Below are 71,916 nucleotides of genomic sequence, written 5' to 3'. Positions count from 1 at the left end.
ATCTTCTGTATCAGGAAAAATCACCAAGAAGAAACATTTTAAGTTTCAGATGATAAATGTAGCTGATTAGACATGTCCAGTTCTAGCTGTGTGCAGTTTCATGCATTCAGGCTTGCATATTACTGAAAACGATGCACAAAACATTACTTTCTTCAACCTAATAACACTTCTAAAATTAATACATATAGACATGAAGTCTATAAAGAAAAGAGTCCCTGGCTGAAAGAGTGATATATTCTCTTATTTCTTTGTATTAATCAGTTTATTTTTTATGGGTTGACTTTCATCCATCCATTAGTTTCTGGTTATCCAGTACAGGGTTGGACTGGTGCTGGGGCCTATCCCAGTTGTCACAGGGCAAGATACGTGGCCCTGGACCACCAGTCTGTTCCAGAGCTAACATAAAAGACAGCATCAGTCACACTCACATTCACAACTACGGCCAAGACAGAATAACTAACTAGCCTAACATACATGTCTTGGACTCTGGGAAAAACCTGGGGAACACTCACACAGACACAGGTAGAACATCCAACCTCTTTTTTTTCATTAATAAATATTTCTGGATAACACACATTCATCTGCATGCATTGAGTTAAATCTGCTATACAAAAAAATAATAATATTTAAATATAATCTAATCCTATTTCAAAAAAATATTATAATATTTTCATTAAAACAAACCTAAGAGAACAATTATATTTCATGTATTTTAGAAGATAAAGGGAATCAGTCCATGGATGCTGCTTTAAAAACTAAAAATGACATGAGGCTTTCAATATCTGAAAATGTACTTATTTACGCATTGCCACTCACAGGTGAGAGTGTAATGACCAATTCTTATTGCACTTTTGGCAATGCTTTTTCACGTGGCGTGCTGCACCTGTAGAAGCTAAATTAGCAGGTGCACTTTGTCAGTAACCTTGTGCTTTTGTCCTGTCGCTGCACTTGTGCTCTTAAAATAGAGTGCTACAGGTTGATCTGACTGTGGCTCAAGACAGATTAGCCAGGATTAGTTCCCACGGTCACACATTTAACACCCTGACAGCTGCGCTCTGACGAGAAAGGCCTCAGATATAGTGTGTATAGACAACAAGGCTGTTGTATGCTGCAAACAATCATACTCTAATATTTGTTTGTGAGTGCGTTGTGTGGGAAATACCTGATGAGCCCACCACACCATCAGGTAGGAAAAGAACGCAATCCAAAAGATGGAGCCGAGGAAAGTGACCGGGAAGAACCTTGCTGAGGTCTAAAAAACATAAAATAAAGCAATGTAGCTTCTTAGTCTATCACTTCTTTTTCATCTAACTTAACATGTAAAATCAAGCAGTAGAGAGCATTCAAAGCACAGCCCTATACCCCTAAACTAAAGCTGTGTGTGTTACTCAGTAGAGCTGTGGAGCTCTACTCTATTTTCAAATAGGGTTTCAGTTTGTATTTTCATATTTGGTTATGTGTATATCTACCTCTCTCCTGACATCAGGCAGCGTGAGCCAGAGAGGGAGGATGATTGGCAGGATCAAGAGGTAGGTGATTTGTTTCCTGGGAGTGTCAGGCCATGCCAGGCTCAAAGGCTTGTCTTCATCTTCATCTTCCTCACCACCCTGAGGATTAGGTCATGATCTTACATTGTAATATTGTGCCTATGTTGTACATAAATATATTTGGACATATTTCTTTGGGTAAACATAACTAAATTAAATTTCCTGATTGTTTATAGGTCAAACATTTTGCTTTTGAAAAGGAGTGATGCTTCCATACCTCATCTCCTCCTGCAGCACCATTCATTGGTGGTGTAACTTCCACTGCAACATTTGTACTTTTTGTGATCTTTTTATCAGCTGGAGGTAGAAAGTAAGTAAAAAAAAGTAAGTGCATTTTATTTATATAGCACAGTTAAAAACTGTGCTTAAAACAAGCAATAAAGGGTGTGTTGAAACAAAAAAGAAGAAGAAAGAAACAAGAAAGATAGAGGGACAATACTGACAATAAAAAAAGAGCAATAATATCATGGCAATAATTTATCAATAGTAATTATAATATAGTTAGTTAATATAAAATAACAAATTAGAAATAAAATAATCAAAGATCATGTTTAATCTCCTCTACTGAGAAAAAGAAAAGATAATCTCTTTGTTTACTTTTTTTTTACAAGTATAAAGCAGTTTGTGCATCTTTGTGTAAAACTTCTTGGATGATAACAGATCAGCTGTTCAACTAAAATGTATTAAATGAAATAAATCAGAGATTAATCCACAACCAGAAAAAAAACCCTCTAAATTACAGCCTGACCCATAAATGTATTAATGCAATCACTGTCTATAAAAATATAAAACTTTTGTCATTTTAACTGTTTCTTTAACATCAGTGACGCAAGGGACAGTCACGTTACTTACATTAATGAGGGAAAACATTAAAAAAAAATAAAGATTCAGTCTTCTCGTGAAATGAAAAGGTAGCATTTAGTTTTCCTTTTCAAAGCTTTATTGCCTGAACAATTCTTTCTTGTGTAGCCTGCCCATGATCTATTCCACTATTTTTTAAATTAACATACTGATAAATTTGTGTGCCGTTTCAATCATTCATCTATAAACTGATAAATAATTGCACAACTGATTTGTCACTTTATCGATTGGTGGTTGACCAAAAGTACATTGGCGTTTCAGTATTCACTGGTACACACCTACTCCGTTGGCAGTGGCACCGTCTTCTTTACACTTCTTCTTGGCCATTTTGTGAAGGATTGAAGCCTTCTCTTGAAAATGTCCTAAAACAAAAGAAACAGTCCTTAATGCAACATGTCTTAATGCAAGCTCAATCATCCAGTTATGGAAATCCCAAAAAGTTGATTCTGTTCATTTGGACGTAGCGTTTTCAGTGGGGGAGGCGTTTCGTCACTCATCCAAGTGACTCCTTTAGTCTCAGCTGACTGTAGGTTTCCCAACCCTATAAACAGTACATTTGCACAATGACTGAAACTAGCCCACTGAATGAACAATGTAAATTGTCATGACCATTGATCAGTGGCTATGGTGTCATCATGGAGGCAGATGAAACAATGGTCTCGTATGATGTTACATCTCTCTTAACTTGTGTTGTTTGTAGTTCGTAAGAGATTTCAGGATGGCCCTAACCTCAGCATCAGGACCACTCTCAGCAGAAACAGTGTGTTTGTTCTTGGAACTGTGTCTTCATTACACATATTTCACATACAAGGGTCATTACTACAGGCAGAAATATGGGCATGCCATGGGTTACCCTTTTACACCCACTGTGGCCAACTTGTACATGGAAGAAGTGGAAAAAAGGGCTAGGGTTAGTATTGGAACAGCTGAGACACATTTTTCTAAACACAGCGCCTCTGTTGTTTTTAAACCCCAAAACAGGCTGCACCAAAAATTGGTGTTCCCCAAGGATCTGGTCCCTTGGTATTATACTATAGTATAATGCCAGGAGGATTCCCATGATTTATACATCAGGGAAATCAAACAACCTCTGTTTCAGCCGATGGCACAACACAGAAGAGCCACCTCGTCAGGTCAGGACTCCTCAGTCTATTTACACATACAGGCCAGTGGACACTCTTTCAGTAAGGAGGACATACACATCCTGGACAGGGAGGAACGCTGGTTTGAGCGGGGAGTCAAGGAGGCCAAGGGAAGGACCGTCTCTGAATCAAGGAGAAGGCCTAAGGGTGCATCTTTATTGTAATGCTGTGATTGCAGCCATTCTGCAACTCTCTTAACTGTCTATGCTCTTAAGCCTAATCCTAGATATAAACCTTTCATAGGATATCCTTTTGATCTTGGGCTAGGCTTAATCTGTTTCTTGGAAACCTGAAGTTATTAACTTTTATTTAATCTCAAGAAAAGTCACATTTGAATTTGTTGTGGTGAGGGAATGTAATCTTTATGTCAGCACATTGTATGTGTCACATTCTGTGTTTATTTGAAACATTTCGAATTTGGGAAGATTATAATGTTTGTGAGAGTGTACGTGATTTGTATCTGCGCATGCTCACTCATACCCTCATTACTGAGGGGATCCAGTGTGTGTATCATGAGCTGGAAGATGCTGTTTCTCATCAGCGAGTTGTGTAGAGAAGCACAGCTGCCTTCCCTCTGCAGCCTGGGTTTAGCCTGTAAAACATAAAAGCACAAATACCAAATGTTTTTATGGATTCAAATGTAAATGCACACTTATTTTACGCATCATTATTTCTCTCTGTGTCCACTCATGGGCTTATTATAGTCTTAAACCATTGTCAGGTGGAGCCGGTCACAGCTTCAGTTCTTTAAATAAATACAATTAAATTTGCAATGTTCCAAAGGGGAAAAGAAAGATAATAAGACGTTAAGCTACTATTTAAAAATTAAATGAAAGCACAAGAAACACATTTTTAAATAAACATTTTTGAAAGATTTGAAATATAGTGAAATATAGAAGCGGTATACTATGTTATGCTTATAAAACAGTACAAATAAACTTACCGTAAGCTTGTTCTCGTCATCACTTGGGGCATTTACCTTTAGGAAAGAACACAGAAACAATAATATAATAAAAATATAATAATAGACATAATAATAGATTACTGTAATGGAGAATATAATAAACATATTAAATATGTAGTCAGTATATTCAGTATATTTAATAAAATGCCACCAACACTTTTTGTATTTGTGGCACTGGATTGGATTGCATTTAAACAAATGTTAATTAAAATAAACATGGAAATGGTGATGGAATAGGGAAAGAATAGGACCTCAGCTTGAGTTATTCACAAAGCACTTTGGAAGGCATTTTTAGATCAAGTATATGTAAATTATTTCTAACAGCAGGGAGGGTAAAGACACCATTAATCAAGTAATTATGCAAAAATGAAAAGATTAAAAAATATTTACTCAAGATTTATCATCACCTTCTTTTTCAGTATCCCAGCTATTTTAGAATCAGAATCAGAATCAGAATCAGAATACTTTATTCATCCCGAGGGAAATTAGATGTATAACTTCAGTGGAGATTACATCACGTTGTTCATGTCCAGTATTTATTTAAACTTCCTCATGAAAGCAAACCATTGCACGTTTTAGGTATCTTTCCAACACGAAGACTACACACACAGGAGGATCTCACACTAATCTCAATCCCAGCCATGTCACTTTATAGCTACATACATACATACATGTCAAAGCTCCCTCAGTCCTAACTCACACTGTGCCACTGAGGTATACACGCCGTGGTGAAAGAAAACAAAAAAGCTGGATTTTACTCCAGAAAAACTAGCAAGGATAAAACAAAGAAAAGAAAACATGCACACAGACTAAAAGGACAAACCATGAGCAGCATAACTACAAACTACAAAACCATTTGGCTTTGGAGGGGGGAAAAAATCACAAATTGGATTCATATTAAAGGCTATAGAAGATTTTTTGCACCATTTCCAAGGTGAAAGGCAAATTAAAATAATATAAATTCTCAGTGTTTACTGTTCCAAAGTTGTCTCCCAAAATATTACTTCTGACAGGTTTGTATAAACATGATAATCCTGTATTTTTACTCACTTTGTTCCAAAGATGTAAATCTTATTAAAGGTAAAATAGCTTCCAAAGAACCAAAGAACAAGATAAATGAGAAGATATAGTTACTATCCTGAGTGCAATTAAAGCTCCATTAGCAAAGCAACAGCCAAAAAACCCCCAAAAACCATTTAGACGAATATTAGATTAATATAGATTTTCTGGTCCTTTTACCTATTTGTTGTGTGATTGTGCTTGTCTGTTGTTTATAATCATGACAGTGTGGTCCAGAAACCTGACTGGGTCACAACTGTGCAAGAGGAAGCCATGGTACCATAAAGTAGTGTAAATGATGGTAAATGGCCTGTATTTGTACTGGTAAATGATGCAAGTGACATCATAATAAAGTACAGTTTCAATACTGGATGTGGTCCAAGACCTCATTGTTGTCACTGCTGGTGTGATCTTATTGCTAAATGGTCTCCACTTGATCTAAATGAGGCGTTTTACAAACACAGAGTGAACATGCTAAACTCAACAACAGAGGGTTTTCTAACTAACTTGATGGTTGGTTTTGTTTTTAACAACAGGTACCCTTCCTGCCACAACACCAAAATGGAATTTATGTCTCCAAATGAAACAAAACCAGCAACATTTCACTTGCCAAGCAAAAGCTTAAACCATTAAACCGGCACACTCTGGAGCCACAAAGTCATCTTATACTCAACAAGTATCTCATGAACAAAATCGAGCACTAAAGTGGTCTCTGAGAAATATACAAACACAGACAAAATACCACACCTGGCACGTTTTCATGACTGAGTCTTCAGAGATTGAGCAGATAATCCCTTTAATTAAAACACCTGCCGCTGCTAGGGTTGCTAAACCAAGACACGGGTGGTTAAGTATTGTTTTTTGAAGTCATCACTACCAAATTGCTCTGGTCCACCTGGTTGTTTGGTAATAACAATTGTGTCTAATCTTGATAGAGATCAGTTTTCAATTTAAATCTAGTAAAACTATGTATCTTATCAGTCAGAGCCTTTTCTTCCTTTTTATATTGTTGTGAGTTCAAACATTGTATCATATTTCTCATTAGACTTATTAAACTCAGCTAAACAACATAATTTTAGAAAGTTTTGGCCAATCTTCTAAAACCATTTGATGGTTGAAGATGGAAGATGTGAATACTTCACAGCATTCATCTTACCCTTGTAACAAAAAAATATATATAAAATGAAATAATAATATGGATGATGATGATGATGATGATGATGATAATGGTAATAATAATGATGGTGATGATAGCGAGAAAAACATGGTCAAATGAAGGACCAAACCTAAAGTTAAGGAAGCTTGCCTTTTGTTGTCACCTGTCTTTCTTGGCCTCGTGATTTCTGAGCACTGTAAGCAGAAGCCAGCTTGGCATTAGGTCATGTTAGCTAATGCTCACATGGCTCATAAGAGTGGCTGCATGACAGAAGACACTTGCAGCCTGCTGTAGAATCTGTTGAGCCTGAAGCTGTTCTTTGGTAATTCCTCTTTGAAAGAAGCATTTTTTTTTAATTTCAATTTATTTTCTGATTGAAGTTGTTAATTAGATACTGCAATCTGACAAGTAACTATCATTTATAAAGTTTGGGTGTTTTTTTGCATTTTACATAACATATTACTTTTTTACCAAGCTCTTATTATGTGTCATAATAACAAAATCATCTCCTGCTACCCAAATGAAATGCATGCACTGAGCAAACCAACTTGAAAAAGTCCAATGTACATACAAAATACAAGCTTCACAGCACTATGAGCATAACTGCAGGCAGAGAATGAACTGTGCAGGATTGTTTCTCTCTGAGATCTGCTGATTCCTGCTCCTCCAGGTACCACCTGACTATTATTAGTGGCTCTAATAGGATTAGAGAGCATTAACCTGAGGGATTATTTAGGAGCTACCAACACATGAGAGCAAGACAGCTTGACATCCAGTGCTGGACAGCAAAAGAAGAAAGCTGTTCTTTGGTTCAAGTGAGGCAGCTTGGGGAACAGCTGATTCCCAGAAGGGCACAGATGTCAAACAGAGCTTCTGTAATAACAGTGATATTAAGTTTGATTAGCACACATGTGTATGTAATCAAAGGTTTAAATAATTCAGTATGAACTAAAATATAACAACTCTACAATGGAAATTAATTCTTAAGAAATTGTGTTGAAAAAGCTTAAATATATTTATATCATACTTCATATGCCATTTGCCATTAATGGCAAAAATGCTGAAATAAAACCACTTGGAGTAATATTTGGAGAACATTTTGTCTTGTTTAGACCTACAAGAAAATTTCATGGGCGGAACTTTAAAGCAAATACCATCACATCAGAGGTCAAGAGCTAATATGCAATGTGAAATGTGAGTATTACTGAAGCAGCATGTATAGCAATGGATTGAATATGACCCTGATGGACTGATAGTGGACGATGGCAGATGAGGTTACACACATATGATTAAGAAATCGCAGAGCAACAGATTCAACTCCAGCTGTACCCAAACAATAATAGGATAGATGGTGAGTCACTGAACAACTGTTTCTGATTCCATTTGTTTAAATGATTAACGATGTGAATAACGACAGAAACTGATGCTTAAATTAAAAAAAAAAAAACAGGGCCAAACATTACTCTATCATAGATAACAGCTCCCGCCCACTTTTTTTCTAATGTGAGGACACAGCTGGGAGAGCTAAATGAGGGACAGGACTTAACAGAGCAGAGAAATGCACACGGAGGTTTGTACTAGTACTTTTCCTTCTCACATCATTGCTTCAGTTTTGGCATTTTAGACTATATGGAATACATGAAGGAATTAACAATAAAAGAGTCCAATTGATGGTTAAGTCATCACAAAAAAATCTTAGTGTGGCACTTTGGTGGCAATTTCTGCATGACATGCCTTTTCCTGTTATTATCTGAAATAAATTGTAAAGTGAGTGTATATGTTAAATCTGTTCAAGCAAAACTTTGTGGTTAAGTAGTTTGGACCACCAACTTGGCTGATGCAAGTCTTTGGCAAATGTTCAATAATACCTGTGATGATCTCGATAGATGGGAATACAGTAAAACCCTAATGAAAAATACAAAATTTGAATGAAATTAAATGCATGACAGATTAATCTAATCTTTAACTTACTTAAGTTTTCAAACATAAAAAATCTTAAGTCTTGTAATCCAGTTTAAATGGGGACATTGACTGGCTCTGTTACATCACTACTGTTCTAAGAGCCCTGCTGGACTCTGGTCTGAACTCCATTACTAAAAGTAATGATTAAAGATGAAGCCTGGTCTTAGTCAGCATGAATATGGTGTAATCTGGCTGTCTATCAAACATCATCTGAAGTACACAGGTGCACAAATGTTTATATCCTTTGAAAGTGAAATTAAGGAGATTTTGATGGATGATAGAATGCAGTCTGTTTAGTACTCAGGTCTCTTTTAACACCCTCTCAAATTCTCAAACCATGAATGCTATTATTCTAAGGCTCAGCAGTCTATGTAAGTTTTCCCTGTTATGTAATTTACTTGAAAAATTTTAAACAACAAAATGACAAGAGCAACAACAACAACAACAACAACAACAAAATAAACCATTTTGAAGCTTATACTTTGTACCACTCCTTTCCTATGCAAATCAAGTGGTATAGTGTTGCTGGAGAAGATTCAGTGTCCTTTTTCTTTGTTTACCTATTTACAGTGCACTTTTCTTGGTTAATTTTATATACATGTTGTTGTTTTTTTTGATTAATTGATTTCATGTAAATCATTCAATCTATCTATCAATCAATCAGTTTCTTCATTTCAAATTAGGCATTTTTCTTTCTGAGAAACTCCCTAGTTTTAGTATCCGAGATGTAAGACTCATTCTCCTGATACACTCTTTTAATTTAAAGTCTTCATGGTTGTTTGACCCAGTAGATTGAAGTGTGGATGAAATCTTTTGTGAAATTTTTTGGCATTTCTATTTACTTATTTATTTATTTATGTTTTACGTTTTGGAACTTAACCTTGGAAGAATATTTATAGACTATACAAAGCTGTCGCTTGACAATGATCAAGGGTGTTGTGGAGTAGAAAACATCTGGGTAAGAGTAGGGAGGATAAATGGATGGATGGATGGATGGATGGATGGATGGATGGATGGATGGATGGATGGATGGATGGATGGATGGATGGATGGATGGGTGGAGTCAGCTCACCTTCTGTGCATTCTCCAGCTCGTCCACCTGGTTGCTGCCCAAAATGCTTCTGATGATCAATTCGCATTTGGCATTGAACTTCATGAAAGTTACATAGAAGGCGTAGAATAGCAGCAGACTAACACTTTCTTCCAACACAATTTGATTATCCAAAAAGAAATAGATGAGCATGAGCAAGCCAACGATATAGAATGAGACATCTCTGAACAGAGGCCACCAGGTGAGATTCAGCACCTCTTTGGAGAACAAGGCGCACATCCCAATTACAAATAGGATGTTGAAGACAGCCGATCCCACAATGGTACCAATACCCACATTGCTGTGGGAGATGAAGACTCCTATAACAGATGTGAAGAGTTCTGGGGCAGACCCACCTGCAGCCATAAAGGTGGCTCCTGCTACATCATCAGAGATCTCCAGCTTCTCTGTGATGACCGTGAGTGCAGGAACAAAGAACTCATCACAGACAATGGCTAAAGCTATGAACATGTACAACATGCCAAACATATGAAGCACTACGTAGCCCTGGCGCCTGTCCTCCACACTGAAATAGTCCGTTGGGTAGTCCCCATGATTCATCTCTATACTGGAGGATTTCATGGCCACTGGTGTATCCTCTGGTGCTGCTGAAAGGTTCCGGTACTGCAGAAGAGTTCTTTGGGGCATTGCTCCCTCAGCTGAGCGTTCAGCAGCTGAATCTACCTGAGTGGTCACTGATTTGGCCAGCATCAAGGCACTCCATGAACAGACTGTGCAGACAACCACCAGGCTGATGATAAAGCCCAAAATCCGTCCAGGCCGTAGCTTTCTCTTGACACCATGGTACAAGTGCATGGTACTCCTACTTTGAGGGCCCAGGCGAGGTGGTGAGCTGGAATATGCTATCAGGTCTTGATTTCTTATGGGTAGGATGAAATCCATTCTGTTTGGTGCAGGTTGTCAGAGTGGAAGTGTCTGGAATCCCCCAAAAGCTGGGTTGGTGGTGATATTGGCTATAAGGGTGGGGGTTTGACAGGCCACGGCGGTTTACCAATTGGTTTGCATGCTGCTGCCAGGTTTAAACACAACGGAAGCCCTTCAGTCTGATTCCAGGATCTATGCCATTTAAAGGTTTCCCCATATTACACACTGCAAGACAGAGAAAACAGAAGTTATAATACAAGTGTGCAAATGAAATATAGACATAAAAAGATATGCATAATAATTAACTATTTATCTATCAAATGGAAATCACACGAGCCGTCCAATGACAATAATAATCAGCAATTTTGATGAGTATCCTTTTTTTCCTTTTATTTCTTTCCTTAAAAAAAAAAAACATTTTCACTCCTGCTATTAGCTTTACTGTGGCCTCCTTGGCTCGAGTATGCCCATTCACCTACTTCTTTGCTATTTCTCAGAGAGAAACTTTGTTGGTTTAACTTTACTCAAGTGTTTGATGAGTTGTTCCCTTCTGATTCTTTAGTCTTTCAAGCATTCTTGTTTCCTTTCAAGCATCCCTGCAAGTATTGTTTTTGTAACAGTGTCACAAACTAAAACCCTTGTTAAAAAGCAGCTTCAGAAATAGCTATTCTCAAATCTAGAGTAAATCATATTTTATTCAAACACATAAACCTTCAAATATATAATTTTATTTTGGTAGAACTTAATTTTAAATAACAGTTAAAATCACATATAGCAACATTTTTTTTTCACTTGTAGTTTTTGTAATTTTGGTGTTGTAATTGGTCCTGAGAAGATGCAGTGAAAGCTTTTCTTTAACTGTAGCTAGAACATTAGTGAAATCGCATTAGAGAGCTTTTTAATCCCCCATAGGATATACTTAGATTAGCCTCACGTCCTGCACACAGGTACCAAAAGGTAGGCACCAACAAAATGAACAGAATGAAAAATGAGACCTGATGAGATTATTTTGCACATTAGAGTTATTAAACACTTATTCTATTCTACAAAAGCAACAATAATCTCTGAAGTCTTACAATTTTGTGCAGTCTCATTTCTATCATTTAAATGTTTTAAACAAGCAACAATTTGCTGTCAGATGAATACTAAATCTTTTAGGTTATTAGAGTGAAGACAAATTGCAGCTACACACCAAACACACACATTCATCTTTTAGGTTCTCATACCACTCTTGGATATCTCCAGTTCAGTGGAGAAAAGTACAGCAGTCAACAGCTTGTCAGATCCTGAATCTCTGAGTGAATATTCCTGTAAATTGACTCTTAAAACAAAATGATCCCAGGTGTTCAGTGCAGGTCTCAACAGTAAATCCTCAGTGAGATTTTCTTCTCTAAGCACAGAAAGCTTCAGGACAGCATGTCCTGAAGGAGCTCCTCCCTCTTTTTCAGTGTTCCTCCCCCATTGACACTGGCCACCTCCTTTTACTTTCTCCTCCTTCCTTGTCCTCTCTGTCGCCAAGTCACTGTTAAAAAATGAGGATCACTATATATGTCAATCGTATCTGCTTCCTCTGGCCACCCTTCCTATCGCCCCACCTCTCCAAATCACCTGCATAATTCCTTCCTAGCTCTACAAACAAGTGAACAGATAATGGATTGAGAACAATAAGCTTACAGCTTGATGAGGCTGAAATTATCAGATCACAGTCTTGTGTATAAAGCGCTTGAAAATGATCCTACTTACTCTGTTATGCAATACTCTGCAGCATAGTTCACAATAGATGCTGCATGATATTTGTATGCGTTAGAGGTTTATAACCTATAAATAGGATGCCAAACTATTTTAAAAAATGAAAGTTATAGGATGTCATTTTGCCATTTAGTTTTATTAATTTAAGTAATTTTTTTCTTAGAGGGTTAGATACCTTATTAAGCTGCATAAAACATATTTACATGTGAGAGAATAGATTCTGAGGTATGTATATACTTTGAAAGTACAAAATAAGTTACTGTGATTTCTTACAAAGATGGACAAACCATAAATTTCACATTTCATATTTGAAATATGATGCAGCTCTGCTTTTTCTTACCTAATCTCCCCTACTCCCACACCAAAAAACTCAATTAACAGAGAAGAAACCTAAATAACTTAACATTTACTTTGTAGGTAGCAAAACCAAAAACAATTTAAGAAAAACATTTAACCTGATGTATAAATACCAAGTTTAAATAGATCAGAATGATTCATGAAACAAGATGCCTTTGGGTGCTTCTTCCCCCAAACTTTAGATTTTATGTTTTTGTAACAAACTTCAGCATATATCTTGTGTGCATATTAGACTGGTTTTCAAAATAAATTAATAAATAAATAAAAAGGCTATGATGTATACAAACATATATTTTCCTTTTAGTGGCGAATTCTTGGATTCTTGCTGGACAGTACAAAGCTGCAAAAGCTGTTCAGGAACTGCTTGAGGAACATAACAAAGAGTCCAAATTGATGACCTGACCTCTACACTCCCTAGAGCCCAATCCAATCAAGCATTTGGAAGATCCATTCAATGTAGTGGGATCCAAAGATGTCCCACTCTGCAATTCACTGCTAAGATTTAGCAGTCAAACAAAACTGACCTTTAACCCCTCCCCCTCTCAAAGAATTTACATTAGAGCTGTTTTGGCAGCACAAGAACCATCTGATATTAGGTAAGTAGTTTTGATGTTGGGATTGATCAGTTATGCTAATGTCATAAATAACAAGTTGTTATGGAAGTGATATCACCATGCTGTCTTTTATTTACTGAATGTATGTAATGGGCTTTGAATGCCGCACCCACTCTTAGGAAACAGTCTTAATGTCAGGTCAGGGTTAAGCCGGAGCAGCTACCTGAGGGCAAGATCAAATGATGCTGCCATTTCTGTTACCTAGCATGTCTCTAAGACAGATGTATGAGGGAGAATAAGCATGTAATAGGCAAATGTATTGTACCAAAAAAATACAGATTTAGCCTCGTTATAAAAAATCTCATCAGAAAATTCTTCTAAATGGTAAATGGCCTGCATTTGTATAGCGCTTTTCTAGTCCCTAAGGACCCCAAAGCGCTTCACACTACATTCAGTCATTCACCCATTCACACACACATTCACACATTGGTAAAGACATACTCATTTTGAATCGTGTATTCAGAATAACATGTAGAATAAGAATAATCCGAATAATGCTGTTTCAGTTTCCTTACAAACCACAAACCCTGCTGGGATTAAATCCTATGGGACCTTTCTCACCTCCAATTGCTCTTATCCAATTAAATGGGAGTATACTTAATGGAGTGGACTGCTTATTTTCCTTTGTAAGCAAAATTTGCATCTTCATTTCTTTGTTTTCTCACCAAACCAAGACTATTTAAAATCTTAATTACATTTTAATATCATGACTGAGACTTTTGTTAAATTTTCTTGAAAGGATAAGAAAGATATTATTTCTAATGTTTGTCCAGGTGGTTTGGATACTCTCTAAGACCATGTCACATAAAGGAAGGAAGGAAGGAAGGAAGGAAGGAAGGAAAAAGGAATTTACAAACTATAAAAACTTTGCATTCTCTCTGGTTATATATTTCCACATGGGAAAGCATAGTATTGCCATGTCCTGAAGAGACACTTGGTTTTGTGCAGACAAGTTTGACCTCTGTACTGACTGTGTATCTGTAGCTGAGAGATTAAGAGCTATGTAAAGTCCTAGCAAGGCTAAATGTGTTGCATAATCAGCCGAGCTAACCTAACCTTTGGGGTAGGCGAGGTACACCTAGTATATAATTTGAAATGTAAATAATTACAATCACAATGAGCAATAACACAAGCTAGGGAATAACCCTTAAATAGATGTAGATTCCGTGCAAAGGTCTAGCCACATCTGGGTGACTGAATTTGATCAAACCTAAGCAAACATAAATATACCTGCAGAACTTTTGCATGAAAAATAAGCTGCACAATTAACTGCATATATATTTTTTATATTAGGTTAAGAGCTGAAGTGGGTTTCTTTCCTTCCTAGGTCAATGAAAAGAACGCAAAATGGATGTTCCTCTGTGAAGCTAGGATCAGCAGCAGCTTATTGGCTAAAAGCTCCTGTCTGAAATAGCAGCTAAGTTGGAAAGGGAGGGACATTTTCTCTGTGAACAGGGACGGCCCAGGTAATTGGTGAGATCTATATAATGAGTCTATGAATAGCTGAGTTCACTTACTCTCCAAAAAGTGACCTTTCAATAAGCTCACCCCTTCAATCACCACACCTGCCAGGCACAAAAGCAATTTACAGTCATAAAGACGTCTAGATATAACACTCATTTAAAAAAGAAAATGTAATTTTCGCTGTTAGTCTCTCTCAACTGTTAGTGGCAAATTTATCAGCTTTAGCTGTTAATAGAAATATAGAAATCATTTGACATAAGAATAATTGTTGAAAAACTGAAAGGTTTGAACACAACATTTGAAAATGACCAGGAAATTCAAATGTATTTTATATTATATGTTGTATATTTATATATATCCAAAGATATGAAATAAAACAATAACAATAATAATAATTCACCAAATATTTATGATGCAGCCTACTGATGATTCAAACAGGAAAAAAATGTTTAATTAAAGGGTTACAGTGACCAATTAAAATAAATTTGTATTGATTTGCAGTAATTCTTTTGTCTGACAGGACAAGGAGACCCATGCTAGCAAAATGTCTCGCATCACATAACAGCGTAACCAGATCATCCACTGTAGAGTTTACATTTTCAGATTGCAGATAGAGACACTAATGTATAGCAAATTCATGAATGCATGTTTTGAGCAGATAATGATGCTCAGTTCAAACATTTCAATCGTTAGGATCACAGTAAAGTTTGCAGGACTGTCCCTGTTCACACATGAGTTTTATACTGGCCTCTGAGCAGGTCAGATACAGTCTTTGTACTTGTCATGAATAAGGCTTCTCACTGTAACGTAAACCCTATAATGCATATAGCTTATAACACTAAGCCTTGAGCTGAACTGTTACTATTGAGCTTAGTTCCCTATAACAAATAAATGAATTTAAACCATGCAGATTGCGGTTTCTGGAGAAATGCAAAGCTAGAAATATCTCACATTTCTTTGCGGCTGCTAAGCTACAGTGTTCAACCAGAGAAGTAAATATTACGTCAAATTTATTTAATGTATCAAATGTATCTAAATGATTTAACTGTGATGTGGAAAAAGTTCAACTAAAGCAACGCTGCACACAGGCATAAAAATATTAAACCTCGACAACAGAAATAGTATGAAATATATTTAAATAACAAGTACAATATAAGAGTGTATTAGAGACTTACTTGAAAAAAAAAAACTAATATAACCCAGTATATATAACCCTAGCAGTATATAACCCTAATATATACTGCATGTTATTTGGCATAATCACTTAGCATACAGAATGGGTAAATTCTGTATTCTTCGTTCTTACTGGAACGAAACCAACATTTACCACAGGACTGCACCTGCTTCCTCTGCAGCTGACACTTTATTTTAAGATTGTGGAGCAAATGTTTCTCCTCGTATTTCTGTCGACAGCAGTTAGAGATGAATCTTATTTTGTCAACAGGGTATTTCCTCTCAACAGCAAACTGATAAAGTTCTGTTACACATGAAGATTGTGATATTAGTAGCTAGGAACGATGTTAGAAGGCCAGACCAGAGTAGTGATTAGTTTGCATTAGCTTCAGTTTAATTTCCGACCCACACCACAAAACCAGAACGTTATATATTTTATGATATTGTCAGGGAAATCAGCAGCAAGTTGGTTCAGCTCTGGCTCAGGGGGCTCAATAGGACAAAAGTTTCTTATCTGATATAATTATGTTTCACATTTACTGAAATGGCAGTCATGCTGTGAATGGAGTTACGGGAGGATCCAGAGCAAACATCTCCATCTAGTGGAGAATGAAATTAGTTTTTTACAGTCCCAATGTAAAACCTTTCATTTACAGAAAATACTCCATTAACATAAAAACATGTTTCACAGTGATTCACAGATCATGAAGCACTGATTTATGATTAATGATTAAGGTACTAGAGAGTAGTCCTGCTTTCAGGTTAAGGACCTCTACAGTCCTGTCCACCTCCCCTAGAGTAACTGTCTGTCTCCTGGTATCTCCTTGAGACTGTGCTGGGAGACACAGCAAACCTTCTGGCAATGGAACGCATTGATGCGGCATCCTGGAGAAGATGAGCAACTTGTGCAACCTATGTATGATCCAGGTATTGCCTCATGGTATCACAGTGACACTGACCCAAGCCAAACGCAAACACAGTCAGAAAATATGAGGGGGGTAAAAAAAAAAAAAGTTCAGTGGCCCCAAATCATAGCTGTTTTGGGGGGTTGTCTCATTATTGCACTAAATCAACTGAAACTAATTAATAACCCCTTTTACTACTTAACTGACCAGCTCAACATGTCATGAAGTAAATATTCAGTCAAATTTATTTAATGTATCAAATCTATCTAAATGATTTAACTGTGATGTGGAAAAAGTTCAACTAAAGCAAAGCTGCACACAGGCATAAAAATATTAAACCTTAACAACAGAAATAGTATGAAATATATTTAAATAACAAGTACAATGTAAGAGTGTATTAGAGACTTACTTGAAAAAAAAAACTCATCTATAAGAATTCACTAAGCATTTACTTTGAAAATAGTATAATTATTCACCTCAGTATTTAAAAACCCAGGTTCTTATTTTTCCATTTCTAAATAATGTGTATTACCCAAGATGTGGAATTTATTATATCTTCATATATGACAACTATAGTAGTAGTAGTAAATGATCCATGACATGAACATTCTCATCCATGAGAATTAGTTCATCTATGTAAAGAACAAAAAACAAAACAACATCAGTGTTGAGGCAAAATTTTAATTTGAAAAATTTTCATTCTTCCATTACATTACAGACCTCAACAGATATCAAAATGTTGACATTTACAGGTGTAAACAAACATTTTTAATCTGAAAAGTAGAAGTGCAGTGTGTTATAAGTGCCGGAACAAAAATGAGGAATTTTCAATTCATGACCCCCCCACCAAAAGAAATTAATAAAATAAATGAATCAAGAATGGGTAAAAGGGCAAATGCATGTGTAACGTGTAAGGTGTCTGATTTAGTTTTGCTTCCCTCTCAGCATTAGTCTCATTTTCCTCTTTCTGAAGAAACGATATAAATACAACTTCTTTCTGGCAAAAGTTGACAACCTCAGCTGGTCAATGAGGTCGTACACAAAGAGCAAATAGCCTCCGTGACCTCACTGCTATGGGATGAGATGATGGGGCCACAGCAGTGCCTATTCAACATTTATATAATCACTCAAGTGTAGGCAAAAACGGTAGCACAAAGAACGCAAGGTTAGCGGTAACAACTCTTGTGCCATCTCTCAAAGTGTTGGACTTAAACCGGATGCTGAGATCAAAGTGTTTGCCAGAAAGTGCATTATGTGAGACCACTTGTAGAAAATGTAAAAACTCTTTGGCTAAAGAGAACTAAAGCAGGGGCACGTGATAACATTAAAACCATCTGATGAACTGTCCAATTATGTAACAAATTACTGATCACCCATGCCTTTCAGCAACACCAAGAAAAATAACCCTTACTCTCATCCACGTTTCAGATTAAGCACCTTCAGAACTAACCTTCAATGAATCAACTACACTTTCTCTAGTGACTTCGGTCTTCCCTTCAATTTTCAGTACTTTGCCTTCTTGGCATAACAATCGACGACCTCAGGCACGATGCTGTCGTCCTCTTCCACGTCATCTTTGACGGTCTTTCCGACCAACTGGAAAATGTCCTCAGCTACAACGCCCATGGGCTCTGCCACCTTCACCGTCAACATGTCCTCAGTCAGAACTGTTCCTTTGGGGATCTTTACTTTGGCTACCACTGACTTACCCAGCTGAAGGAACAGCAAACAAAGCAACATTATTAAAGGAAAAAGTTGGACATTTGCTTGAAAAGCTTGCTAAACAGTAAAGCTGAGTATTTTTAATTAATTCTTTTTTTAGAGAAAGGCGTTCTGACCTTGTCGTGGCACGGCTTCTCACAGGGTAACATCCGCTTGATTCCGCTTCCCAGTGCCCTCTCCACCAGTCGGATAGAGCGAACCAGCTCAGCAAGTTCAGCGGGCTCAAGTGATGCTTCATGGTCACTTCCTTTCCACGTCTTGTCCAAGGTTATGTGGCGCTCAACAACCTTTGCTCCCAGAGCCACAGCCGCCACTGTTATACTGACTCCAGACTCATGGCCTGAATACCCAATGGGAATATCTGGAAAGTCCTTCTGGTATTCCTGCAGCCAACAAATGGGTGACATACATGTTATTCTTAAAAGTTAGTCATTTTACAATTTGCAACATGTACTCATGTTCATGTGGGGTTTTTTTTGACAAGATGCTACAGGCAGTTGCTATTGACATGATATAAAAATGCTGTTGTGCAGATCACCAGTCATTTTAAGTCCAGCCCACACGGCAGGGTGACAACAATACCCCAAGCCTTTCAGGCTGAGGGATAAAAAATAAGCTTCATAACCTGTAAAACTGGATCATTCTGGACTCTCTGGATTATTTTGCTCATACCCAAAGGAACACACCCTTCAAAATAATCCCACATGCAGTTTGAATTAGAAGATTCACCGTAATCACTCTGAGGTTGACATCTTCAGCTTCCAGAGGATAGGCGCTGGTACACTGCAGGATGGCAAAGTTTTTGTTGTGCTCCTTGACCGTCTTGTAGACCCGACGCATCGTCTCCATGGACTGCATCCCGCTGGACACCACCATGGGGCGTCCTGGCAAATGAAAGACAGCAACACTAACACTATAAGAAACCTCATGTTACTGGCAGTAAGCTAAGCGCTACGACACCCCTCAGTATTCCTCTGGAGTTATTGTACACTGCCTTGCTTGTACAGTGTAGAGTTCATGTCATCCATATTTATGCAGAATGAAAACAGACACAGACTCCTCGAGGTCCAACTATATTTAAAGTTTAAATTACATTCTAAATATTAAATTGTAATTCTGTGTCACATTTTATAAAATTATAAATGTATGCTTCCTTTAAGACACATTTTATATATTACATGGTGCATGTATTGAGTTGTCTATCATTTTCTCTTTTTTTCCTTTTTAAAGTGTACCTGTGCTTTTTCTTGATTTCTGTAATATAGTCTATCTATTTAATCTACATCTAATTAAAACCAAAGCGTTAAATGATGAGGTATGTATATGCAAAGGTAATCTCTGAGCATTAAGTTCATGTTTTAAACAACTTTAGCTGAACAATTTCACAGTTTTTTCCTAACATTCTACTGCTGTATAACAGCAACTATTCACAGAACCATAATCTTAGGTATACAACTCTGGCTCTGGTTACAGAAGCCTCAATCAGGTGCTGCTCAAATCTTTTATTTGTAAGGGGGAGCCAGAAGAAATGTGACTTAAAGGGACAGTGGCCTTAAACAGAGAGGATGAATTAGGTGTTCACTAAGAATCAGTAGAATTTAAATCAGGATTCTTAAAATTATATATATATATATATATATATATTATATATTAGGGGTGCAACGATATTCGTATCGATATTGAACCGTTCGATACAGTGCTTTCGGTTCGGTACGCATATGTATGAACAATACAACATTTGTAATTTATTTTATCAATTTTCCTTCTGACGATGCTGTCTGTGTTGAGCGCTCAGTGAATCTGTGTTCAACTACTCCGCCTAGGCTGCACTGTCGAGCGCAGATCCACTGAGCGCTCAACACAGACAGCATAGTCAGAAGGAAGAGCGCAGGGCAAGCTAGCGAGACAGAAGTTAATCTCTCCTTGCAACAGGCAAGTTGAACCTCATTCAGATCTGGCGTTTGGAATTATTTTGGTTTTCATGTGACGTATGACCCTGAAGGTAAGCGAGTCATGGACTAAAGTAAAACGGTATGTTGGATGTGCCATGCAATGCTCAATTACATTGGTGTGAACAAGTGTGTTAGCGCAGTTAGCTCGTTAACGTGTTGGCCGTCTAGCCCCATGCACGGAGCGATCGGTGGTAGCTCGTTAACGGAGATTTGCCGTGTTGTGGCGTTAAGGTCATTTCAACGAGATTAACCTGAAAGCACTAGTGGGAACACAACGAATATGAGTGCACATTTACGCCGACATCATCCTAGTGCAAAGACAAGTGGAAGCAGACAAAAAAAAGCAAGCATGCTACTAACTTTAGCCGAGTCATTTAGACAGCTGTTAGCACATGATTCTCCTTATATGTTTAATATGCTGCTGAGAATATAGCCCAGAAGAAGTGGATAGTATAGCTTTTATTTTGGAAAGAGCCATTTCTCTGTAATAAACTCTCTTTTCCAAAGATGAGTGATTCCTCAATCAGATACAGGGCTTGCAATATCGCTAGCCCGATGTCCCGGAGCTAGCGATTTTTTCAGTCGGGCTACCAAAATCTATCTCTTCCCTGCCCGTCGGGCTATTGTAGGAAAAATATATGTCAATGCTTTTGCATTCTTTCAGAAATGTAGCTGGGTAATTATGTCATTGGCATCGGTGAGCCACTGTCAATATGTGACATATTGAAGTCGCGTTTGAATTTGTGCTTGTTTTTTTTGCTTTCACTTTGCAATCGTGCGAACTGTGTATAGAGAGCGACAGCACTGATCTGTGAGTGATGATAATTTGTGCACCAATTCCTCTGACATCGTCTTATTAATCGTTAGCTTACTATGCAAACTATGCAAATCGAATTTCCCAGAGGAACCCACCCGAGGGATTAATAAAGTTCTATCTAATCTAAAAAACATGACAAGTGAAATCTCCCGCAGCAAGCTTAAACATGTGAGAGGTTGATCGCGCAGAGAATCGCTGAGCTTATGTGAGTGCATGTGTAAAAGCATTTCAGTTCTGCTGAGCCAAATAAGACAGGTCAGGGTGAAGAAGTGACAGCCAAAGAAAAGCTTACCACAAAACGGAGAAGTTATGATAAATCAGACTATAAGGCAAAAAGAAAGTGCAGCTTTATGGTTTCATGGACAAAAGAATTTCTGTGGCTGCGATATGATGAGCTAAATAACCAGGGCTGCACAGGTGCGCATACGCTGTCAAAATAAAAAACACGCACAAGGGTTAGGGTTAAATTTAAAAACTGTACTTTTGATTTAATTTAATTTATGACAAATTAAAAATGCATGAACATTTTTTTGTATCGAAAAAATATCGAACCGTGACACCAAAGTATCGAACCGAACTCAATCGTGAATTTTGTGTATCGTTGCACCCCTATTTTATATATATATATATATATATATATATATATATATATATATATATATATTGAACACTGATGCCGATGATTGAGTTTCAAACTTGAGCCATTTCTCCACACATGGTATTTCACTCTCACCTTTTTTGGCAGTTTTAACTAGATAGGGGAAGTTGTTGGTGTCTCCAGAACCCACTTTGAAGAAAGGCACATTAAGCTCATGAAGAAACTCCACCGCCATCTGAAGACAGAAAAGCTTATGGTTAAACTTCTCCACTGAGTAAAGTACCATAATACTATGAACAAAACTCTCCCTTACCTCATCCATTCCCGATGCAGTAAAGTAGATCCCCACCTCTTCTGCATATTTCTGCAGTTCCCTGTACTGATCGTGGCTGAACTCCAGATAGCGCTTGTGCTCACCGTAGGTTTCCCCCCAGGAGTGTTTGGAGGTGTATGGGCGGGCCAAGGCTTTCTTGTTGAACTTAAACTCTAATTCACTCTTCTGAAATTTGGCACAGTCTGCACCACAGTCCTGAGGAGGTGGGGATAAGATTTTTGATTTTTGTTTTTTTTGAATGGTACTAGTTTCTTGAGTTGCTCTCACGTATCTTTTAAGATCCTACAAGACACACTTGATAAATACCTGTAACTTGATAGTGTTCTGGGAAAAAAAATTGTAAGTGTTGTACTAAAAAGATGTGGACATGATAAAAATCTTTCATAACAGGTTTAATGGGCACATGAACACAGCTAACGAATTTAAGACAAATGTTACTACAATTGAATACAATTCACGTCTGGTTTGAATCAAGCAGCAGGCACAAGAGGGCGCTATAGGACAGGCACAGAAAGAGAAGCCAAACTCCATTCATAAATCTAGTAATTTAATATTTTGCAGCTTATGCCAGAAACACCGTTTAAATGGCATAAACTGGTTAAATGAAGCATCCAACTTTGCTTTCAGGATTTCATGTCTGAAACGAAAAGTTTATGATTTGCTTGGGTGAAGCAGAGGAACGTGTCATATTGCTTTCTTATGAATGAAGTTCAGGAAACAGACGGTATATCGTGTGCGTGCGTGTGTTTGATTGTCTGTGCGTAAATATACCTAAAAGACAAACCGATACGTGTTTGCTTTTTTACATTACCTTTGCCATTTTTATCATTTTCTTTGCGATCTCAATGTCTCCCTGGTGGTTCTGTCCAATCTCAGCTATGATGAAACACGGATGGTTCCCTCCGATCATACGACCGGGACACAGCTCAAACTCTAACGGCATTTTGTTGGTAGAAAAGAAAGCGAGTACAACCAGTGAAAGTAATAAAGACAACTAAAAAGTGTCAACCCGGGTAGATAACCGGAACAGTTAACGTCATGCACAAACAGGATGTGCCGCAACTTCCGCCTTTGTGGAGCAACGTAGCAATCGCGGATTTTCTTTCAAAATAAAAGCAACCATTCTGTTCTGTTTTTATTTGCATCGACAAATTTACAGCTATGGAAAATCACATTTATGGATATGTATTATGTACATTTATATTTATAAACTTCCCGTGAAACAAGTGGTTGAATAGACATTTTCCAATCAAAGCTTTGAGCTTTCCAACCAAAGCTCAAAGCTACAAGCAAAGTATATATATATATATGAAATTTAGCCCAGTGGGCACGTACCGGGCATTTTCCCGGTGAGCCGAGTCCGACTCACTTTTGGGCCGATGGGACGGCCTGAAGTGCCCGCTGCGCACCAGCCATACAAGAAATGGCAGCAGCCCATTCGTTCATTTTCATTAGTGAAACTGGATTAGCCAATCAAATGTCCTAACGCTACCGGCCCCTCTCCTACCTTCGCTGCACCTTGAAGAAAATGTTTGGTGTGGAAGAAGCAGCGAGAAGGTGGAGCTGGAAAGCCGAGAGAGGACACTGAAAGAAACTAATATGAGATGCAGCTAAATGTGTCAGATTAACCGACATGTTATTTTTGTTTGTTTGTTTGTTTGTTTGTTTGTTTGTTTGTTTTTTGCCTGTCCCGTTTGGCTCTTTTGCCATCAGAATTGTTGTCTAAAGGCAAAGAAAGATGCCCAACGGATTTGCTTTACCAAATTGACCATCCCAGCCTTGCCGTAATGGTCCATTTGATTCACCTTTTATTGTTTATTTTATTTTCACTTACTGAATACGGGACAGACTTGACTGGGGGAAAGAAGGGGAGAAAGAAAGAGGGAAAGAGAAACAGCTGAGAAGAGGGACGGGGGAGAAGGGCAAAAGACAAAAACCAACAGAATGGGCAGCAAAAAAAAAATGCATATATCAATCACCTGGATCACCTGCTGAGAAAGAAAAAAGAAAACAAGCAGAAGAGAACAAGAGTAATAAAACAACATCACAATGATATATGGGAATATGACAGTAAATACTAAATATTAAACATTATTGTGCAGCACATAAAATCAACAGAACACAGTGTGCTTTGAGGTAAGAGATTAACCGACATGTTAGCATCGGTCTGGCTGTGACTGTAACAGAAGTACCAGCAGCATCTAATAATCAAGCTTTACAATCAGAGAAGGCTGCTGGTGCTGAGGAAGAGACACGTGAATTTCTCACCACGTGAATTTCTCACCACGTGAATTTCACCTTCACGTGGTAAGAAAATAGATGGAGGGACATAATTAGGAAGGGATAGATTCAGGGATTCGGGTAAAATCAATGGCTGCTTTGACCATAAACCATTTGCTAATAGTAGATTTTAATTATTATCACACACTGCAGTGCAACTGAGAAATAACACAACAACAACTGTACCGACCCGATTAATACCTATGTTAAAATCAATAGTCAAACAAAATGAAATGATATATAGAGATCATGGTGAGTCGCCTGGACCACAAATGCCTGGGCTGATTATTTTATCTCAGTTCAGCCCTGCCCAACAGCAGTAACTGATTTAGCCTATTCAAAGACATGAAGGTCCTGGTCTCACATAAACAGCCTGTGGTCTTAAAACAGAAAGTAAAACAAAGAGAGGACAGTCTTAACACAAAGCAAACAATGTCTGAAGAATTTATTAAATAAATAAATCCACCCACTTGAGATGACTCAGTGCAGACAAACTGAAAATTCATGTTTAACTTGTTTATACAACAGAATTAAGAAAATGGTTCTAGAAGAACATGTATGAGCAACTTTTCAGTGTATGTAGCAAACCTGAGTACTTTAATTTAATGTAGATGTGGCAGGAAATACTACAAATAAAATCACAAAGATAACATAAGAAATATTTATTTGTTTTTGCTACACAAATTGGTCCGTTTAAAAGACAATAACAATTTGAACATTGCCTTCTGTTGCCTCACAGGCCTCTTCCAATCACTCTTCCTCTGTGCTCTTGCTTCTCCATCTTGTTTCGTAACACCTGTATAAGTCACTTGAGGCCTTGTTTTTATCCTGACACATGGCTGAATTGTCCTTCCAATTGAGTGCGCTCAGGCACAACATGAGTAAGATTAATTGGTATTCAGTATGTTGCATTTTGAACACCAGTGTTTCTACCTCGACCAAACACATCTAAATGATGGAATTTTTAAAGATTTATAAAGTTAATATTGGTGAGACAAATAGAACTGTGTTTAGAGTTTTGAAATCTTGAGTCAGTTGGTTGATACATACTTTCAGAACTGTGTGAATAGTCAGTGAAGCTTTGAATGTAAGTACAGTATTCTCATACACCAGTTAATCAAGCCTTCTATTTCTGAAGAGAAGCCAATAAGAGTTAGTGTTGTTTTTTCAAAAACCTCCACCTTTTAAGTGTATTTATTATTGTGTTCTTTAAATCAACAGTTATTAATGAAAAAGGATCTGAGGTTAGATGTGTTTTGTTTTTTTGTTTTTAGATGGGGACAACAGCATCAATTAACTATTCTATATTTTTGCTAAGAAATTATTATATGAATTCAAAGTAATTTCACAATAATTTTCCTCTGGTTGTCTGCACCCATTCTTAAATGGCTGGATGGCCACCAGTAGAGGGCGCCCACAGTTTGAGAATCATTGCTCACAGGGAAGGGAAGGTGGCCTTAAACGGGGAAGACCTGAAATTAAACAAAGGGACACAATTTTTTCCCTTTCTTTAACATTTTTTCAAAGAGTTTTTTTAAGAGACTTGCTTTAAAGACACTCAAGGAGTGTTATGGTGTTGTTTGGTGGATGATACATGGATGTTCTGTGGTGTCCTCTGCTGTCTGGTCTGCATATTTGTTTCTTAAAGGATGTACAGATTGTACTTCTTATTTATTTATTTGTTTCTGTATATTTTGAGAACCCCAAGACAGAAAATGCAAACAAGCTGGTTCATGTCATACATTAGTACCTATATAATAACACAGGGCTTCTTCAGTTTGTTAGTCAACCCCATAGGAATTGTAAACAGAAATAATAACCAAATATCCTCTTTGATTCTATGACTAGCTAGCTTTTTTGTTTGTTTTTTGTTTTTGTCTTGTAGTTGGGTTTAAATTGAAACAAATTGAAGCTGCAGCAATTTTTACCTGGCAAGCAGCAGTTAGAAAGTAAGAATTTTATTATTCATTTTAGCTCATGTCTTTTTCATTAGAGTAAACTTTACGTGCTATTTGCTTGCCAACTTAATTAGAAATGTAACACTATTTATTATTTATAATAGTTAGCTTTTTTTGTTACCTACAACCCGATGTTTTACAACATTAAAGTGGTGTTTGAGTTTACTATTTAAAGCAAAACCTATGAAATGTCCAAATTGCCCCAAATTCCTCCATGCTAACAATGAACTTTAAGCTATGCTGTGGGACGAGCTGCCCCTCAGCTTCTGTGCTGCTGTGGAAAATGAGTCCACAGAAGCATAACCTAATTAACGTTGAATTTTAACTGCAGGAGGTTCAGTATATTCAAGCTGAGAGTAGCCTGTGCCTTAAGTTGCTCAATGCTTCTCTCCTAAACCCCTCCCAATCCTTCACACTCTCATTGCAGTATTCTGTAAAGCTGAAGCGGGTTAAGGTTGACTCTTGCAATAAAGATTTGTATGCTGTTTATCACTTTGTCCTTTGCCTGTTTCCATTTTTTTCTTTTCTCTTTTGTCATGTCAAAAATAGCCGAGACTTTTGTGGTACTGCTGGCCTTCCACTAACAAATGCTTAAGCGATAGATGATCTTCACTTTTGATGAGGTCACCCATTGTATTTCACTAACAACTATTAGCTCCCTGAATTAGCCATGGATTGCAATAAATGTTTATAAAACTTGACAAAATTTGTTTTAGTTATAAATGTACATTTAACTATTTTGCATATAAATGATTTGACCATTTTTGTGATGGCATGAACAATTAATAGAGACGATTGTTTAAATGTTGATTCCACTGTTTCTAAGGTTAAAAAATGTCATTATTATATTTAAACTTATAAACTGTTTTTGTAAACTGTGTTTGTAAATTACACACTGATGTGTACCTAACACCTAATTATACTCAGTACTGCATACTTATATCTAATGTTACCATCTTGGGTTTATTAATCTGTGTCTAATTGGTGTGAAGCCTCTGTATTGACACATTTTGCTATATTTAAATGTTTGGATGGGAAGGGATGAATCACTCCAGAATAAAGATGATGCAAACTAGATGTTTTCAGAACTTTTTTATTTAAAGGATAATTATTAAAAAATCCAGGACCATAATCATTTCTCCAAATGTAAAGCCTGCAAAAATGACAGAGGTGGTAAAGGTGTGTTTGATTGGTGTGGAACCTATATAACCATATATCACCATAATCACCCAATAATGTGTGCTGGGAAAACAGAAGCAGGAAAAAAATCACTCACAAAATAGTGAAGGTGTTTGTATATTCTTATAAAGTGCATGTGTCAGTTTTGACAAATCTCATACACAGTTGTTTCCTTATTTTGGGGGAAATGTTTGCATATCAGATATATTTGCATCTGATGCTATAAATGTAAACATTCATTCCTAACATGAGAATATGCAGATATTTTTGCCTTTACATGCAAACAGTGCATGGAAGCATACAGATAGAGCACCTTAAGCTGCATTCTAATTCTGAAGTACAGACATGTTCACATTTAATTTGCTTTATTTGTGCAAATTATGCAGAGGAATGACAATTCCGCTCTTCCCATTAATTTGACCAGATACACACCTTATCTTCATTTAAGCCCATATTTTCTTCCCTTATTTGTTGTTTCTCTATCTGTTCACATCACCTGTCCAATTTCTTTCTACATTTTCTAACCCTCTCTTTCTGGCTGCCTCTATTCCAACAGTTTTGAAGGTTATTCATTCTATCATGTCTGCCAAGATGCTGTCATCTTCCTTCACATCCACTTTGATCTTCTTGCCCACTAGGTTCTGCATGTTCTCTGGAGGGATGCCCTTTGGCTCACCAACCTTCACGGCAAACATGTCGGGGCTGAGCACTGTACCTTTGGAAATGGCCACCTTAGCTATCACTGACTTGCCCAGCTGTGCAGAAAACAAAGAATACAGAAATCACAGATAGATTAACAACATATAAATACTAAACATTTATCATTTTTATGGGAACAACTTGATCTATCTCACAAATAAGGTATTGCCACATTGCCAAATGTTGCCAAGGTTTAGTCTTTGTTTCTCTAAATAAAATTTATACCATAAGTATGTATTTTATGGTAATTATAAGCTGCTATTACACAACGTGGCACTGAAATTGTTAGCACTATTAATGTATGAATCTATTTGTGTTTGCAAGTTCCCACAGTGAGTTTTCTTCCAAAGTGCAAGAACATCTTAGGTTAATGATTGATTTTAAATTGATCATGGATGTGACATTGTATTGTTGTCTCTCTGTTTGTCCAGGCTGTAACCTGTTTCATGCCCAGTGATGGTAGGGAGAGGCCCAAGCCCCCTTTGGCAGAAAATTCAAAAGGTACTTTAAAATAAACGTGATGGATAGACCCTACATGAAATGAGACTTACTATAAACCTTATATTTTGTAACATCAACCAAGTGTCTAATTTCTGGCACATATGCACTTAAAGTAAAAAGATAGACATATTTGGAACAGAATAACAGAGAAATATCTTGCACAAAGACATGTGAAATGTGTGTGGTTGTACAAAAGGGACCCCAGTAATTTTTTTAGTGCACCTTAATTCAGCTATGGGGGTTTATGTGATTATTGGAGTTTTCTCTGTATTATTGTAGCGTTATTTATCTTATAATATAATGTGCCTTGATGCAACTGTTGTTGTGATTTGGTGATATATAAATAAAACTGAATTGAATTAAATTAACGAAGTGGCACTTGTGAGAAATAATAAAAAATCAAGCTTGAAATGCAGACTTCCAGTCTCAACATTTAGCTTTTTGCTAAAGTTCATCCTAAATGAATCAAACTGACCTTATCATGGCAGGTCTTTTCGCATGGTAACATTTGCTTGACTGGTGACCCCATTGCCGTCTCCACCAGTCGGATTGCTCGGACCAGCTCTGCCAGCTCGGAGGGCTCCAGGGATGCCTCATGGTCATTTCCCTTCCAGGTCTTATCTAGGGTCACATGGCGCTCCACAACTTTTGCTCCCATTGCAACAGCAGCCACAGTGATGTAGATGCCTTGCTCATGTCCAGAATATCCAATTGGAACATCTGGAAATTCTTCCTGGAATGTCTTCCAGAAAAAATGGAAAAATCAGAGTAAAAAACTTGTTTGCCTGTTTGTGTACCCACCACTTTCATACAATACAGTGGTCACACATACACAATTTAATTTAACATCTAAGCAAAGTGTGTAAACAAACACTGGTTTCTCAAGTCTTTCATTGGCAAGTTCCTTCTCTCTAGAAAACAGTACCTACAAAACTTTGTGATAGTGTAAGATGACACTGTAATATCATATAACATTTAAAGAATGGATTTGAAGTTAAGTAACTGTTGAGCTAAATGTTGTGTTAGCTTGTACGTCTTGTTCTCTTGTTGACAACAAGATGTTTACAGTTGACAAGAAGGACTTTCGAAATGATTACTACAATGACCTGCTCTACTAATGTGGTTAATGAGTCTTCATCTCTGGCAATGTGCCATGTATGAAGAGATGGAAAAACAATCCCACACTCTACCTCTCCAGTGCGCTCCATTTCATATGACTTTTAGTTTCCTTTGGGACTGTTCACCATATTCCAGAGAGAATTTTCTTTATTGTTTAGACAGTTTAAAACCTTCTCAGCAACCACAGTGATGTGATTACTTGAATGGACACAACACCGGTCACTAACTGGTCCAGCTGGAAACTGCCAAGGCTCCATAGACCCTTGATCTGCTATTTTCCATGGTATAGACAGTGGGATATATAATGTGGGATCTGTTTGGAATTAGTAACTTTAAGAAGGTATGTTTCAGAAGGCATGCTAATACAGCCGATCCTTATAAGAGGCTAAGCTAGCATACATTTGGGCAGTCTTTTCCTTAATTGCACAAAGATGCAAAATCTGTATCGTTAATGATAGGAGCAATTAATGGTATAATTGCAGAAAATAATAAATCTTTAAAAAGGCACTGGAGATTAAACTTTTTGCAAAGAGTCAAGTGCAAAAGGCTAAACGGCTCAGTACCAGAGTAGAACTACAAATAATTACTTTTACTAAATGTCTTTATTATTAATCTCACATTTATTGTGTTTGATCTGTTAAAAGCATTTCCAGTGTTGTGATTGCTGATAGATGCTAAATATAATTAGTGGTGCGAAGAGTGATTCAAGAAGATTCCTGAGGAAGTGATAACACAAGAGTTAGAACTGTGAGTCCTCCTTGCACTGTGGGAGCAGATCACCAGAGAGTAGCTATGAGTGAGGTCAAATGGCTTCTTAGAAGTGTCAGTTGCTGCCACATTTTTAAAAAAAAAAAGAAAAGAAAAGAAAAAAAAGAATAAATAAGATAAGTGAAAAATTGAAAATATATTATAAAATAGAATTGTCTGACAGAATTTTTTTAATTAACATAATTGGCAATGGGAAATCTTCCTATGCTTAAGAAACTAACTAAAACCAAACTTCATGTGTGCAGCAACAGCTAGAGCCAAAAACAAAGGAGAGAAAAAACAAAACAAAACAAAAAAATGCCATGAGTAGCTGCCACTGAGGACAAGACTAATCCGAATGGGGAAACTGAAGGTTCAGGTAGTGTCCTAAGAATTGTCATTTTTACTAAAAGTGTTGAGGAATGTTGCTTGAAGGGATTGCCTTTTTTGGAACATGAACGTTCCCTTGTTTGCTGCTATGGATTGCAATAAAAGCATATAATCAGAGAACATGATGACTGAGTATGAGGAAATTATTCACCAATATTACCTTGATCACACTGAGGTTGACCTCTTTAGGATCCAAAGGGTAGGCGCTGGTGCATTGCAGGAGGGTGAAGTTCTGCTTGTGCTCCTTTACGGTCTTGTAGACACGCCGTATGGTTTCCATAGACTGCATCCCAGTGGATATCACCATGGGTCGCCCTGACAATGACATATGTATTATGTAATCCAATATACTGTTTAGATGGGCATAAATGCAAGATCGGTAGTTAAATTTAATAATGAAAATTAGCTAATCATGACAGAGCAGACAAACGAAACTGACAGATTCAGAATAAAAGAGAAAATTCAGGTGATATTTATAAATAAAATAGCAGTGTAGCAGTATTTTGTAATTTTTTGTTGTCATGTTGTTGTACGTTTTAATGGTGCCCACTATTTCAGCGCTCAAATGAGGTCTCTATCAGGGAGCTGGGGGGTTTTTTTGTTTTTTTTTTACTAAGGCCTACACCCACAAGGTGGGTTCAGCTATAAAATGCACTGTACATTGCAGATTTGCTGTTTCCCATGACAGTTTAGGTGAGAGTGATTTGAAGTACTCGCAAAATGCCTTGTACCTTTTTTGGCAGTTTTCTCAAGATATGGAAAGTTGTTCGCATCACACGAGGCAACTTTGAAGAAGGGCACATCCAGCTCATGAAGGAACTCCACAGCCATCTATGGATGTCAGGTACATATATGCACTGAAAAATTCAATCATATAACCAAAGAAAGCTAAGATGGAGTACATCAGGCCTAATGGCTTTATTGTGTCTCGGCACTGAGTGTGTAAATCTCCCGAGATCTACAGGAAGGACGGAACATTATCCTGCAAAAGATTTTGCCTTTGGCCATTATCTCTCATAGGTGTTCAGACAGGTTACGGTGTCTCAATAGGTCATAGCATACTATTCACATCATTTTCTCAAATTATTGAGGGATTCCTTGTGCTATGTGGAGTGGAGTATTTTTTTTTTTATCTTGGAAGAGACCACAATGACAAGGACAGAGGATAAATGTAATTATTGACATCAACTTAATATTGATTTGCAATAAACCTTGATTTTGTGTCCACTTAACCCTTGATGGGGTTTTACAAAATTTAAATTTCCCCCCACAACACAACAGAACATGTTCTTGCATCAATACTCAGCACATTGTTGAGTACCACACTGTCCCTGTTGATTGAAGTGAAATTCACTGCACACTCCTATTAATCATAATTTTTATCCTATACCTCATCCATGCCAGAGGCGGTGAGAAAGATGCCGATGTCTTCTGCATACTTTTTTAGTTCCCTGTATTGATCATGACTGAACTCCAAGTGACGCTTGTGGTCACCGTACGTTTTCCCCCAGGAGTGCTTTGAATTGTAGGGGCGCTCCAAGGCTCGTTTGCTGAATTTGTACTCTAATTCACTTTTCTGGAATTTTGCACAATCGGCACCACAGTCCTAAGAAGAGAAGAGAAGTATTTTTTAAATAATATTCTTGAAAAGCTCTTTAAGGACAAAATTTCATTTAATTTACCTTTGCCATCTTGATCATTTTTTTAGCAATCTGAATGTCTCCCTGGTGGTTTTGTCCAATTTCAGCAATGATGAAACACGGATGGGAGCCACCGATCATTCTGCCGGGACATAATGCAAACTGAAGAGGCATGCTGCTAACAGAGAAATTGAACAGATGATTCAAATTCAGATTGCAAACGACCAAAGCATCCGAGTTGCGAGAGGACAGGAAGTGGTTACTGCTGTATGTTGTACTTTATACACCCGAAGTACCGCCTCCACAAACTTTTTTTTTGGACACATAGGCAAGAATTCATATTTACTTATCCCTACCTTAACCTAAACCAGATTTTTAACATTTTTCATAACACTAAGTTTGAACACTTAATTATATTTTGGTTCAAATCTCAAACAACCCTTTAAAGTCCAATTGAATCCAAATGTTTTCATTTTATTTGAACAAAATATTAAAAAAGAAATTCAAAAATGAATTTTGTTGATGTTTTCATAAGCCGTGAATGTTATTATAAAACGTCCTCTATAAGTCCTCTTCAGCTAAACATTTTCATCAGACACACTTTTCACCACCTTAGGTGTACTATAACATAAAATTCAAGAATTACAAATAAGAAAAGAAATTTAGTAATTCAACAAAATGCTGATAATGTTTGACAGATACATTTCATGGTTTATTAGAAAATATGAAACTGAATAAGGTTACCAATAAATGTTGCAGTACTGCATTACTAAATGCTTTTGATTATGCCATATCTTAGGGGGGTTGCATCATGAATGTTCAACAATTTTGCGATGCTAGTATTTAGTGATAACAAAAATGTGCAATGTTTCCAACACTTTTGGAACCTACAGATCACTAGAAGCAATTACATCAGAGTACCGACTGCTTTAATAGTCTTTTAGATATTCATCCTCAAACATTTATGAGTGTTTAATGTGTGAAAGAAAGGCCAGTGGGTCAACTGACCATTTCTCATAAAAGTATATCTTAAAGTATTAGATACATGAAGCTAAAATTTCACAGCACTCATACATGTTAAAAATTGATACCATTATCTTTTATGCAAATTTGAGACCGTTGAGCAGATGGCATGTGCTGCGATGGAACGCCTTTTTTGAAAAGCAAACAAAACTTTGTTTTTTACAGTGTATTCACCTCAAACAGACTGTTAAGTGGACAGCTACATTAGCTTTTGGGTGTAGTAAACATATACCTTAGATGAAGAAAAGAGTTTATGATATGCAAATATTTTCCCAGTTTTATAATGGTTGTACCACTTGACAGGCAATGCAACTGTCTATAATCTGAATTAAGCTATTTACCTATATATTCAAGAGAGAGGTCCAAAATTCAACCAGTAATAAAGACCCCTCTGGATAGTAAAATATACTTTGCATTATTGTTATCTTTTTACTTCGAATTAAAAGTCTCATATGGCAACATCAATTTCATGACAAAATGCTTGCTTAATTTAATTATATCAACAGCTTTAAAACTGTTGTTTGTTTTTTACATTTATATAAATTATATACATTTATTTAAAAATGAAATATTATATATAAAACATAATATAATAAGAAAAATAAAATAAACAGCTTATATTTTAAATTTACTATTATTATCACTTAAACACAATTTTAATACTCTCCATTGTCTTACTTTACATGGGCTGCCTCACTGTCTGACATGTTAGGGGATTTAGATATCAAAATCTGAAAGAATTTTATGAATGCACTGAAAAATTATTCAAACTAAAAATGTTTTATAGGTTAAACCCCTAGAATGTTTTGCTTGAAGTGAATTAAAAGTATTTATACAATTATGCATTTAATGTCAGTGACCACCATGCCTAGCACCGTGTATTCACCCTGTATTTCTGGAAAACAATAGGGTGGACATTTTAAGTAAGGCACCTATTAGTAAGCTGAGAGAATGAATCTCCCAGATCATGTACTAGCACACAATATAGCTGAATTGTTTCTCTGTAAGAGTGTCACACACATATCTGTTCCCAGGATAACGTTAGAAAAGACGTTTATAAAAAGGCTCAGGAAGATTGCCCTGATACGCACTTACATAGACGTTCACTGTGTATGCTATCGCTTCCTTGCAAGTAAAGGGAGTTTACAATGCATATAACTTTAAGTCAGCTATTACTGTTCGTCATGCTCAACTATCACAGAAAGACTACAAAAATGATTTTTAACATGTTTAAAAGGCATATATTTAAAATTACATGAAATATCAGGTTATGCTGTAAATAACGGTGACAAGGTTGAAATGTTATGCTTTAACACCAGTCTAAAACCTGCCACAATTGAAACCATGCCACATGAAATAGTAGCAAACTGCTGTGGCTTTATATTTGTCATTAAACCAAACAATAAGATAAGCTTATCTTGTCAGATAAGATTTTTTATGTGGACCTATAACTCTTGAAATTAGTTTCAGGAAAGACAGACTATTCGTGTAAAGGACTAATGCAACATATGCGAATCTGTGGCTTGGTCTGCGGTGCTGCTGGGGGAAAGATCGGAACAGAGCCACCATCACTAACATCAACGCTAACATCAATGTTAGATCTCAATTCGAATTTTAGTTTACCCTAACATTGCATTAATGACTCCTGAAAAGAATTTGGAAGTGTTGCTGAAGGATGAAAAGAAAGAAAATTGGAGAAACAAATGACACAGGATAAAGGTACTATTTATTGATTCTATGTGAATTAATTTGACAGTTGGATTTTTTACATGAAAGTTGTATTTGAAAATACTTAATAGTCAATAGCCACAGTTAATGCTAACCTGACCTGCTATTTAGAGGATAATGACTGCGAAACATTTTTTTTTTCTTAGAAGCACCTTGAAACATTTGGTATTATGATTTGGCACTATATAAAAAAAAACTGAATTGAGAAAATGCAGCTTTTTTTTAAGTTTGTTAGTCAACCCCATAGGAATTGTAAACAGAAATAATAACCAAATATCCTCTTTGATTCTATGACTAGCTAGCTTTTTTGTTTGTTTTTTGTTTTTGTCTTGTAGTTGGGTTTAAATTGAAACAAATTGAAGCTGCAGCAATTTTTACCTGGCAAGCAGCAGTTAGAAAGTAAGAATTTTATTATTCATTTTAGCTCATGTCTTTTTCATTAGAGTAAACTTTACGTGCTATTTGCTTGCCAACTTAATTAGAAATGTAACACTATTTATTATTTATAATAGTTAGCTTTTTTTGTTACCTACAACCCAATGTTTTACAACATTAAAGTGGTGTTTGAGTTTACTATTTAAAGCAAAACCTATGAAATGTCCAAATTGCCCCAAATTCCTCCATGCTAACAATGAACTTTAAGCTATGCTGTGGGACGAGCTGCCCCTCAGCTTCTGTGCTGCTGTGGAAAATGAGTCCACAGAAGCATAACCTAATTAACGTTGAATTTTAACTGCAGGAGGTTCAGTATATTCAAGCTGAGAGTAGCCTGTGCCTTAAGTTGCTCAATGCTTCTCTCCTAAACCCCTCCCAATCCTTCACACTCTCATTGCAGTATTCTGTAAAGCTGAAGCGGGTTAAGGTTGACTCTTGCAATAAAGATTTGTATGCTGTTTATCACTTTGTCCTTTGCCTGTTTCCATTTTTTTCTTTTCTCTTTTGTCATGTCAAAAATAGCCGAGACTTTTGTGGTACTGCTGGCCTTCCACTAACAAATGCTTAAGCGATAGATGATCTTCACTTTTGATGAGGTCACCCATTGTATTTCACTAACAACTATTAGCTCCCTGAATTAGCCATGGATTGCAATAAATGTTTATAAAACTTGACAAAATTTGTTTTAGTTATAAATGTACATTTAACTATTTTGCATATAAATGATTTGACCATTTTTGTGATGGCATGAACAATTAATAGAGACGATTGTTTAAATGTTGATTCCACTGTTTCTAAGGTTAAAAAATGTCATTATTATATTTAAACTTATAAACTGTTTTTGTAAACTGTGTTTGTAAATTACACACTGATGTGTACCTAACACCTAATTATACTCAGTACTGCATACTTATATCTAATGTTACCATCTTGGGTTTATTAATCTGTGTCTAATTGGTGTGAAGCCTCTGTATTGACACATTTTGCCATATTTAAATGTTTGGATGGGAAGGGATGAATCACTCCAGAATAAAGATGATGCAAACTAGATGTTTTCAGAACTTTTTTATTTAAAGGATAATTATTAAAAAATCCAGGACCATAATCATTTCTCCAAATGTAAAGCCTGCAAAAATGACAGAGGTGGTAAAGGTGTGTTTGATTGGTGTGGAACCTATATAACCATATATCACCATAATCACCCAATAATGTGTGCTGGGAAAACAGAAGCAGGAAAAAAATCACTCACAAAATAGTGAAGGTGTTTGTATATTCTTATAAAGTGCATGTGTCAGTTTTGACAAATCTCATACACAGTTGTTTCCTTATTTTGGGGGAAATGTTTGCATATCAGATATATTTGCATCTGATGCTATAAATGTAAACATTCATTCCTAACATGAGAATATGCAGATATTCTTGCCTTTACATGCAAACAGTGCATGGAAGCATACAGATAGAGCACCTTAAGCTGCATTCTAATTCTGAAGTACAGACATGTTCACATTTAATTTGCTTTATTTGTGCAAATTATGCAGAGGAATGACAATTCCGCTCTTCCCATTAATTTGACCAGATACACACCTTATCTTCATTTAAGCCCATATTTTCTTCCCTTATTTGTTGTTTCTCTATCTGTTCACATCACCTGTCCAATTTCTTTCTACATTTTCTAACCCTCTCTTTCTGGCTGCCTCTATTCCAACAGTTTTGAAGGTTATTCATTCTATCATGTCTGCCAAGATGCTGTCATCTTCCTTCACATCCACTTTGATCTTCTTGCCCACTAGGTTCTGCATGTTCTCTGGAGGGATGCCCTTTGGCTCACCAACCTTCACGGCAAACATGTCGGGGCTGAGCACTGTACCTTTGGAAATGGCCACCTTAGCTATCACTGACTTGCCCAGCTGTGCAGAAAACAAAGAATACAGAAATCACAGATAGATTAACAACATATAAATACTAAATATTTATCATTTTTATGGGAACAACTTGATCTATTTCACAAATAAGGTAAGAATTCAAACTGAAGAGGCATGCTGCTAACAGAGAAATTGAACAGATGATTCAAATTCAGATTGCAAACGACCAAAGCATTCGAGTTGCGAGAGGACAGGAAGTGGTTACTGCTGTATGTTGTACTTTATACACCCGAAGTACCGCCTCCACAAATTTTTTTTTTGGACACATAGGCAAGAATTCATATTTACTTATCCCTACCTTAACCTACACCAGATTTTTAACATTTTTCATAACACCAAGTTTGAACACTTAATTCTATTTTGGTTCATTTCTGTATTTATCAGGGATTCTTTAAGCTAAAAAAAATTTAATAAATACTAACAGTGATTTTAATGGTTGTTGGCTTTGTTGTAGCCAATGAAGTTATCAGACGGAAGGTCACATGCTTGAATGATTGAATCCAAATATTTTCATTTTATTTGAACAAAATATTAAAAAAGAAATTCAAAAATGAATTTTGCACAACTGATTTTCCATCATTATCAGAGTTTTTTGAGCCACAATATGCTGTCTGCAATATGCACTTTAAATGGGAAAACAAAAATGAATTTTGTTGATGTTTTCATAAGCCGTGAATGTTATTATAAAACGTCCTCTATAAGTCCTCTTCAGCTAAACATTTTCATCAGACACACTTTTCACCACCTTAGGTGTACTATAACATAAAATTCAAGAATTACAAATAAGAAAAGAAATTTAGTAATTCAACAAAATGCTGATAATGTTTGACAGATACATTTCATGGTTTATTAGAAAATATGAAACTGAATAAGGTTACCAATAAATGTTGCAGTACTGCATTACTAAATGCTTTTGATTATGCCATATCTTAGGGGGGTTGCATCATGAATGTTCAACAATTTTGCGATGCTAGTATTTAGTGATAACAAAAATGTGCAATGTTTCCAACACTTTTGGAACCTACAGATCACTAGAAGCAATTACATCAGAGTACCGACTGCTTTAATAGTCTTTTAGATATTCATCCTCAAACATTTATGAGTGTTTAATGTGTGAAAGAAAGGCCAGTGGGTCAACTGACCATTTCTCATAAAAGTATATCTTAAAGTATTAGATACATGAAGCTAAAATTTCACAGCACTCATACATGTTAAAAATTGATACCATTATTTTTATGCAAATTTGAGACCGTTGAGCAGATGGCATGTGCTGCGATGGAACGCCTTTTTTGAAAAGCAAACAAAACTTTGTTTTTTACAGTGTATTCACCTCAAACAGACTGTTAAGTGGACAGCTGCATTAGCTTTTGGGTGTAGTAAACATATACCTTAGATGAAGAAAAGAGTTTATGATATGCAAATATTTTCCCAGTTTTATAATGGTTGTACCACTTGACATGCAATGCAACTGTCTATAATCTGAATTCAGCTATTTAGATCTATATTTGAGAGAGAGGTCCAAAATTCAACCAGTAATAAAGACCCCTCTGGATAGTAAAATATACTTTGCATTATTGTTATCTTTTTACTTCGAATTAAAAGTCTCATATGGCAACATCAATTTCATGACAAAATGCTTGCTTAATTTAATTATATCAACAGCTTTAAAACGGCTTATTTTTACATTTATATAAATTATACACATTTATTTAAAAATGAAATATTATATATAAAACATAATATAATAAGAAAAATAAAATAAACAGCTTATATTTTAAATTTACTATTATTATCACTTAAACACAATTTTAATACTCTCCATTGTCTTACTTTACATGGGCTGCCTCACTGTCTGACATGTTAGGGGATTTAGATATCAAAATCTGAAAGAATTTTATGAATGCACTGAAAAATTATTCAAACTAAAAATGTTTTATAGGTTAAACCCCTAGAATGTTTTGCTTGAAGTAAATTAAAAGTATTTATACAATTATGCATATCAGGTTATGCTATAAATAACGGTGACAAGGTTGAAATGTTATGCTTTAACACCAGTCTAAAACCTGCCACAATTGAAACCATGCCACATGAAATAGTAGCAAACTGGTGTGGCTTTATATTTGCCATTAAATCAAACAATAAGATAAGCTTATCTTGTCAAGATTTTTTATGTGGACCTTTAACTCTTGAAATTAGTTCCAGGAAAGACAGGCTATTCGTGTAAAGGACTAATGCAACATATGCGAATCTGTGGCGGGGCTTCGTCTGCGGTGCTGCTGGTGGACGCACCTGAGCGGTATCGGCAATCATGCTTCGCCGGCTTAAAGTCTGAATTGGGTCTTGCTGCAATTGTTGTTTGTTGGTGATGTGCGCGGCTGCAAGCTGCAAAGCTGCAGCCGATTGTAAAACAGCAACTGTAAGAATAAAGTGTATGTGAAAAGTGTTACCATATAGTTGGGTGTGCCGTGGTATTGTTACAGTGGTGTCAAAACCCAGAAGCGGGGCACGCAGACCCAGGACCGGGGCAGCCTGGGAAGGAGCTAGCCCGAATGGTGACCGAACTGGCGGCTGCACAGAGGGAGCAGGAGGAAGCGTTGTGCTGCCAGCATGAAGAACTCCAGGAGTGTATCGAGCGCCAGATGCAGAGGATTGAGAATCTGGCGGCTCGGCTCGCGGCCACGATTGCTCCGCCACCGGCGCAGCATACATCACCAACATATTTCAAATTCATGGCACTTCTGTTATTATAGTACATGTGCAGTATGTCAATGTCCAAACTGAAAGGTAGGATGGGAAAGAAAAAATAAAGAAAAAGGAACAGGGGAGAAAAAAGGAAGAATGCATAATAAAAGCATAGAGCAAAAATAGAAAAGTGCGGGCTTTTTTTTTTGTTGGTTTGTTTTTTTACAGGGATTTAAATGCTAATGTTGCATTCAGCCCTTTCCAGGAATAACCTTCCCTTCCTCGAACTAATTTCAAAAGTTGCAGGCACACACAAAAGTGTTGCAGAGATAAGCTTATCTCAAGGTTCAAGAAGTTTATTGTCATGTACACAGCCCAACACAAATGGTTACACAGAGCAATGAAAGTCTAACTAAAAGCAAAGTATTAAATAGGTAAAACAATGTGTGGGTGTAATAAGAATTTAAAGTGCAAGTAGTTGCAACACTGTCACAGTGATAATATATACAGAGTATGCAATATTAAGATGTTTATGTAAAAATATATACAGAATTGCAGATTTACAGTTATGGATAATTAGTGAGGTTGCTATTCACCTCACTGATGCTGTTAGGAATCTTGGAGTTTTTATGGATAGTTCCTTCAAACTGGATAAACAGGTGTCTATTGTGGTAAAAAGTAGCTTCCATCAACTATGCCAAAAATCTAAGGCTACAGGGACCACTACAGGGAGTGCAGAATTATTAGGCAAGTTGTATTTTTGGGGAATCATTTTATTATTGAACAACAACCATGTTCTCAATGAACCCAAAAAAACTCATTAATATCAAAGCTGAATGTTTTTGGAAGTAGTTTTTTGTTTGTTTTTAGTTTTAGTTATTTTAGGGGGATATCTGTGTGTGCAGGTGACTATTACTGTGCATAATTATTAGGCAACTTAACAAAAAACAAATATATACCCATTTCAATTATTTATTTTTACCAGTGAAACCAATATAACATATCCACATTCACAAATATACATTTCTGACATTCAAAAACAAAACAAAAACAAATCAGCGACCAATATAGCAACCTTTCTTTGCAAGGACACTCAAAAGCCTGCCATCCATGGATTCTGTCAGTGTTTTGATCTGTTCAGCATGGTCAAAGGAGCTTGCAAAGAAAAGCGTCTGGACTTCTTTAAGTTACTTGAAGACGTTTCACCTCTCATCCAAGAAGCTTCTTCAGTTCTAAGGTCAAATGGTGGAGAGTCCCAGATATAAACCTAGTGGGAGTAACCCCCCACAGAGGGACAAACGAACCCCCTGATGATCCTCTAATCACCTGAGCCAAGGTGTGAAACTGGGTGTGGGTCCCAATCAGCCAGAGTTTCGGGTGTGTTCATTGTGAAACCTGGCCCCACCTTATCATGCGAATTCCTGAGGTCAGATGGCCCAGGATGTGAGTGGGCGTTAAGGCGTCTGGGAAGGGATCTCAAACTGGATTATAGATGGCAGAGAGTTGGTGTCGTAAACCCCCGCCACTGTTCAAAGATGGTCGCTCACAGTGGACATAGATGGTAATGGTAAATGGCCTGTATTTGTATAGCGCTTTTCTAGTCCCTAAGGACCCCAAAGCGCTTTACATATCCAGTCATCCACCCATTCACACACACATTCACACACTGGTGATGGCAAGCTACAATGTAGCCACAGCCACCCTGGGGCGCACTGATAGAGGCGAGGCTGCCGGACACTGGCGCCACCGGGCCCTCTGACCACCACCAGTAGGCAACGGGTGAAGTGTCTTGCCCAAGGACACAACGACCAAGACTGTCCAAGCCGGGGCTCGAACCGGCAACCTTCCGATTACAAGGCGAACTCCCAACTCTTGAGCCACGATCGCCAGATGGCTTCTTTCACTCCTCTTTCAAACCATCTGTCCTCTCTGTCCAAAATGTGAACATTGGCATCCTCGAAAGAGTGTCCTTAGGATGCAGATGGACTGCTGAGTCTTGTCCTGTGGAGGTGGCTCTTCTGTGTTGTGCCATGCGCTTGTGAAGTGGCTGTTTGGTCTCTCCAATGTAGAGGTCTGGGCATTCCTCGCTGCACTGTACAGCATACACCACATTGTTAAGTCTGTGTTTTGGCGTTTTGTTTTTCGGGTGAACCAGTTTTTGTCTGAGCGTGTTGCTGGGTCTGAAATGCACCGGGATGTCATGCTTGGAGAAAACTCCCCTGAGTTTTTCTGATACACCGGCTACATAGGGGATGACAATGTTGTTGCGTCTGTCCTTCTTATCCTCCCTCGCTGGTGTCTGGTCTTGTTTTCTGTGCCTCTTTGCTGACTTTAAGAATGCCTTCCCAGACGCCTTAACGCCCACTCACATCCTGGGCCATCTGACCCCAGGATGTGAGTGTGTGAACTCACCCGAAACTCTGGCTGACTGGGACCCACACCCAGTTTCACACCTTGGCTCAGGCGATTAGAGGATCATCAGGGGGTCCGTTTGTCCCTCTGTGGGGGGTTACTCCCACTAGGTTTATATCTGGGACTCTCCCCCATTTGACTGAACAGGGTGATCCGAAGGGCCAGCTCTGTTCTAGGATGCCCTCTGGACCCAGTGGAGGTGGTGAGTGACAGGAGAACGGCGGCTAAGCTGTCATCCCTGATGGACAACATCTCCCACCCCATGCAGCAGACTGTGACAGCACTGAGCAGCTCCTTCAGTGGGAGACTGCGGCACCCACGGTGTGGGACGGAGAGATTTCGCAGGTCTTTCCTCCCCACTGCTGTCAGACTCCATAATAAAGACTTTAACTGAACAAACACACACATCCATACATATGCAATAATACTAAGTGCAATAATCCTTTCTGTCATCGTTGTATTTTTACTCAGTTGTATATAGTATTTGTATTTGTATTCTATTTTTATCTTATTGTATATTTATTTTATTTTAGTCTACTGTATATAGTATTTTATTTTATTCTATTCTGTACAGTTGTGTACTGTATTTATTCTGTTTTTTTGTTTTTTTGTTTCCTGTGTGAGTCTTTATTGTCTTAATTGGAAAACTACAGAGCCTTTTTTTTAAAAAACTGATTTTTCATGTTGTGAGAATAGGACACATTCTGGGCGGGAGGTCTGTTCACTTTTTTTTTGCAACTAACTTTTATATCTGCTCATTAGATGTGAAGTTAAAATCCACAGCTAGTTAGCTTAAGTGATCAAAGACTGGAAAATTAGTGATGCACCAATTGCAATTTTCTTATCTGATTCCAATTTCCTTTTTTTTTTTTTTTTTGGCCTGTCCCGTTTGGCTCTTTTGCCCTCAGAATTGTTGTCTAAAGGCAAAGAAAGATGCCCAACGGATTTACTTTACCAAACTGACCATCCCAGCCTTGCCGTAATGGTCCATTTGATTCACCTTTTATTGTTTATTTTATTTTCACTTACTGAATACGGGACAGACTTGACTGGGGGAAAGAAGGGGAGAAAGAAAGAGGGAAAGAGAAATAGCTGAGAAGAGGGACGGGGGAGAAGGGCAAAAGACAAAAACCAACAGAACGGGCAGAGAAAAAAAAATGCATATATCAATCACCTGGGTCACCTGCTGAGAAAGTCCTCCAGGGCATGAAGCAGGTGTGGAGGAGATCAAAACTCCAGACATCCAGAGGCCCCCAGAACACAAGAGACCAAGGAAGACCAACAGAGGGGCAGCTGCGCCACTGTCCCGGAAAGAGCTGAGGAGAGTCCCAGATGAGGGCTCACTCAGCAGCCGCGGAGCAGAAGCCAGGGGGAGTTGCAGTGACGCGCCCGTGAGCTCCGCCGGCAGCCAGCTGCGCCTGAGTGACCGAGCCCCAGGCCGAGAGGCCGGGGGCACCCCACCTCCGAAGTGGCCCGAGCGAGCCCCAGGCTCCAGGCCCCGATAAGCGGCCGCCAAGGAGTGAGCCGGTGTGTACCTGGACGCCCATCCCCGGACACAAAGAACCACCAATGCACCGATGTCTGAGGGGGTCCGCCACTGGCAGGGGAAGTGGTGGTAGGGGGAGATAGGCCTCCAAACCTTGGAGGGCCTGAGATGTCCCCAGAGAGGTGGCGCCTGACACCCAACCTGACATATAGACACAGATATACAGGGACATTTTTTATTTTTTTTATTTAACCTTTATTTAACCAGGAATATCCCGTTGAGATCAAAGACCTCTTTTTCAAGGGAGTCCTGGCCAAGAGGCAGCACATTTCAAGACAAATACATACGAACAAACAAAGTTAAAATTACACAAAACAATTACACATTATTGAGGCAGCCTGTAGGCCTTTGAGTTTAGTTTTAAAAACATTTAAAGACAACAATTCAGTTAGTTTCCAGTCTTTCTGTAACATGTTCCATGAAAAAGGCGCAGAGTGGACAAAGGCTTTCTTACCCAGCTCTGTGCGGACAAGGGGAACAGACAACAGCAGCTGATCATTTGAGCGCAAGGAGTAAGAACCACTATTTGTCCTTGTGACCAAAGTACAAATATAAGGAGGCAGCAATCCAAGCATAGCTTTGTAAATAAAAGTGTACCAATGCCCCTGTCTTCTAATGGCCAAAGAAGGCCATTTTACTCTTAAGTACAAATCACAGTGATGGGTCGGGTATTTACAATTGGTAATAAACCTCAAGGAAGATACAAACATCCATTCCCACCCTCATGCTCTCATATGCACTTACTCCACACTCAACCAACCTGGAGACAGACATAAAGAGACGTTGTACACACGATCACACTCCCCAAGCGTACTCTACAAACCGGGTCTAGGTGCCCCCGCCCCTGGAGGGGGGAACTGCACCCAGACCCAGGTGGTGTTTCCCTTTTCCCTGCGGTGGGGGGAGGCAGACCGCCCCGACTCCGCAGCAGCAGGAAGGCTCCACACTCCAGACCGCAGTCGGACGGCCAACTCCTCCTCCTAGCCCCCCTGCTCCAGCAGGTCGCAGAGAATGGGGGTGAGAGGGGTATTCAAATTTTTGCCTCATAACTTTTGCACTGTCCACTCCTGCTGTGACAAAACAAATTTCCCACGTGTGGGACTAATAAAGGTTATCTTATCTTATCTTGACCTTAGAACTGAAGAAGCTTCTCTGATGAGAGGTGAAACGTCTTCAAGTAACTTAAAGAAGTCCAGACGCTTTTCTTTGCAAGCTCCTTTGACTACGATGACCTGGATGACTGAGAACCATCACAGACATCTGTTCACCATCAACATTGCGTGCAGCAGCAACCACAGCCTCCCAGACACTGTTCAGAGAGGTGTACTGTTTTCCCTCCTTGTAAATCTCACATTTGATGATGGACCACAGGTTCTCAATGGGGTTCAGATCAGGTGAACAAGGTGGCCATGTCATTAGTTTTTCTTCTTTTATACCCTTTCTTGCCAGCCACGCTGTGGAGTACTTGGACGCGTGTGATGGAGCATTGTCCTGCATGAAAATCATGTTTTTCTTGAAGGATGCAGACTTCCTCCTGTACCACTGCTTGAAGAAGGTGTCTTCCAGAAACTGGCAGTAGGACTGGGAGTTGAGCTTGACTCCATCCTCAACCCGAAAAGGCCCCACAAGCTCATCTTTGATGATACCAGCCCAAACCAGTACTCCACCTCCACCTTGCTGGCGTCTGAGTCGGACTGGAGCTCTCTGCCCTTTACCAATCCAGCCACGGGCCCATCCATCTGGCCCATCAAGACTCACTCTCATTTCATCAGTCCATAAAACCTTAGAAAAACCAGTCTTGAGATATTTCTTGGCCCAGTCTTGACGTTTCAGCTTGTGTGTCTTGTTCAGTGGTGGTCGTCTTTCAGCCTTTCTTACCTTGGCCATGTCTCTGAGTATTGCACACCTTGTGCTTTTGGGCACTCCAGTGATGTTGCAGCTCTGAAATATGGCCAAACTGGTGGCAAGTGGCATCTTGGCAGCTGCACGCTTGACTTTTCTCAGTTCATGGGCAGTTATTTTGCGCCTTTGGTTTTTCCACACGCTTCTTGCGACCCTGTTGACTATTTTGAATGAAACGCTTGATAGTTCGATGATCAAATCAAATCAAATCACTTTTATTGTCACATCACATGTGCAGGCACACTGGCACAGCACATGCGAGTGAAATTCTTGTGTGCGAGCCCCACAAGCAACAGAGATGTGCAAACACAACAACACAAACGAGCAAAATACAAGAATGGCCAACCTGAAACTAATAAATATATGTACAATATATAATAGTGTATGCATTTCTGGATGTGTATACTAAATATTTTCCTACGTGTGTGTGTGTGTGTGTGTGTGTGTGTGTGTGTGTGTGTGTGTGTGTGTGTGTGTGTATACACATTTTTACAAATTAAATAGTAAAAAAAAAAATCATGCTTCAGAAGCTTTGCAATTTTGAGACTGCTACATCCCTCTGCAAGATATCTCACTATTTTTGACTTTTTTGAGCCTGTCAAGTCCTTCTTTTGACCCATTTTGCCAAAGGAAAGGACATTGCCTGATAATTCTGCACACCTGATATAGGGTGTTGATGTCATTAGACAACACCCCTTCTCATTACTGAGATGCACATCACCTAATATGCTTAATTGGTAGTAGGCTGTTGAGTAAGACAACATGCATGAAGAGGATGATGTAGACAAAATTTTTGCTTATTTTGCTTGTTTACATTATTGTATTTTGCACAACTCTGTTGCTTGTGAAGCTCGCACACAAGAATTTCACTCACATGTGCTGTACCAATGTACCTGCACATGTGATGTGACAATAAAAGTGATTTGATTTGAAAATACTCATTTGCCTAATAATTCTGCACTCCCTGTACTGTATGTGTATGGTTTGTGTATTTATACACAAGCACTCATATATATTCAAATAATTAAAAAAAAAAAAAAAAGTTCATTTACCTGCTACTACCACACACCAAATCCAGTCGTTGCTGGCTGGTGTAGCCACTAGGTAACAAAAGCTCAACACTGCTCCTAGCATCCTGGAGCACTTCTGTTGTGTTTTGTACATGTTTTGGAGTTTTTATCTCCTTTTGTCAAGAGATTTTCTACATTATACAATATAACCAAATCTCTATAATACAATATAATCAAGTGTGCCTTATGTTTTATGTGTTCATATATTTTCACATAACCAAGCTTATTGTTAAAGAGAACATAATGCATTCCTTACTTCAGTGTGTGATGTCAAATAAGCATGATATACTTCTGCATTGTTATTTTCAGTGTATGTGTGCAAGGTCAGATAAGCTGAGATAATGCCTGACCTCTCCCCTTTCTGTTAAAAGAGGAAGTACTATGTAAACTTACTTTCACTATAAATAAAGCAACCGAGCCTGCACTCGGTGTGTGTGTCTTCTCAGAGGCATTCACCCGTGTGCACGTTTCTAATACTCTCCGAGTCGGTCTGCAGTGTCTTATTTCTCTTACTTGTGTTTGAACAAATGTCTACCCCTGACACCTTTGTCTCTAGGGGCCACCGTAAATATACTTTTATTTATTCACTCCACATAAAATGTAATAAATAAATCATATAATACAAAAACCAACTAGTCACAATTCAACTTTTAACTATTTAAATTTTCAGCTTTTTCCTTTTAAACAAATTTAACATGAAACACAAAAACTCGCTGTCTCTTTCTCTCTCTTTCCCTCCGGCTCTGTTCCTGTGCTACTGCGAGTGTAACCACCGCCTTTCCCCCCTCTGCTCAGCGAAAACACAATGCGCCGTGAAGCAAAAAAAAGAGAGAGAGAGAGGGTGAGAAAAAATAAAAATAAAAAAAATAAAATAAACACGGCTCCCAATAAGGAGCTGGCGCCCTTTGTTCACTTCAAAGACCCGATTCTGAGCAGTTTCGTTCGCGACCGACACTAATCACTAATTGTGACGCACTGGGAACATGTCCAGGCTGTACCCTGCCTCTTGCCCAGTGATGGCTGGAAGAGACACAAGAAAATTGGGACAGAAAATTCAAAAGGTACTTTAAAAATTAATGGATGGACCTGACAAAAATCTATCACTATTGTTTTTTGCATGGAATGCCTGTATGACCGTTGTATGATTGTAACGGTCACACATTATCACACAATTTAACATCTAAACATAAAATCTGAGTGTAGATACTGCTCAACAAAAACACTGGTTGTGTTTAGTCTTTCATTGTCAGGTTCCTTCTGTCCAAACAATAGTACCTTACAAAGCTTTGTGATAGTGTAATGTCATATAAAATTTAAGGAATGGATTTAACTAACTGTTGAGCTAACTGTTCTGTCTAATTTACTGAGAGCAAGACCTAGACTCTTAATGTTTAAAAAAAAAAAAAAGGAAAAAAAAGGACATTTAAAATGGTATCTTGATATTCTTTACTGTACCTTTCCAATGTGACAACACCGTCACATTGGAAAGGTACAGTAAAGAAAATGAGTGACATCAAGAAAAGAAGCAAAGTCTGGAACCATTTCAATCTTATTGACAAAACAAAGGCAGAGTGTAGAGTCTACAAGAAAATTACATCATATAGAGCCGGCTCCACAAATAACATGCACAGGCACCTAAGAACTGTCCACCCATCAGTGCAATGGGAAGATAAAACGCAGTCAGTTGAGTGTGATATTAATATTTTCTAAATGCCAACCTTTGCCTTAATTAAAGATCTGGGCGTTCTTTTTTCCCCCCTGTTTTTCCATATTTTAATTTAGATTTTATTGTGTTGTGGTTTGCAGTGTTTTGTGTTGTTTCACTTTAAATTTGTCTAAAAGGAAAAAGCTGAAAATTTAAGTAGTTAAAAGTTGAAATGTATGAAACGTGAATAGTTGGTTTGTGTATTTTATAATTTATTTATTACATTTTATGTGGAGTGAATAAATCAAAGTATATTTACAGTGGCCCCTAGAGACAAAGCACGTACAAACTCCGGAGCACGTACAAACTCAAAAACACAACAGGAGTGCTCCAGGATGCTAGGGGCCATGTTGAGTTTTTGTTACCTAGTGGCTACACAAGCCAGGAAGTATCAACAATCAGATTGGGTGTGTGGTAGTAACAGGTAAATGAAGTTTTTTTTTTTTTAATTATTTGAATATATGAGTGTTTATGTATTAATACAAAAACAATAGACGTATGAATTTCAATTGTGTAATTTAAGTTATCTAGGTAGCTCTGTTTTGGAAGTTCAGTTAACGCTAGAAATGTGTTTTGGAGTTTGTACATGCTTCGTCTCTAGAGGCCCCCATAAATATTTATATATAAACATACATAAAGAAAACCACATTTTTTTACATTACTAATTCCTTTTGTGCATAATTTTATATTGTTGTTGATAATTAATTATTTAAAGCAACAAAACAACCTGAAGAGCCGGTTCGGAGCCAAAAGAGCCGGCTCTTTTCAGTGAGCCGAGCCGAAAGAGCCGGTTCTCTAAAAAGAGCCAGAAATCCCATCACTAATTACTTCTCAATGCACTCTGGGTAGTGACGTCTTACGGCTGCACCGCATCGAGTTCACAGTTAGCAGCGCACTGGAAATGGCTTCTGTTCAATCTTTCCAGTTTGAACCAGAGCAAACCGAGAGAGAGGATGAAAATAGTCAACCAGTACTTAGTTTAGATCAGTGGTTGCCAAACTTTTTTTGCTAGGCCCCACTTTGTTTTACAAGAAAAATGTTTGCGCCCCCCATTACACGAGATGAATTGCAGAATGGCAGATAGAGACAAAATACTGTCAATCTGACAGGTTTTACACGCTTACATACACGCTTTTACACGCGCAATTACTGCCCCTCTATTTAGAAAGGCAGAGGCGTCACGGTGTAATTATTTTACATGTAGTTGTTTTTTTCCTGTGTAATAATATTCAACATTGCTATCAATACATTTTCAAAAAATGCCTCTCTGTGCAAAATGGGTTTAAAAACATAAACAACAATAGGATTCTGTTTGTCCGTAATTTAGACAGGAGGAACAAATCGTGGCAGGATCAGTCTGATATTATTTGTATCCCACTGTAATATAAAGAGCTAACATCTCCAAAAAGGCAGGAGTATTTAGTCATTACAACAAGTGTTTGTGAACTAAAAATCAAGAATGTGGGATACTGTTTGTCCGTGATTTGAAGAGCCCAACGCGTGCTCCCGACGAACTGAAACCCAATTATGCAGGGGAGACCTATCTTGGCACTTGTGCAGCCCTTGTTAACCTCCCAGTATAGTGCTGGTCTACCAAGTCGTAACCAGGTCACTAATAGGCAAGTTAATTAATACCGCTACACTATTTAAAAAAAAAAAAAAAAAAAAAAAAAAAAAAAAAAACAACAGGTTAGGTGAACGAAAGCGCTTATACTGCCGACAACCAATACATGTCATCATCCCAGAATGCATTGTGCGCGAAAAAAAACATGGCCGCTCCCACGGCTCCAAAATAGTTTTAAACAACAAAGATTTAATGAATAACAAAACAATTGTAGTTATTCTCAAGTATGTTTTTATGTAATGGAGATAATTTGTAACATATTTAGAGTAACTTGTCATAGTCGGGGTTTCTTTTAAGAAGGCATGCTAAGCCAATTGACCTTTATAACAGGCAAGGGTAGCACTCGTTTTGGCTCTGTTTTTTTCCCCATGCAGAAAACTGAAACATTTTTATTTTTAATAATACAACCTATTAATGGTATAACCGTAGAGGAAAATAAATCTTTAAAAAAGCACCAGAGACTAAACTATTTGTGAAGAGTCAAGTACAAAGAGCCCAAACGGCACAGTACTAGAGCAGAACAATGTCAAAATTTATAGAAATGTATAAATTAGGGCACAGTAAAGAAAACATGAGATTTGTTTTATACACTGTGGATCTGTAGCTGACAGTTGATACCTCATGACCTTAGGCTAAGGTCTTGCAATGTTCACATTGTGACAGTTTGTGAATAGTTTGCTTTGTCTTTCATTATCTAAGAAAGCACCATGAGTAGATGTCACCAAGGACAGTGTTAATCTGAGTGGTGAAACTAAAGGCCATGAAATATTTGGGGAAATTCCTAACACCTGCCCTAACCTAAGATCAATAAAACTTTCATATGCAACTGTCGGTTTCCTGCCTCAACAGGGAGAGTGAACCTTCATGTAACCGCAACATTCCCTTTTTTACTACTACTATTACATACTACAATAAAAGCACATAATCTGTCATTGTGATGACTAAGCGCACACCTTGATCACATTGAGATTGACCACTTTAGGGTCCAAAGGGTAGGCACTGGTGTACCGCAGGAAGGTGGTGTTCTGCTTGCGCTCCTTGGAGACACAGTGTTTGGTTTCCATGGACTGCATCCCAGTGGAAATCACCATAGGTCAAAGATAAGCAACGTTTAACACCCAAAGAGTCATTTGGACCATGTTTCTATGGAAAAGAAAACACCGGGAGCCGCAAATACTTGTTGACATCTAAAATAAAAATAACTGTATATATTGGGGGTTTTGTTTTTTTATCTTTATGCTTTGTATAAACAACTATAGTGTTCTGCTTATGAAATTCAAGTGCTACAGAGAAAATTAAAAGTTATGTAATGAACACATTTTGAACTCTTAAAAAATGATAACAACACAGTAAGACACCCAGTCGAAAGTCTCTTTTTAAAACCCTTGGAGGGTCTTAAGGACATTTATTGTCCTTAGGCCTAAAGGTGGATGTCTTTTTAAGGACCCTCCAAGGGTTAATTAATTAAGAAGCTGAACTTAAATTATCCATGTATCAAACAAAAAATTGTTGTAAACCATCATCATTATATCTCCTTTGGGCTTTCACAGCCTGTAGCGGAGCCTTGACCTGAATTTAAAAAATATATATTTGGAAAACAGCACTATGCTACTAAAAAATTAAACATAAATATTTGCAAAATAACTGCATAAATATTTATTTTACCTAGTTATTGTGTGTGGTGGGGCGTGGACTGCAGGGGAGGCGGACGCACCTGAGCGGCATCTGCAATCACATCTCGCCGGCTTAAAGTCTGTATGTGTCGGGCTGTGAGCTTGAAAGCTAAAGCCAGCTGTGTGCACAGCAACTGTGTGAGAAAAGTGGTCAATAAAGAGATGCTGCTAGGCGTGTTCGTGCAAACATCGTCGAGTCTACCGTGGTATGTTTACAATGGGATTTTTGCCCCTAAACCTCTGCGCACACAATCTGCAAATCGGGGCTTTTATCTTTACGCAGGACTGTAAGCTGTCATCTGTGAGGTCTGAGCAGTGTTTGTTTTTAACATAGTTTATGGTGGAGAACAGCTACTTACTTTGTGGATCTGAACATCGACAATCCACAAATTAGGCATACTGATAGGCAACTCTCTGCCCAGGCATCATAATATATTCTAGTTTCATCAAATATTTTTCTTTTGTTACATTTCTCCATACAAATAAAAGAAAGTATTCTATTTATATATTATAAGATTACAATGATCTAATTTAGAACTACAAGTAAAAAAAAAAAAAAAAAAAAAAAAAAAAAAGAACCAGACACTTCAGTTAAATACTTAATTTATTTTTCCAAACCACGCCAAGCTGCAGTATAAGGACTCAAGAGTCGGATGTGGCGCCTGCCATAGGTGGTCCTGATATTATAAGATGTATTATGTGATCCAGATGAACATGGGTGTGTACTTAAAATAATAAAAATTAGCCCATCATAACAGAGCAGACAAGAGAAGATTTGGGTAGTATTTTAAAAGAAATAAAAAATTCAGTTTTGCAGTATTTGTAATTTAGCTCTACATCTTACTGTTGTACTTTTTAAATGCTGCCCACTTTTTCAGCTTTCACATGCAGTCTACATCAAAGATAAGAGGTTTTTGTTTTTCAAACCAAGAACTACTCTCACAAGGTGGGATCAGCTATAAAATGCGCTTCAAACTACAGATTTGTTGTTTCCCCACGTCAGTTCAGATAAGATTTGAGGTTTTCAATGAAAAGCCTTGTACCTTTTTTGGCTGTTTTCTCCAGTTCTCTCTCACATACAGCTCATGAATGAACTCCACAGCTATCTATAGATATCAGATACATGTATACACACACTGAAAAATTCACACATAACAAAAAAAAAAAAAAAAAAAAAAAAAAAAAAAGCTATGATGGAGTATATCTGGTATAATGGCTGTGTGTCTCGGCACTTAGTGTTTAAATCTCTACTAGTTGTACTTCTAGTTCTACTGGAAGGCCTGAACAGTATTCTGCAAAAGATATTGCCAATATCTTTCACAGTTGTTTAGATAGATTATGATTTGTTGACTGCATAGATCATTGCATAGGATTTACATCATTCTCAATAAATTGTGTGATTCATTGTGCTGTATGGATTGGGATTGTTATCTTGGAAGTCACCACAACGACCAGTACAGAGGTGCTTCAACGTAGGATAAAAGTAATTATTATCTTACTCAGTTGAATATAGCATTTCTATTCTACATAGTATTTTATTCTACTCCATTCCAGTGTTTTCTAATTTCTGCTACATAACTTTGCACTTTTGCTAACGAAACAAAATTTCCCACCTGTGGGACTAAAAGATCATATTATTCATTCATTGAATTGCATTAAACCTTCTTGTCCAGGAGGATAATCAACACAAACCATATATTTAAAATTCCACCCACAACACAGCAGAACCTCTTGACTGCAATGGCTTAAGTCTAAAGGTTTTTCCTGTAGTTTGGATCTCTGTATTTAAAACATGTTTTCTTTCATTGCAGCTTTAAGGAATATGGCAGTGCATCAATACTCAGTACCATACTGTCCTCTGTGGGTTGAAGTGAAATTTGCTGCACACAGGATTCATTTTTTCTTGTACCTCATCCATGCCAGAGGCTGTGAGAAAGATGCCTGTGCTGGTTTGTACACATACATGAGAGACACAAGAGTTCTTCTTTACAGATGTTTACTGTACTCCTTTTAACATACACAGGTATAACGTAGAACTGGTGAACATAAATGTACAATAAAATTATATTTCAACACTAAAACATCTTACAAAATACATTTCACAAAAATAAAACAAACACGACACTTTGGCCTGCAAGTGGACAAACCGGCGTATTTGGAAACTAAGTACTTATTTCTTTCTTGGCTTGATATTCAAAGGCTAGACCGTCACTATAGCTGTGTCTCAATTCAGGGGCTGCATCCTTCAGAGGACCTGGCCTTCGCGGTCTACATGGGCCAGGACCTCTGAAGACCGAGAAGGCTGGAAGTGTGAGGATGTGAAATGGGACGGTCTAGCCTTCAGATTTGCATCACCGCTGTAATAAACTCAGCTGTTGGCTCCTTGCTATATAAAATATAACAGGACATTGGAGTAAATTGTCTACCATCTCACACTTCTGTTTAATCCGTTTTCTGTTTGACATTTTATTCAGCTGTGTGAAAACTATAACTTTAATCTCAGCCAAACAGATTTACTCAAGAATAAATAAAACACTGAAAAAAGCCAAACAATAACATTTTTAAGTTATTTAAGTGATTTATATATCATGTTTAACTTGAGTAGCAAAAGACGCCGTGGGGTCTGAAAACATTACTGATGAGGCACTCATCAGTAATGTTTGTATAGTGTGCCTAAAATGTTGCATAATTTTACTGAAAGATCTTTTACTTTGTGGTAATCTTAGATGAGTAGTTTTATGGACAAAACCCACCAGGTCATTCAGTGTTCCCTTAGTGCTAATCAGTGTTGGTCAAGTTACTTGAAAAACGTAATCAGTAATGTTACGTTCCCCCCGAAGGGGTCTAGGCATGTGAGAGAGGGGACCAGTAACAAATGAGTCCGGAATCAGAATGAAAAAAGGAAAACAAACAGAGTTGTTCTGCATCAATAAAACTTTATTACAAAATGGTACAGGTTAACATTAACTTAAAGGGCCGGCAACGCCGTCTTACCAATAACGCCAAAGAAACAAAGAAAACGCTCGCAGCCAGGAAAGGCAGGAGGACTACCAAACAAACACAATAAAAAAGGAGGCACTTCCCACACTTCCTACCCTACTCCCCACCACGGGGAGACACTCTCAGGGCCCACAAGCCCACACCACTCACGCAAAGCAGCTATGCTGTTTCCACAACTCCACACTTTGAGCAGGCTAACCACACACAACGCAGAGACACCAGAGAACACCCCACACCCTGCTCACAGCTCATCCCCAGCTTATATGACCTCCGAGAGGTGATTGCTGACTGGGCCCAGGTGGTAAATGAGTCCAATGAGCAGCAGCTGTGTCCTGGGGAGAGAGAAGAGCAAGAGAGAGACGGGGGGTGGAGCAAAAGAGGAGGAGGCGGAGAAAAACACCACGCCCACACAAGGGCAGTATCAGGAGGCCCAGCTAGGGCCGTAACACCCCCTCCCATAACTACAAACCAGTGGTTTGTCATAGAACGTCCTACCCAGCTTTTAAACATATCACTTACCATCCACCATAATAACGGTTAGGCATACCCTGCCGAATCTGCCAAGACCTTTTTGATGGGTTGAAAACACTGCACGGGGTTGGCTCAAGTCCCTCAACATAGTGTCCCCAATGACAGCCAAATGTTTTTTGAGCCATCACATATGGAGAACCCATCAGGCAGCTAGAAGGCCTTACAGCAACACTTCTCTGACGCTTCTTCGCTAGGTCATGGCAAAAGGCATGCTGGTTAGCCAGAGGTGCAGGTTGAAATGGTTGTGTCACACACAATCTATCACACTGTAGGTCATCTGGACCCGAGAGACCGTCATCAGGTGGCAGATTACAATTAGTTGATCTCTGACAGTGACCAAATGACACCACTGAGCAATTATGCTCCAACTGTTGCCTAGGACTGGCAACTTTGTCGGTTTGTGAACCACAGTTCACTCTTTTGAAAGCAGATCGACTTTGCTTTGAGTTTGCTTTCAAACAGTGAGCAACCAGGTGGCCAGGTTTGTGGCAGAAGAAACAGAGCTTTGTTTTGGCTCTTGAAACCACGCCTGTATCGGCTTTGTTAGCTGGCACACTCCTAACTCTCAAGACTGACTGTTTCTGTTTGTAGGCTCCACAATTTGCTATTAAATGGCCAGACTTTAAACAAAAAAAACACTTTCGTTTCACACTGGAATGGGACACAAGTACCTCACCCTTTCGGTACTGTGTAGCTGGCACATCACTAACCTTCACTGGGGCATCGCGCCGGTCATACCTACTGACACTGGTTTTATGGACGAGCGCGAACTCATCAGCCAGCGTCGCAGCCTGCTGTAGCGAGGAAACCTTCTGTTCATTAATATATACCGCGATGCGCTCAGCAATGCAGTTCTTAAATTCCTCTATGAGCATTAGTTCCCGGATCGAAGCCAGGTCAGTGGCTTTGCAGGCCGCACACCACCGATCGAAAAGAACACCTTTTTCCCTGGCGAAATCAAGCTAGGACTGACCCTGACCTCTTCTCAACCCCCGGAAACGCTGCCTATAGGCTTCTGGGACCAGCTCATAGGCCAGCAGGATAGCCCTTTTCAGCTTGTCATAGTCCAAGCTGTCCTCAGCTGACAACGAGGAACAAACTCCTTGAGCCTTACCCGCCAGCTTACATTGGAGCAAAATGGCCCATGAATCCCGTGGCCAGTGCAAGGCCGTGGCTATTCGTTCAAACGACTCGAAGTAGCTGTCGACCTCAGTGTCACGGAACATCGGAACCAGACGACTGTTTTTCCCTACGTCAAACGGGATGTCCGCCTGACGAATGGAGGCGGTCGGAGGAAGGGAAACCTGCCGGAGTTCCAGCTGTCGCAACCTCACAGCTGTCTCTGCCTCCACCTCCACCTTCCTCAATTCGACCTCCCTAGCCCTAGCCAGTTCCGCGTCCAAACGCCTAAGCTCTAGCTCCCTTTTCAGCTGGAACTCTCTCTCACGCTGCTCCTTCTCCAGCTGGAGACGAGCCAGACGGACACGGAGCTTAGCATCCAGCTTCGAGCCTTCACTTGATTCAATGGAGAGGGGTTCGAAGCGAGGCACTGTCATGGGTTTGTTCTCAGGCAGCCCCTGATCAACAGGTGTCGACACCAATGGACCTACAGCTTGAGCTGGCGCCTGCAGAACGGGCTGAGACGCTGCACCACGCTCACCCTTAAACACTGCAATATCAAAGGTAGCCATTGACTCTAAAACAAAAACTACCTGAGGCTAACAATAACAACAAAGAAGCACCACCTCCAATACACAAATGAGAAAAAGGCGGAAAAAGTGTGGCCACAGGTTAACCAATAAATAAAAGTACCGCCGACCCTCTCCCCAGACCTGCCTACTAAAATCTTAGCCTAGTTAGCTTCTGGAGTGTACCAGGCTCGAGGCAACTTTAAAGGCTAAGCATCAAGTGCACAAAGCACCGACAAGCCTACCCCCGACAGGGAACTAATCCCCACCCGGGATTACTCCGAAAATAATAAAGGAAAAATAAAAAATGAGTGCCTGAAGGAGGAGCTTACGCTCAGCTAGACACTCCCCTTTGCTAACTGGAGAGAGAGCGCAGCAGATACAATACAACTAAACAAGCCACCGGCAAACAACTCACTAAAACTCAATTGCTGTTCCTTCCAGTCATATCCCGGACGAGCCCCCACTTTGTTACGTTCCCCCCGAAGGGGTCTAGGCATGTGAGAGAGGGGACCAGTAACAAATGAGTCCGGAATCAGAATGAAAAAAGGAAAACAAACAGAGTTGTTCTGCATCAATAAAACTTTATTACAAAATGGTACAGGTTAACATTAACTTAAAGGGCCGGCAACGCCGTCTTACCAATAACGCCAAAGAAACAAAGAAAACGCTCGCAGCCAGGAAAGGCAGGAGGACTACCAAACAAACACAATAAAAAAGGAGGCACTTCCCACACTTCCTACCCTACTCCCCACCACGGGGAGACACTCTCAGGGCCCACAAGCCCACACCACTCACGCAAAGCAGCTATGCTGTTTCCACAACTCCACACTTTGAGCAGGCTAACCACACACAACGCAGAGACACCAGAGAACACCCCACACCCTGCTCACAGCTCATCCCCAGCTTATATGACCTCCGAGAGGTGATTGCTGACTGGGCCCAGGTGGTAAATGAGTCCAATGAGCAGCAGCTGTGTCCTGGGGAGAGAGAAGAGCAAGAGAGAGACGGGGGGTGGAGCAAAAGAGGAGGAGGCGGAGAAAAACACCACGCCCACACAAGGGCAGTATCAGGAGGCCCAGCTAGGGCCGTAACAAGTAACTAATTACTTTCCCCAAAAAAGTAATCCCGTTACTTTACTGATTACGTTTTTCAAAAGTAATTAATTACTTAGTTACTTTTGAAAAAAAAAACCCACATGATTTACAACCTGAACAGGTGATAAAGCGATAGATCTCTCAGCCCAATTATACTTTTTCTGCCTAATCCATCATACAAAATGTAATCAAATGGAAAAGTCTCTTTTTAAAACTCGTTTTATTAGTTTTAATCTTTTAGCTTTATGCATCAAGCAAACATTAAATTATATGCAACATTCACTCACTAGAAGAAATTTGTTTAACATTTGAACCTATTTTCTGCACAAATCTACGCCCTTGGTTTAGATACCTTGATTTCCTTTACTTACATTGTGAAGCCGGTGGCGTCCTCCCAACACCCGCTCTACATCACTCCTCTCCGGCACCCACCCACAAGGGCAGCGCTCCAAACTCCGCCCGCCTCTGCCTTAGGCTCAAGCGTGTACCAGGGCTCTCGTTTCCTTGTCCTCGGGTCTAGCCGCTGGCAAAATATCCTCTGGTTCTGCTCATCTCTGTCTCAGCCCAGGACGCCGGGCCTTCCACAACCTGCCACCACCACCAGTCGCACTCCACTCTCTCAGAATGTCCTCTGTCCTCTCACCTCCCAGGCTGCCTCTTCTGGCTTCTGTGCTGCTCCCCACGACAACTGCCTGCCACCAGCTACCACTCCATTTCTCGCCTTCTCTCTGCTCTGCCAGGCCCTTTTATTCACCTCTGTGCCTTCCGACTTTTACTTCCTCTAGATAGTCAAGTTTGATCGTCTTCTCGGCGCTCCGCCAGGGCCGTGACCGACCCCGGGTATGTCCAATTAGTGATTAGAAGTGGGCGGAGTCTCAACAGTGCACATCAACAAATATACGCAGTTAGAACATGCAATCACTGCAAGGATAACAACACTGAAAAAGAAAGAAAAAACGCAGAGCACTGCAACACATGCATAACAACATATGCAAAGTTAATACGGGTCAATTGCGCCCTGGGCGCAACTTCCTTTTTTTTTAAATCCAAAACAATTTGGATACTTTTCATCGGTCCCCTCCCCAGTCTTACAAGGCGTAACATGTTGCTGGCTGAGTGGCATCCAAAAATAAATGTGGGTTTTATAGATAATTGGATAACTTTCTGGGGAAAACCTTGTCTTGTTAAGTGAGACGGAATCCATCCCACTTTGGATAGAGCAGCTCGTTTTCTAAAAACCTGTTGAAATTTATTCTGTGGCACCAAAGAGTAAAACAGTTAAATGTGGACTATTAAACATGGGGTCTCTCTCTTTTAAGTCCCTGTTGGTATATGATTTAATAATTGATCAACATATTGATGTACTCTGCTTTACAGAAACCCAGTTACGGCACCATAATTATATTTGCTTAAATGATTCCAGACAAAGTTTCAATTAATTTGAAAGCCGAATTCTTAACCTTGTCCACCCTAACAAGATGTATTATGTAGCATAGCATAGCATAGCATCTTTATTTATAACGCACTTTACATCCAACAATGTTGACCAAAGTGCTACAAATATAAAACAGAGAGGAAACAGTTTAAATTACATATAAAATATCTTAAAATTAAAAATAATATAATTAATAAGAAACGTATTAAGAGACATCAACAAGTCCTGCTGTGCTAAAAGCCAAGGTAAATAAATATGTTTTAAGACGTGATTTAAAAACAGATAAGGAAGGTGCCTGTCTAACATGTAAAGGCAACTCATTCCACAATTTTGGTGCTGCCACAGCAAACGCCCGATCCCCTCTGAGCTTACGATTAGTCCTGGGCACGCTCAGGAGGAGCTGGTCTGCCAACCTGAGGGACCGGGAAGGTATGTATGGATGAAGAAGCTCAGAGAGGTACACAGGGGCAGCATTGGACAAACATTTAAAAACAAATAAAAGCAGCTTAAAATGGATCCTAAAATGCACGGGCAGCCAATGAAGTGAATATAAAACTGGGGTGATATGCTCATATCTACGAGTGCCAGTTAAAAGGCGTGCAGCAGCATTCTGGACTAACTGCAGTCGAAAAACAGAAGATCGACTCACCCCAAAATAAAGAGAATTACAGTAATCCAGCCGAACGGTTACAAAAGCGTGGATTACTGTTTCAAATTGCTGTCTCGTAAGAAAGTGCTTAATTTTGGCCAGTTGCCTCAGATGAAAGAAACTAGACCTTACAACCAACCCGATCTGGCTTTCAAGCTTAAACTCAGGATCCATTTTAAAACCCAGATTAACAATCTCTGGTTTACAGAATGATTTCAGGGATTGCAAATCAACATACGGAACAGCAGTGGAGGCAGGTCTGAACACCATTACTTCAGTTTTAGAAACATTAAAACAAAGAAAGTTTAGCGCCAACCACGACTTGACGTCCTCCAGACATATTTGTAAACGATTTACAGACGACCCATCTTTCTTTCTAAGAGGAACATAAATCTGGCAGTCATCTGCATAACAGTGAAACGAGAGTCTGTGTTTTCTAAAAATTGAGCCCAATGTAAGTAAATAAAGTGAAAACAGGATAGGGCCCAGAATGGAACCCTGTGGTACTCCATGAGACAACGGAGCACGGGAGGACTCACAGTTTCCTAAGCGAACTGAAAAGGTTTGTTTTGTTAAGTAAGACCTGAACCATTTCAGAGCCACACCTGTTATACCGACACACTGCTCCAAACGTGAGATTAAAATTTCATGGTCTACAGTGTCAAATGCAGCAGTTAAATCGAGTAAAATAAGAATGACACTTTCACCAGAATCACATGATAAAAATATATCATTAAAAATTCTTAAAAGTGCTGATTCAGTGCTATGCATTGCTTTAAAACCAGATTGAAAAATCTCCTGAACATTTTGTGCATTCAAGTATGAGATCAATTGGTCATATACAATATTTTCCAAGACTTTATGTAAAAAGGGCAGCTTAGATATTGGTCTAAAGTTCTCAAACGCTGTGTTTGTATCTAGCCCAGGTTTCTTAAGAAGTGGTTGCACAATTGCATCTTTGAAATTCTTTGGAACCACACCTGAAGTAAGGCTGCTATTTAAAATGGTTAAAATAGTTGGACCTATGGTAGAAAAAACTTCTTTCAGAAAAAGGGGAGGGATAGGATCATAAGGTGAGCCTACAGGCTTTAAATGATCCACCACCTCCTGTAGCTGAGCAAGAGTAACCGACTCAAACTGTTGAAAGACAGCTGAGCAAATTGGAAGATCAGAGGGGTCAGATGTGGGCAAAATAATCTGCGCCCTAGCCGAGGCTACCTTGTTTATAAAGAAGTGCAGAAACCTTTCACACATTTACAGCGCTAATGCTTTAACGTGCTAACACGTTGACATTGTGCAGCCCCATGCACAGGGTGATCCGCACTAACTCGCTAACGGAGATTTGCAGCGTTATGCAGTTATGGCATTAACGTCATTTTAACGAGAGTAACGCTGGCAGCACTAATATTAAGTAATTCATAGTATTCAGAATACGTTACTCTCATTAAGTAACTTAACGGAATACGTTGCAAAATACATTTTGGGCCAAGTATTCTGTAATCTGTAGTGAAATACATTTTAAAAGTAACCTTCCCAACACTGGTTGTAAGGTAAGTGAGGTTCTTGTGATCTGTCACTATAGTAGGCTACTCGGCTCCCTACAGCTAGTGATGCCATTTCTCCAGCGCCAACTTCACTGTGAGCAGCCTCCGATGAGTCATGTCATAATTATGTTCTGTATGGGCATCTTATGTTTTGTGTTAATTCATATTTTGTATTAGTTCTTAGGGTTTGGTTTTTGTGTTTAGTGTTTTATCAGCCCTACCTGTGTCTGTCCTCTGTGCTCTGTTCGTGTCCCTGAGTTTGTGTTGTAAAACGGTCTGTGTGTTTCCTGTTTTACTTTGAAGGTTTGTGTCTTGTCTTGTGAATTAGGTTCAGCTGTGCTCCCCTCCTGTGTGTCATTCCCTTATTACCATGTGTGTATTTATAGTGTGTATTTGCCTGTGTTCCTTGTCGCATCGTCTGCATTACTCTGTGTTACTCAGTGTTTCTCTGCATATCTCTGTCCCTCTCTACCCCTCTCCGCACTGCTTTCTCCATGTCTTTTCTGTGTACCTTCATGAGTTATGGTTTTGTTATTATTAGCTTTTCCCAGTTTAGGTTTATGTTCATTTCTGCCCTCGCCATGGTTATTTTTCACTGTAAATAAACTCACTTGCACCTCTGCCGCTGTCTCCTATTTGGATCCTCCTTCTCACCTCCACACGACTGCTGCCCCAGCTGTGCCACCACCTGGGCATGACACAGAGTGTCTCTCTGATTTCTCAGACTTTTTATCTGATAGTGCTCAGCTCAGATCCATGCAGATGCTAAAAATGATAGCCTCAACACAGCACTTAATCTGTTATTAGACTTAATTGGCTTTTATCAAAATGTAAAAGAACCCACACACCACCTGATAACATTTACATTAACAATAATTGATTACAAACCAGTGGAGAGTAGATTTCTTCACAGACTATGTCTTTCTGAAAGTGTTGTAACTGAGTTTAAGAAAATAATTTGCATGCTGTTATCACTGTCAATACCCTGTACCAACACAGAGCAGAGCAGCTACCTGAACACTAAAACAGAGGTTGATTATGTTGTTACTGATTTTGCCTCCTCACTACGTATGACACTGGATACTGTAGCTGCTGTCAAGAATGAGCCTCAAATCAGAAGTACCTGACTCCCTGGTATAATTCTCAAAAATGTAGCCTAAAGCAGATAACTAGTAAGCTGGAGAGTAAATGGCGCGTCACAAATTTAGAAGGTCATCATTTAGCCTGCTTGTTGTTTTATAAGAAAATCCTAGAACATCTTACTATTCGTCACTGATTGAAGAAAATAAGAACAACCCTAGGTTTATCTTTAGCACTGCAGCCAGGCTGAATAAAAGTCATAGCACTGTTGAGCCAACCATCCCTTTAAATTTAACTAATAATGACTTGTCTGTCAAGGTTCTCAGTCATCCAGGTCATGAAGTTGCTTGAAGACGTTTCACCTCTCATCCGAGAAGGTGATAGGGTGGGGTGGGGCCTCACATATGATAGGGTGGGGCTAGGTTTCACAATGAGCTCACCCAAAACCTTGGCTGATTGTGATCTACACCCATTTTCACACCTTGGCTCAGACATTACTCCTATCCATCTCACAGATGTAACATTATCTACAGCTACTCTTTCTCCAATTGATCTTCCTGAGTTAACTTCAGTAATTACTTCCTCCAAACCATTAACGTGTCTTTTAGACCCCATTCCTACAAAGAAGTTCTGCCATTAATGAATGCTTCAGTCTTAAATAGGATCAACCAATCTCTAATAATCAGCTATGTACCACAGCCTTCAAGGTGGCAGCAGTAAAACCACTGCCTAAAAAGCCATGTTTTGACCCAGTGGTCATAGCTAATTATAGGCCAATCTCCAACTTTCCTTTCATGTCAAAAATTCAGAATCTGATTATTTTTTCAAGTAACGAGTAAAGTAAGGGATTACTTTTGAAAAAAAGTAATTAGATACTGTTAATTTCCCATAAGCACGCTGCAATGATGCGTTACTAAACTGTGATTTTGTTTCTGAGAATGTCTCATGATAATGAAGTACGAGCGTGCGACATCCGTGGTAGCAACAGATGTGTGTAGATCAACAATGCATAATAGGGAGTGTGGGGGAGAGTACGACCATGCAGCGTTTAAAGCTTTAGAGTACCAAAAAGTGATAAAAAAACATTGGTGTCCGCTGTACACTCTGCGTGGGAAGAAAACTTCTTTCTACAGCGAAAAATTTCCAACACATCATAGAAAAAATACAGACTAAAAGTGGTGTCAAGCTGCCCCAGAGAAAGTGATTTGTAAGATACCTTGAGAGAGAATACGATATAATAAACTCTAATTTGAAGGCTACACTCTGAGAGGTAGACTTTGTTTCCACCACTGCTAACATCTTGACAGTAAATAATAAAAGTTTTATGGGTGTAACATTTTACTGGATTCATTCCACTTAACACTGCAACAAGGTCACCCTAGCATGCAAGAGAATCAGAGGCAGCCATACCTATGATGTAAATGGAGCAGAGATTCCCATCATATGGACTTCAAGGTTGCCACTGTAACTGTCAATGCATCCAATTTTGCCAAAGCATTTAGAGTATGTCAGCCCTGGATTTGGAGTCTGAATCTGAAAATGAAGAAGGTGATGACGATGAATCAACTTTTACTGATGTCATAGAAGCTCTTTCAACCTCATCTGGTTATTCACAGTTTAGCCGCCCTCCACAGTACAGATGTTCATCGCACACAATAAATCTGATTTCAACAAGTTGACAAACATCTAAATTCCCGTGCAGACAAAAAGGCTGTATATAGGAGTAGCATTGCAAAATGCACTGCTCTGTGGCCTAAAGCATGTCAATCAACATTAGCCTCTGAACAGGTGGAGGAAGTCAGCTGCAGGAAGCTAATGGTACCCACATCCAAAAGGTGGAATTCCCTTTTGGGGCCATTGCCAGAATCATCACAATTCCCTTGAATTAACTTAATCCCCTGTGTCTAAAAATGAGAATTAAGTGCCTTAACGAAAGGAAGTACAAATTCTTGAAAGAGTACTGCACTGTGATGAAGTCCCTGACAGTAGCTCTGGACATCTTACAAGTGGATGAGTGACCTATGGAGCTTTACTACCAATACTCACAAGCATGATGTCAAAGACACTTGCCCTGAAAGATGACCCTCTCTAGAATAACCAGATGTCATTGTAAAGGTAAGATTGCTTTGAGTGGATTTGTTGAATTTATTAGACCATTCATGGTGGGCGGATGTTACCCTTTGTTTTAAGCTGTGTGTGCAATTATAAGACAGAATAAACTAAATATCCACCCCTTGTTAAATATCAGGGATATTGATCATCATTAATCATGAATATTAATCATAATATCAACAGAAGCCTCAACAAAATTTAAATCTCATACAGTATTGAGAGCACAAAAGATGGTTTAGGGCAGTAAAACCTACAAAATAATTACAACAGCTAATTATATAGTAAATTATTGTTATTCTTAGTTGCATCATATTGTATGTTACAGGCAATCAAGACTTGTTTTGATGCTGTTCTGGATAGCTAAGAAGGACTTCTCGCAGCCGCCACTTGTCCCAAGTTTAAACTTCCTTGACTGAGAGATGAGTGTTGGAGAGAGCATGTGAAGGAAGAAGGAAAGATGAAGGAACTTCTCACAGCAGAGTGTCATAAAGTTGCTCCTGCAACTGACAATGTTTATGTGTCCCAACGGCCAGCCAGCCCAGCCGGAATTGACTTGTTTGAATTTGAGAACCAGCCCTCAGTGTATGAGCTTGAGATTCTGAATCTGTTCCCAAATCTCATAAAGATGTACATGCAATACAACACTCCAACTCCATCCAGTGCACCAGTGAAATGGCTGTTGAGTTTAGGTGGATTGGTGCTTTTCTTCGAAAGGTACAGACTATCTGATAGAAGGTTTGAGAAGCATCTGCAGATGCGATATAATCACTGTGATATAATCACCAAAAGAAAACAATAAAGCATAGGTAATTTTCTGGGTAGCCACAAAATGAGACTGTATCAACAGCCTGAATGTAGCATGCAATAGCATTTTCTGTTTTGTTAATTTGGTAAAGTTTGGGGGCAGCACGGTGGTTAGCACTGTTGCTGCCCAGCAAGAAGGTCCTGAGTTCAATTCTTTCTGTGTGGAGTTTGCATGTTCTCCCCGTGTTTGCATGGGTTCTCCTCAGGTACTCAGGCTTCCTCCCACCGTCCAAAGACATGCAGTTTGTGGGGATAGGTTAATTGATTAATCTAAATTGCCCATAGGTGTGAATGGTTGTCTGTCTCTGTGTGTTAGCCCTGCAACGGACTGGAGACTTGTCCAAGGTGTACCCCGCCTCTCGCCCTATGACGGCTGGGATAGGCTCCAGCGACTCTGAAAAGGATAAGCGGAAGCGAATGGATGGATGGCTGGATGGATTTCAGTGTTATTTGTAAACTGTTAATGAACAATCAAGAATACAGAGCTCTTTAAAGCCTTGTTTATTTGAAGTATTAAAATTACAGAAACATTTGATTACAGTTATAGCCCACATGTGACACCTGGATGATTAAGAGAAATTGTATATGAAGTCCCCTAGATGATTTCACAATATTTTTCCTGACACATGCGCTGCATACATATAGGTGTTTTGTATAATTGGGAGAAATTGTGTCAAACTGGATTAGTATGACAAATATGTGAATCTTATCACTGGTTGAGAAACTCTGATAGATGTCTCAATTTGGACAAGGCTGGTAGTGTGAGTATTTCCTCATGAAAGGCCTGTGGCCTTAAGAAAAAAGTGTTTACATTTATTCAAATTACATAAAGGTCATATAACTGCCATGTAACTTCACCCAGACATATGTTTCAAGTTCAATAATATTCACATTTGTCTTATCCCTCATTAAATGCACCATATCCCTTTCTGTTCACAAATGACATCATTATCTGTCCATTTTCTAGCTACCTGCCTATGTAACTCTATTTTATTTTCTACCCTTCTCTATTTGCCTGCCTCTCTGTCCCAATAGTTTGGGAAGATCCTTTATTCTATCATGTCTGCCAAGATGCTGTCATCTTCTTCAACGTCCACTTTGATCTTCTTGCCCACGAGCTGCTGCATATGTTCTGGAGGGATACCCTTTGGCTCACCAACCTTCACTGCAAACATGTCCAGGCTCAGCACTGTTGCTTTAGGGATTTTCACCTTAGCAATGACTGACTTGCCCAACTGGAGTAGAAAAAGAATAGAAATACATAAAAGATGTATTTTAATCCAGCTCATGTACGTTTTGCAAATTTGCACAGTTATGGATGTTCAGTGAACTGAAGAGGGTGGACGTAAACACAGTTAACAATGACTGGTTTGATAGTGTTATGACATGGTAGAATTTCAAAACTCAAGTCAAATGACTCAAACTGACCTTATCATGGCAGGTCTTCTCGCATGGTAACATTTGCTTGACTGGTGACCCCATTGCTGTTTCCACCAGTCGTATTGCTCGGACCAGTTCTGCCAGCTCAGAGGGCTCCAGGGATGCCTCATGGTCATTTCCCTTCCAGGTCTTATCCAGGGTCACATGGCGTTCCACAACTTTTGCTCCCATCGCCACAGCAGCCACAGTGATGTAGATCCCTTTCTCATGACCAGAATATCCAATTGGAACATCTGGAAATTCCTCCTGGTATTTCTTTTAAAAAAAGAAGTAGAAAATAAAAAAGCCTATAGTATTATTGTCTGCTGCACGCACTGCCTCTTTGTGTACCTGTAACTGTCATACAATACAATGCTAAGACATACACAAACAATTTAATTTAAAATCTAAACACAAGTCTGAGTATATTACAGTCAAATGTGTTGTACTGCCCAACACAATCACGGGTTTTCATTGACAGGTGTCTTCTCTCCAGAATCAGCATCTACTTTGTGATTGTGTTATATGACACTGTAAAATCATGTAACATTTAGGGGCTGGATTTGAAAGTAATTGTTTAGCTAGCTGTTGTGTACTATAAAACCGCTAATGTTTATAGTAATGTGCCATTTACAGTGCACTGGCAGTTTGTATTCTCTGTATACTACTGCAATGAAGCTTTCATTCATGATATATGTTAATCATTAGATTCTAAGTATATGTGAACATAAAGGACAGATAGGAATTGAATTTAGACTAGTTTATGTTGATCTGATTAGAGCAAATCCTTGACTCTTGGAGTAAACAAAATAGTATCTGCTGAACCTATTTCCCACTTCAAATCTATAACTAATAAAAAGCTAATATAGCTGATACAATCATATGTAAAAACAATATAAAAATATTTTCTCGTACATTTCATGTAGTTTTTGGCATATTGATTATTTCACCACATTTTACCCAGAGGAGATGATGATGATGTTCATTCATCTTACCCTGATCACACTGAGGTTGACATCTTTAGGATCCAGAGGGTAGGCGCTGGTGCACTGCAGGAGAGTAAATTTCTGGTTGTGCTCCTTTACTGTCTTGTAGACACGGCGTATGGTTTCCATGGACTGCATCCCAGTGGATACCACCATTGGTCGCCCTGACAATGATAGATTTGTATATATGTAACCCAACAGACTTATTAATAAATGTAGTTAATATTTTAAGCAATAAATAAAACATATTAATAATTGTTTTATTATAGGTAAATAATTCACAATTAATTATTTATTAACCTTAATTACACATAATTAATTCATATTTAAAATGTATTATGTCATTATTTTTATAATCCCACTGGATTTATACAGCTACATGTTGAAATAGTCTGCAATACAAACAGCAAACAAACTTCCATTTACAGCTCGTTAATCCTGCCCACTTTTATACCTGTCCAATGCAGTTTCTCATTTTTCTTTTCGTTCTTTTTTTTTCTTTTTTTACAAAGGACCACACCCACCTTGTTACACAGTGTTTAATTCACTCCACACTGTCAGTTTCGTGTTTCCTTAACATTGAGGTAAGAGTGCTGTTGAGGTGTAATACAACAAAGGCCTGTACCTTTTCTGGCTGTCTTTTCCAGATATGGGAAGTTGTTTGCATCGCAGGACGCAACTTTGAAGAACGGCACATCCAGCTCATGGAGAAACTCCACAGCCATCTATGAATATCAAGGTAATTGAGGCACAGAGTATCATCAGTGATCTGTGATATATGTACTGTTCTACGTGTTAGTTATGTGCCTACAGTATGAAAAAGAATGTAAACACTATTAATTCTACATTTTCAGGACAGAATTTGAAACTTTCATTAATTTCTGATGCTCTGTGCATGGTGAAATCATTATCATCATTTTTTGTACATTTTCTTCCAAGTTTTGTTTTTTTCAGGGCTACACATACATTACCGCATCAAAAGTAATAAAACATTTAAAGTGAATGTTCCTGATAATACATAGTTATTTGCAGCTCATACCTCATCCATGCCAGAGGCGGTGAGAAAGATGCCGATGTCCTCTGCATACTTTTTTAGTTCCCTGTATTGATCATGACTGAACTCCAAGTGACGCTTGTGGTCACCGTACGTTTTCCCCCAGGAATGCTTTGAATTGTAGGGGCGCTCCAAGGCTCGCTTGCTGAATTTGCACTCTAATTCACTTTTCTGGAATTTGGCACAGTCAGCACCACAGTCCTGATAAGAGAAGAGATGAGAAGAGATAGCAAGGCAAGATAGTGATTTTACAGTTCAAATATTTTTTCATCATCATTCACAGGCAGACTATCACATCCTAAATTTACCTTTGCCATCTTGATCATTTTCTTGGCAATCTCAATGTCTCCCTGGTGGTTTTGTCCAATTTCAGCAATAATGAAACATGGATGGGAGCCCCCGATCATTCTGCCAGGACACAGTTCAAACTGCAGAGACATAGTGGCGACAGAAAGTTAACAGGCTAAAATTCTGAGTGGAGTCAAATTCACAGTTGAATCTCAAATGACGAAGGCTTCCAGGTTGAAAGAAAGAGGAAGATGCTGTTGGACACATTGCTACTTATAATCCTGGGAAGGCCCGCCTCTGCAACACCTAAATTTGCATGTTATTCAGGTTTGACTTATACACCTACTGTTTGTTTTTTGTTTTATTTTTTTCTATCCATGAGAACTAGCAGTGGTCCGTTTCTTCTGCCCAGATAGATCGTTGAGGATGACTGGATGATCCTGTATCTAAATAGGTCATTTAACAATTTCTGCCAAATTTCAATCAGGCACCATGTTTCCTCCATAAATGGTGCTGGTCTTGATAGTGTGGAGTGGTCCTTGTTTGTCATCATTTCTACAGTTGAGCCTTTGTGGTTCTGTATATGTTGCTGCAGTTTGGGATAATCTGTGTAATCGCTTGCTGTGTGGTGTATGAATGGCAGAACAGATAGAAACAGAGGCTACAAGCCTGATTGCACGACTGAAGCATTTTGACGCAGTTTGTTACCAGTTTGTTAGCTAAGCTCTGGCTGGTGGGTTGAGATTGACATGCACTAAGCTCTATCATTACTCCGGGTTTCTGGTTCGCTTTGTGTTGTGTTAGAATGCCATCTGTGCAGATGTGTACAAAAAACTAAAGTTGTATTAGCAGTATGCTACAGGGATTTATGTCCTGCATGCATTTTCCATTCTACTATTTCACTCTTGTGCTTTGTGCAATAAAAACAAAAGACATGCATAAGGCATGCATTTTGCTGAAGCAAAAAAGAAGTTTATTTGGCAAAGAATATATTGACAATGAAGTCATTAAGTGCCAAGTGTTTAAGTTCCAAACAGATAATTCATTTCAGAAGCTTTCTAGGAAGAGGTGTGGCTTTTTTTAAGTCATTCAACAAACCAATAAGCCACGTGTACACAAAGAACGTAAAATCTAACTGACATGATAAGACAAACAAATGGAAAATAAAATGGATCAGAACCACTATATAAAAAGTTGTGACACCACACCTACAATTGTCATGCTTGTCATCCCATATGGAAAAGATATATATAAATCTTATAAAGTTTGTATCTGTCTTGTGTGAAACTTGTATGAAAAGCATACAAGAGTGAAAACAGGTATAAGATCCCTTGAAAAATTATATAATGAAACTTGTATGTTTTGGATACTTACTAAAACAATGTATGAAAGTAATGAGAAAGTGGCCACTTTCATGAGTAAATCTGTCACGGTCTGGCTGGCAGACCGTGGGGATGTGGGGAAAGGAGGACCCAAAACGCAGACTCTGCGATGCAAACAGTGCTCTTTATTCACAGTGAAAAGCTGTAAACACAATAACTCCCTGCTCCCAGTGAATTTTTATCTTCAGTTGCTCTGTTACTTTAATTCATCTCTATGACTCCCATATAACTTCAAACTTTGAAGCTTCCATTATCATTGTC

General features: G+C 38.6%; 4 protein-coding genes and 1 long non-coding RNA gene across 5 annotated transcripts in view; 1 reads left to right on the top strand and 4 right to left on the bottom strand.

The window, feature by feature from the left end:
- The window catches only part of LOC146572930 (sodium/potassium/calcium exchanger 2-like), a 14,872-nt gene extending 2,830 nt beyond the window's left edge, over window positions 1-12,042 (bottom strand). Inside the window, exons 1-8 of the mRNA XM_085277396.1 lie at window positions 11,893-12,042; window positions 9,764-10,891; window positions 4,494-4,529; window positions 4,031-4,142; window positions 2,687-2,770; window positions 1,765-1,844; window positions 1,470-1,607; window positions 1,163-1,252 (exon numbers count right to left, since the gene is read on the bottom strand). Of these exons, the coding sequence (XP_085133522.1) occupies window positions 1,163-1,252; window positions 1,470-1,607; window positions 1,765-1,844; window positions 2,687-2,770; window positions 4,031-4,142; window positions 4,494-4,529; window positions 9,764-10,684 (1,461 nt within the window). The 5' untranslated portion in view covers window positions 10,685-10,891; window positions 11,893-12,042. The remainder of the gene's footprint in view (window positions 1-1,162; window positions 1,253-1,469; window positions 1,608-1,764; window positions 1,845-2,686; window positions 2,771-4,030; window positions 4,143-4,493; window positions 4,530-9,763; window positions 10,892-11,892) is intronic.
- Window positions 12,043-17,574: 5,532 nt separating this feature from the next.
- On the bottom strand, window positions 17,575-23,398 carry LOC146572929 (N-acetylneuraminate-9-phosphate synthase-like). The gene is made up of 6 exons (XM_085277394.1): window positions 23,163-23,398; window positions 22,331-22,546; window positions 22,153-22,252; window positions 19,380-19,534; window positions 18,767-19,033; window positions 17,575-18,641 (listed from the first exon to the last, which is right to left on the bottom strand). The coding sequence occupies exons 1-6, from the start codon at window positions 23,292-23,294 to the stop codon at window positions 18,432-18,434; spliced, it is 1,080 nt and encodes a 359-aa protein (XP_085133520.1). The 5' UTR covers window positions 23,295-23,398; the 3' UTR covers window positions 17,575-18,431.
- Window positions 20,534-37,187, top strand: LOC146572927 (uncharacterized). The gene is made up of 3 exons (XR_014892768.1): window positions 20,534-20,652; window positions 28,899-28,968; window positions 31,968-37,187. It is a non-coding gene; the product is annotated as an uncharacterized LOC146572927 (long non-coding RNA).
- Window positions 27,674-33,106, bottom strand: LOC146572928 (N-acetylneuraminate-9-phosphate synthase-like). The gene is made up of 6 exons (XM_085277395.1): window positions 32,907-33,106; window positions 32,615-32,830; window positions 31,956-32,055; window positions 31,385-31,539; window positions 29,444-29,710; window positions 27,674-28,523 (listed from the first exon to the last, which is right to left on the bottom strand). Exons 1-6 carry the CDS (start codon window positions 33,036-33,038, stop codon window positions 28,338-28,340), a joined length of 1,056 nt encoding a protein of 351 aa, XP_085133521.1. The 5' UTR covers window positions 33,039-33,106; the 3' UTR covers window positions 27,674-28,337.
- Window positions 37,188-67,026: 29,839 nt separating the features above from the next.
- On the bottom strand, window positions 67,027-70,571 carry LOC146572926 (N-acetylneuraminate-9-phosphate synthase-like). Its single transcript, XM_085278703.1, has 6 exons — window positions 70,294-70,571; window positions 69,971-70,186; window positions 69,557-69,656; window positions 68,941-69,095; window positions 67,955-68,221; window positions 67,027-67,761 (listed from the first exon to the last, which is right to left on the bottom strand). The coding sequence occupies exons 1-6, from the start codon at window positions 70,423-70,425 to the stop codon at window positions 67,576-67,578; spliced, it is 1,056 nt and encodes a 351-aa protein (XP_085134829.1). The 5' UTR covers window positions 70,426-70,571; the 3' UTR covers window positions 67,027-67,575.
- Between the last annotated feature and the right edge of the window lie 1,345 nt (window positions 70,572-71,916).

The sequence above is a fragment of the Mchenga conophoros genome, linkage group LG6 (assembly GCF_057382185.1).
Source record: "Mchenga conophoros isolate Kocher_MC1m ecotype Shallow Benthic linkage group LG6, M_conophoros_male_GT1.1, whole genome shotgun sequence".
NCBI classification, from domain to species: domain Eukaryota; kingdom Metazoa; phylum Chordata; class Actinopteri; order Cichliformes; family Cichlidae; genus Mchenga; species Mchenga conophoros.
Note: the sequence above shows the minus strand (reverse complement) of the source record. Positions and strands in the feature narration are given on the sequence as shown.

What these genes read in the sequence shown, in the direction of transcription:
- LOC146572929 (XM_085277394.1), bottom strand. Translation starts at nt 23,294, where the DNA reads ATGCCGTTAGAGTTTGAGCTGTGTCCCGGTCGTATGATCGGAGGGAAC. An exon ending in CTGCATCGGGAATGGATGAG is followed by an intron (nt 22,253 to 22,330) that starts GTAAGGGAGAGT and finishes TTCTGTCTTCAG; the next exon opens with ATGGCGGTGGAGTTTCTTCA. An exon ending in AGAAGCCGTGCCACGACAAG is followed by an intron (nt 18,642 to 18,766) that starts GTCAGAACGCCT and finishes CTGTTCCTTCAG; the next exon opens with CTGGGTAAGTCAGTGGTAGC.
- LOC146572928 (XM_085277395.1), bottom strand. Translation starts at nt 33,038, where the DNA reads ATGCCTCTTCAGTTTGCATTATGTCCCGGCAGAATGATCGGTGGCTCC. An exon ending in TGAGAAAACTGCCAAAAAAG is followed by an intron (nt 31,540 to 31,955) that starts GTACAAGGCATT and finishes TGTCATTGTCAG; the next exon opens with GGCGACCCATGGTGATATCC. An exon ending in AAAAGACCTGCCATGATAAG is followed by an intron (nt 28,524 to 29,443) that starts GTCAGTTTGATT and finishes TTTTCTGCACAG; the next exon opens with CTGGGCAAGTCAGTGATAGC.
- LOC146572926 (XM_085278703.1), bottom strand. Translation starts at nt 70,425, where the DNA reads ATGTCTCTGCAGTTTGAACTGTGTCCTGGCAGAATGATCGGGGGCTCC. An exon ending in AAATGATCAAGATGGCAAAG is followed by an intron (nt 70,187 to 70,293) that starts GTAAATTTAGGA and finishes TTCTCTTATCAG; the next exon opens with GACTGTGGTGCTGACTGTGC. An exon ending in AGAAGACCTGCCATGATAAG is followed by an intron (nt 67,762 to 67,954) that starts GTCAGTTTGAGT and finishes TTTCTACTCCAG; the next exon opens with TTGGGCAAGTCAGTCATTGC.